General features: G+C 36.7%; 2 protein-coding genes across 2 annotated transcripts; both read left to right on the top strand.

Moving 5' to 3' along the window:
• Positions 1 to 27285: 27285 nt before the first annotated feature.
• LOC104109246 (receptor-like serine/threonine-protein kinase SD1-8) lies at positions 27286 to 36977 on the top strand. The gene is made up of 8 exons (XM_009618475.4): positions 27286 to 28244; positions 28587 to 29121; positions 34668 to 34841; positions 34943 to 35133; positions 35287 to 35497; positions 35630 to 35867; positions 35950 to 36100; positions 36297 to 36977. The coding sequence occupies exons 1-8, from the start codon at positions 27459 to 27461 to the stop codon at positions 36603 to 36605; spliced, it is 2595 nt and encodes an 864-aa protein (XP_009616770.1). The 5' UTR covers positions 27286 to 27458; the 3' UTR covers positions 36606 to 36977.
• Positions 36978 to 55611: 18634 nt separating this feature from the next.
• On the top strand, positions 55612 to 60279 carry LOC104088769 (G-type lectin S-receptor-like serine/threonine-protein kinase RKS1). Its single transcript, XM_009593503.4, has 7 exons — positions 55612 to 56959; positions 57038 to 57166; positions 57873 to 58072; positions 58183 to 58393; positions 58490 to 58727; positions 58829 to 58976; positions 59868 to 60279. The coding sequence occupies exons 1-7, from the start codon at positions 55666 to 55668 to the stop codon at positions 60174 to 60176; spliced, it is 2529 nt and encodes an 842-aa protein (XP_009591798.1). The 5' UTR covers positions 55612 to 55665; the 3' UTR covers positions 60177 to 60279.
• Positions 60280 to 72089: the final 11810 nt, after the last annotated feature.

The following is a 72089-nucleotide window of genomic DNA, read 5'->3' as shown; positions in this document are numbered from 1 at the left end:
TTGGTAGCAACAACATCCCCGCCCAAAAAAAATTCTCCTAGGTTAGGTCTTACCAATTGATAAACTATAATTCCCTTCATCTCGTTAATTTTAGTAGGATAGTTGAATTACCCGACTGATAGAAAAAGCTAGGCAAAGCTGTTGCATACTACATGTTCGACGATTTGCCTGTGAGGTAAATTTAGGCACCGGCAAAGTCTGAGTAACCGAGCAACACTAGTATATGCTAGTGAATAAGTGTGGGGTCGTTTGTCTTGATTGTGTACAACATTGTTGGAATGTTTTGAGCCTATGATAGATTGTCTAAATAAATTGAACATCCGGCACATGCTAGACGTCTTGAATTGTAAAGTGTTACTCGATTTGAATTGTGTGAGTTCCATATGTAATGATATGTCGTGAGAATAAGTGTGGGGTCGAGTGAGCTGCTATGTGTAATTGAACATGGTTAGTAAGCGTCGCTCGGATAAACCTCATATTGTGCATAATGATATCTATAAAGCGCAATGCTTATTTGTAAATTTGAAGAGAGTTATCAGATCCCTGCTGAAAGCCATGGGCTATAATTTCATGAAGTACTGAATGGCATGACTATGCAAATGATTGGAAGTGCAAGCTGTTGAACAACTGCTTTATAGCTGAACTTCATTGTTCTATACGCTAATTGTTGACTTCTTTGCATTGCAGTTACTTAGGTTCATAAATGGCAGTAACGAGAAAACTGTCCAAGCAACAAGACAGAGATAATAACAAGCAACCGCCCAAAATGCCTACCGGAAAGGCAACAGGTGCTCCAAATCCACAGAACAAAAGGAAGCGGACTGAGAAAGAGAAGGAACTGCCGACTAGGCAGATAATTGATGAATCAGAGCAAGAAGAGGAGGAACCATTAGTAAGGAAGACTATGAACAGGGGTATTACAACAACATCATTAAATCCGCCAAGCAAAGGGATAGAGGTCAGAGAACCTGTGCCGAACCAGAGCAAATCCTCCAAGCAGAGTGACCCGAATGATAAAGGGAAGAAGAAGATTATTGCAGAATTTGAGTCCGAGTCTGAATCGGATAATGAGCTTCCACATGTCGACATGAGTCATGAAGATGAGGGTGAACCAATAGACCGAGCTGCTTGGGAGAAGAACTTTGTTAGTGAAAAGGCATTCCGAGTTATAATAAGATACTGGGTTCAAAGAAGTACATTCCGAAAAAGCCAATCAACATTGGAGCACTTAAGAAAAATTACCCAGATTTTCTGAAATCAATTTGAGAGGTGCAACAATGGGGATCTATCTTGAAGGGCCACGGCAAGGCCAACCTCACTATTGTTAGAGAGCTTTACGCCAATTGGCGTCACTCCAGGGGAAGCATTGTGAGAGTACGAGGGGTGTATATTAATGTCTCAGCTGAAGCTCTGAATATTTTCTTAGGGGTGCCACATACACTAACGGATAGGTTTGACTCCATATGCAAAGCACCAGATTATGCACAGGTATGTCCTATGCCCTACCAGGAAGGATGCAAATTGGAAGCATGGGAGTATGGAATACCATTCTCTGGCCAAGGAATTCATGAGCGCATTAGCACGTGTGGTTCTAAATTTAATATGCAACTGCCTGATGCCATGCCAACACAAAACTGATGTCCCTCGACACAGAGCACTAGTATTGTATGCTTTATTAGAGGGGATACCGCTCAACTTGGGAGCCATCATGCATGACCAAATGCAGCGCACCAGGATGAACTACAAGTGGAGGTTGTTCTTTGCAAATACCCTATCGGCTTACTTGACAGAGATGGGAGTAATATGGGACAAGGAGAATGACGACATTGAGGCTAAAGCTCCAGGACCATGTGATGTTACTCATGTACTAGAGCCGAACAAGTGAAGGTCTTCTAAGCTCACCATTCAACAGTTGTTTGAGCAGATGCAAACTGATATGCAAGAAAACAAGGCTGAGTTGATAGCGACTCATGCAGAGTTGAGTTCCACCAGAGATGAGTTGAGTCAGACTCGTGCGGATCTAAGCTGAGTCCAGGCTGAGCAGGCCATGATGATGAGGGAGGTATCATTACTCCTCCGTGCTCTGGTTCAACGTGCAGATATAGACATCTCACAACTGCTTGCATCATCCACTGCTGGATCATCCACCTCTGCTCCTCCTATAGTCCCTGAGGCTCCGCACATCATGCCTACTGAGGCCGCTGTACCACCTGCTACATACTCAGCTCCAGTTGGTGGTGATAGGACTGTGACCGATCTCCTTCGTGAGAATGCCATTGCAAGGCTAGAGGGGGACATGATGAATGCCATGGATGCTGATGCTCTTCCACAGACTGCGGAGGAGCCTTCCACCTTGACTTGAGGGAGTTTCTTCTCACCCTACTTTACTTTATTTGTGTGCATTAGGGACAAAGCACGGTTCTAAGTGTGGGGTGGGGGTTATTGATATTTTTGTGGACGGATGTACTCAACTGTTACATTTTTTTGTTGATTTTGATACTGTTGGGGGCTATAATATTCACTGGATTAATGGCCTGTAATAGTTAGTAAATTCTGTTGTGTGTAGTCGTAGTAAGTAGTTTTATCAAAAAAAAAAATGGAGGACTTTTCACGACGACGGACTACCTGGACAGTTCTCTCGAGGGATTAAGGTCCTTAGATTTTCATTTGATTCTTGAAATTAGTGTTAGTATTAGGATATTGACAGAAAACTAAAGAAAAGCACAAAAATAGAGTAGTAACCTTGAGTAGTTAGTAAATTTTCTTTAGGTAGTAATAATCCCCTGTGGTTTTTCTTTGTGCCTCGGTTCTTTTCCATGGGATGTATTTTGAACCGGGTAGTAATTTTTTATTTTTAGAGTAGATTAGGAATTTAGGGAATAAAAGGAGCAAAAATGATGAACCTAGGCGCCCTTGACTTGTTTGATAGCAGCATATTTATGCTTTGGCATGTGTAGTATCTTCTGTATGATTTGAAATTATTGATGATGCCTTGTTAAATTGGATAGCATGTTATGTGGCGCCTATGTATCGTTTACATGACTTATGTTCACTTTGTGCTTAATGCTTAATATCTTGTTGCTCCGTGAATACTTACATTGTTTGAGAGCCGGAATGTGACCGTCCTTAATGAGTCATGTGCCATGTGTGGTGAGGTTTTTGTATAGTCCATATATTGTACTTGTGTCTAGAACTTGCCCAGTATGTGAGTTGAAGCGAAATTTGAGGTGATGCTCGGTTTGAAAAATGATTTTAGGCTTTCTTTGATCTTTTTGAGCTTATTGCTTATCATAAATAAAATTTATCCCTAGTTAACCATTTTGAGCCTATTGACTTTTATTTGGTACCCACATTACAAGCCTATACCCTTTTTATTTTTAATTGACATTGTTTTGATCCTTTTACCTCTTAAAGCACTTTAATTGTTAGATGAGCGCTAAAAGAAGTAAGAAGGGACTAAGTGTGGGGTGACTTTTGAGTGGAACCAATGAAAGAAAGAAAGGTTCACTTATTTTGTAAAATACTACACCACTAGCGGAAATTGAAAAAAAAAATAGTTGGGTAAAGAGAGAGTAAAATCTAAAAAAAAAAAGAAGAAAAAATAGAAATGAATAAATTTTTGTCTTGTTCTTGCTAGTAGGTATGAACTAAAGTAGTGCTTAAAGAAAAAGGGACTGTTTTGGGGGTGATATTGTTTGTGAAATTGAAGTGGTGTTGAAGAATTTGCGCTTAAAGTAATTTTGTGATGTATTAAAGTGCTTAGGAGGGTGAGTCACTATTCCTTAAATATATCCTACCCGTCCCTTAGCCCACATTACAACCATGAAAAAGTCCTAATTGATTTTAGATCGAGCGAGCTTACATTAGTAGAGATTTACATTAAGGGCAAGCCTATGGTACTAATTTCATGCATGTGACTTCTTTGTGAGAGTGAGCGATTTTCTTTGATATATGTGAGTCATTAAAATATATTTGATCATGAGATTCGAATGTGTGGATTGAACTCGCTCTCTTGTTCTTGTTGTGAGGGCACATGGTTTCACGAGGGATAGGTAACGTTATTAGACTTCTCTATGATGTTGGGTGTTCAAGCCATGAGTGCATTGTGACATTGAGTCGGTTTTTGAGGTTAGGATTGTTGTGAGCATGCTGTCTTTGTTTGAATATTTTTAAAGAATGACATAAGTAAAGGGAAGTGTATGTGATGAATATTCTAGAGCCTAATTGTTGCAAATAACCATGGTCATAGGTGTAGTGTGCTTTGAATGATAAGAGCTTAATTTTGTTTCGTCTACTATAGTGATGGTTTGTTCGAGGATGAACAAAGGTTTAAGTGTGGGGTGGTGATGTTGGGCATATTTCGATATGTGTTGATATTACTTTACTCATGTTTTAACCGCTTTTTGATGCTATTTGATATTTAAAATGCCCAACATAGTTTAATTATTGGTTTTATGAGTAATTGAGTTGTGTGTGATGATTTAGGGTGTTTGGAGTGCAATAATATGTAGAAAAGGTGCTCTAGCTAGAGGAAGAGGGGTTGGATGCGTCGCATCCAATCTAGAAAAAAATCAGATTTCATGCACCCTTAGCAGTAAAGTCGGCCCATAGCATCCGCACCTGGGCAAAGCTGAGATGGAGGAAGAAAGGATGGATGCAAAGCATCCACCCTAGCATGCGAAGCTGAGAAGTGGAGGACGAGGTGGATGCGACGCATCCACCCCAGCATCAATCCCTGGACGTGATTTGGATTAGGAATAGGAGAACTTTGGCCAACGACTTTTGTACGCAATATATAAGCCAAAAATGCCTCTTTTGAGTCATCTAACATATTGGGAAGGGGGGAAAAAGCCACGACAAAGCTTGGGAACCACGGAATTCATCTTGAGTTCTTATTTTTCCTTCTTGTGAATATTTTGATGATTGTATGAACATGAGTGGCTAAGAACCCTATTATTCTAGGGTCATGGGTATACATGAATATTGAAGTTTGAAGTTTAATTTGACAAAGTTGATTTTATCATATTGGGTTATTTATTTAATTCTATTTTTAATTAATTTATTGAGTAGCTAACAGTGAATTACTATCTACGAATCTAGAGTTGAACTCGAAAGTGGTAATTCTAGATTGCATATAGAATTAAATAAAGCAAGTTCTTGAACTCGGGCATCGGGGAACGGATTCGCAATTAGGATAGAAATATACCTAATTGTCTTGCTCGATTGAAATACAGGAAGTGTAAATGCATTCTTGTTAATCTTAATTCCATAGACATATAGGCATTAAGTTAGCTTGAATAAGCGAGTAAGAACTCGACAGATTCTTATGAGTAATATCAACCCTGTCAATCAACAATCCAGATAAATCAATTAGTTATTTTAGGCTAAGAATGCAACATGATTGTTAGATAACCCGTGACCCTGGAATATTATCTCCTATTGATTGTTATTCGAAATTATTTAAGTGTTGTGGTTTATCTCTAGTATTTCATTACTTGATAGTTTTTAGGTGGTAAATTAGAAAATTATCTATTTTGTCAGAAATCACTTGAATCGATAAGTTATTTGAGTTTGAGTTAGTCAAAAGTTAATCATAAGTCTTCGTGGGAATGATACTCTACTCACTACCATATTACTTGACGACCACGTATACTTGTGTGAGTGTGTTTGGTCGCAACAATTGCTAAAATAGATTGAGGTTGCTAAGGGTTCCGGATAATTGTAGAGTCTAAAGAAGCGCAATTGAGGTATGTATGGCTAACTCTCTTCTTCCTAGTATCGAACTCCTGGTGTCCGAATGATGGGTGTAAGTTCTAACTTGATCATACTAGAATTGTTTGCCTTAGTGTGTTGGATTGAAAGATTCATGTTCCCTAATTATTTTACATGGTTACCATATCATCATGCTATATGAGAACGTAATTATGTTGTTTCCAAGCTCCTTCCCTTATGTATGCAATGCCTTATGTGATGATGTTATTTGAACGGATAAAAAGGGAAAAGACTTGAATTGTAAAATGTTCCCAAGTGCCAAGAACTACTTAATAAATGAGGCTGTTTGTGCCATGTAACGAAAGATGGGAAAGAAATGTGAATTTAGTGAATAATTGAAAGAGGTTATGTCTCAAGTGAGATGGCTTAGCCGATCGGGCCAAGATCGGATGCCATGTTGTACACATGGTGGCATTTGTGTTGGAATTATTGATTTTCATTGTGGATATGGATATGTCTCACTTGGGATGGCTTAGCCGGTCGGGCCGAGGCCGGACTCCGTGTAAAAATACGGTGGCATTATGAGTTGTGGCTTTGGCACTAAAGAATATTAACCTAAAAGATAGAAAGATTGAATTGGAAATTATGTAATCCTTACTTGGTGTTTCTTTGTATTTCTGTGAAGTACTTATTGATTGTAATGACTTCCTTCTCTTTGTTTCACTGTTCATTCTACTGATATTGGTGTTTGCCTTACAAAATAGTACTATTCGACAGTACTAACGTCCCTTTTACCGGGGACGCTACATCTTTGAATGGATGTAGGTGATTCCATCACAGATAGCGTTGATCGCAGATAGTGGTGTTCTCCCTCTCACTCATCACAGCAGTCTTGGTGAGCCTCATTTCTTCTTGGGGTCATGTAGTCCTTCTTTTGTATAAGTTTTCATATTTTGAGGTATAGCCAGGGCCTTGTTGCCGGCATTGTCATGTTGCTCTTTTGTACCCTTAGAGGCTCCGTAGACGTTTATGTGGGTCATGTATATATGTTGGGGTGGTCGTTGGACCGAGTTGTATTTTGGGAACTTAACTATGGCATAATGTATATAATGAAAAAAAATGAACTAGCAACATCTATATATTTATATAACTGATCTCTCCCATGTTTTACAAATGGTGACGCATTCCCTTTTTGGATCATGAATGAGTCGGGTAGGAAAGGTTTACTAGGCTTGCTCGACCGGTTTCACTCGGTTGAGCGCCGGTCGCGCTCCCTGAGATTGGGGCGTGACACATGTCGAGGCGAATGACCCGATCATATTAGAATAAGAAATTTGATCGGTCCTTGACCCCCACTCACGAACAGACGTGTGAGTTATAAAGTTTTGGGAAACCTTTTGGTGAGAACGCATAGTGCGGGAGAAATTTGTAAGATAGGTACAATTATTTCACGGCTGATCATGAAGCCCGTCGAACCTCTACAATAGCAAGTTTATCACTATACACATGTCTAGTCTCAAGTCGCAATGTAAAATAAAGGAATTTAATAGGCAATAGACAACTCAAATAGTATAGTTATAACATGGTGGGAACCTAAGTCTACCCGGACAATAACATGGATTTAGCTATGTACGGACTCTCGTCACCTCGTGCGCACGTAGCCCCCGCAACAAGTAACACATATCAAATACATCACCTAGGGGTAGTTTTCCCCTCACAGAGTGTCACGACACAAATTGTAGGGCCGCGACAGGCACTCGGTGCCTAACTCAATCGAGTACCAAGGTAACGTATCCTTCTTATCATACTATCATAGGTAAGTGAACCGGAAAGGCTGTCATGAGATAACTAGAATTAAACATAAGAGAATACTCGACATGGGATGACTCAACATGATATAGAGGCTTATGCATGTAGCATACGGGCCGATAAGGCCGACATGATTATTTGTTTACTCAAAACATAGGCCGACAAGGCCATACAAGTATCCATATATATGACATCAGTCTACAAGCCTCTATGAGTACATAAATATCATAAAGTTCGAGATATGGCCCCGCCATACCAATAAATACATGTCCAAATCATACTGACCAGATAGGCAACCCCGGATCAAGTGGAGTGCACCAACATCTTTCGCTGAGCTGATAGCCTACTAGGAGGACTCTCAACCTGTCTATCGGGACCTGCAGGCATGAAATGCAACGTCCCCAGGCAAAAGGGACGTCAGTACAAATAAAGTACCGAGTATGTAAGGTATAACAATAGTTTATAAAAGACATGAAAGAAACATGGAGTAAAGAACTCAACCTGTAATTCTGAATAGCTCTGTGAATCATGAAAAAATTATAATGTCATGCATGTGCGTATAAATGTCATACCATGCATAGATATATGCATACATAACATCATCAAGTCTCTGAGGGCATCCCATCATATTATCTCAGCCACTGTGGGCGAAATCATCAACCAGCTGATCAGTTGGTGGTGCGTATATGACTCCATAACCTTTTCCCAAATCCCATATACATATAATATACGCGTATATAACACCATTTGGTCATGGATCAATGTACATGTATAAATGAATGCAATGCATAATGAAGTAAGTCAGTAAGATCTCTCGGAATGTCATAAGATCAATATGCCTTCGGTTAATATCATGAAATAAACTTTATCAACTTACGTACTTTCTGAGACCCATAAACAGACAATACAATAATAGGACACTTGGGGAATCAAGAACATAGGCATCCCTAGTACTTCTAAGAATAGAATCATTTGTGAAAGTTGTGTGCTTGCTCATTTCGTTGCATCATATGGATCATGCCAAAAGGAAAGAAGGGATAGCCTTAACATACCTTTGTAATCTTCTCTCCAATCGTCAACCAAACTCAATATGATCTTCTTACGTCTACAATGAGTAACCGGACTTTGTCGTCATCATATAAGCATTGTAACTCTCATATTTCAAAACCAATATTCTACAAGAAAATGGACAGCACCTCCCATATTTTTATTATATCCCATAAATTACTAAAAGTCACCAAACAGCCCAAACAACAACAATATAATTCACAATAAGCTCTCTGATTACTTCAACAACCATTTTGAGCGGCAAGCTCGATTTACAATTAACAAAATATAATTTAATCCAATTCCTTTTCCATGAATCTGCCTACAACTTATATAATATCATACTTATGCTTACTATATCATTTTTATCCCAAAACATCATACGAATAATCTTCAAAAATAATCCACACTCCTAGCACCTTAACCTTTATCGCCAACCTCTTGTTTTTCATGTTATCTTCTTCAATCCACTGAATTAGCACATAAATAAGCTTAACAACAGCAGTTACAACATAATCAAACTATTTATAACAATTTCCAGCCACAACAAACCATATATATAGTCTCAATATAGCCCATAAAAAAACGATAACGATTCTTTATGCCATATCAATTACTATCTTGAAGATTTTAACTGAAACAATACATGATTAACCTTAAGAACAACCAAGAATATGATTTATATACCTTAGGAAGTAGATACAACTTGAAATCCCCAGCTAGTGTAGCTCACAGCAACCCTCAATCACACCACAACACTATAGAGACTCTCTTTTACACTTAGGCTAACTTTGATGTTTGATTATGGTGTATTTCTTTGGAATTTATTTGGAGCCTTTAGAGAATTATTTGGGAGGGTTTAGAGAGTGTGAGGCTGGAAGGAGGACGAAAAATAAGCAAAGCTCATCCCAAAAAGTTAATATGAATAAGTGAAGGTCGGGTCCCGACCAAGTGGGTCCCATAGGGGCTTCCTACGCAGTCTCGCGAAAACGTAAATATCTCTCTACACCTATGTCGTATTGACGAACGGTTTACGGCATTAGAAACTAGATACGTGGGCCTATAATTCCATATAAAAATCTCTCTATAACTCTCAATACATTGGGAAAATACTGCCTCGCAACCTGGCCTATAAACTTGCCAGTTTCTCCGTAGTGCGGCGATGTGTCTTGACGACCCTAATTTAAAAATCCATATTTCTCTACCCCGATATCGTATGAATAAATGGTTTAGACCGTTGGAAACTAGGTTCATATACCTTCATTTTGGTATGATATATGTCCAAAAATGACATCATAAAGCTTACGAATTAATTTCTCAAAATGTCTCGTTACAAGGCAAATCTTAGCTCGATTTTTCTGCAAATTTAAATCCGATTTTTTTCAAACTTTATATTTCGTATCCAAACATCATATATAGTCATATAATGACTTTAAACTCATTTAAATCATGATTAACAAGTCTTATATTCATCTTAACTTACTTAAGACTTCGGTAAACCTTTATTATCCTTGTAGAAGGATTTCGTCCTTTTTTAGCTTACATTAGATAATCCTACAATGACAGTAACGTCTAAAGTACGGGGTGTAACAGCATGTCCCCTTATAAACATTTGTCCCCGAATGATAACTCTTAAAGGCTTGCGAAAATGGAACGTAACATCATTAAATCACTTTATATACTTTCAAAGAGGATCTCATTTTCAAGCTTACATCAATTGACTTACGACGTACTTTTATGTACAAAAACATGGGGTGTAACACAGAGTTAGACAAGAGAATTACCTCGCTCTGAAGTTTCATAAACGACTCCAAAGCTTCTCTAACATCTCAAACCAATGCCCCTCGATCCCGAACTATTCAAACAATGTGCAAACCAATCAAAACATAATCTAATACCCATAATTAATCAATTTAAATAATTTCCGACTCCGCTCGAAAAGTCGATAAAATCAACCCTCAGGCCCACGTGCCCGGATTCCAAAAATTTTCGAAGATAAACTTTACCCATAACACCACGAACTAAAATATATAACTTATGCCAAATTCCATGTCCAATTTCGAGGTCAAAATCCAAAAATACCAAAGTCTAGGTTTTCTACCAAAATCCCAAATTTCTACTAATTTCCATTTTTAAATCCATATACAACCCATATATTTAACTTGTAATAGATGGGAATCACTTATCTTGTGTTGCTTGATTAAAATCTCCCCTTGAAGCTCTCTAAAATTGCCCCAACTAATTGAAAAATGAAAGAAAATGGGCAAAAATCATGTTCTTAAAAGAACATACTGCCCAGCGACCTCTTGCACCTGCGGCCACTTGACCGCTTCTATTGTTCCGCAGGTGCGGAAAAATATCGCTTCTACAGTCACCCTTCATCCCCCCTCCCTTCGCATATGCGGACAAGACTCAGGTTCTGCGAAGTCGCACTTGCGACCAAGGATTCGCTTTTGCAGTCCCGCAGGTGCGGCACAAACCTCCCACCTGTGCCTCCAGCCTGCCTCACTCCCTACCGCTTCTGCAACCACTGGGCCTCTTCTGCGGTCGTGCAGATGCGGGATAAGCTTCGCACCTGCGGCCACTGCCTGTCACTTCCCATTTCGCTTCTGCGACCAAGACAACGCAGAAGCGACCACACCAACTGCTGCCTAGCTTCAGCATTTCTTAAGTTCAAAAATCCATCCGTTAAGTATCCGGAATCCACCCGAGTCCCTCGGGACCTTAACCAAATAGACCAACACGTCCCAAAATACAATACGAATTTAGTCGAGCCTTCAAATCACATCAAGCAATGCTAAAACCACTAATCGCACCCCAAATAAAGCTTAATGAACTTTAGAACTTCAAACTTCTACATTTGACGCCGAATCCTATCAAATCAAGTCCGATTGACCTCAAATGTTTGCAAAAAAGTCATAATTGACATAACGGAACTACTCCAAGGCTCGGAACCCCAAACAGGCATTGATAACATAAAAATCCACTTCAAACCAAACCTATGAAATTCTCAAACTTTCAAAATGTTAACTTTCTATAATAAACGCCGAAATGCTCCCGGGTGATCCGATACTCCACCCGAACATATGCCCAAGTTTGAATTTATCATACGAACCTATCGGAACCTTCAAATCCTGATTCCGAGGTCGTTTACTCAAAAATTCAAACCTTAGCCAATTCTTCCAACTCAAAGCTTCCGAAATTAGAATTTTCTCTCCAAACCAACTCCGAACTTCCCGAAGTTCAATTCCGACCACACGTACAAGTCATATTACCTCTATTCAAGGCCTCAAACCGCCGAATGACGCACTAGAGATCAAAATAACCGGTCGGATCGTTACATTCTCCCCCACTTAAACATAGGTTCGTCCTCGAACGTGCTAGGGACTGCTCCAGAGTTGTCCAAAATCACTGTTTAACACCTCCTGCACCTACTCGTGCCACCACAATCTAGTTGAACATATTAGCTCGAGTCAGACTGAGGATCCTCCCTTTTATTTAGTCAATAAACCTTAGGACCAAATTTTAACCTCCGAATTTCTTTACAGGTCCTGATTCTAACATACGAACATCGTACCAATTACCACGCACTGTACCAAAACATGATCATGCACCTATGCTGAAATCACACCATGCACCACATAAGTCGGTTGCCCATAATAACATCCTCCGACCACAATAGCTGTAATTTCACGAATTCGATGCCTGCAACACATCTAATGACAAATCTGTTCCCATTCTCGCAATACTGCCACGACGAAAGAGACATGTAGAAACTCATAACCACCTGCCGAATCAATAATTCATGGAGTCTCTCCTCCTGACAAGAACCATTACCACATTCTCAACTGAATAATGATATTTTCTCTTTAATGTACCTTATATAAACCTGATTGCACAAATTTCAGGTCCAATAATCTCGTCTCACCCAGTACAAGCTGCTCAGGCAATAAACCATCTCAGACACTGCCAAAAATCTTATATGACGCCCACAACGCGCCCACAAGTTACAACTCGAATGTCATACATAAGGAAGAACGAACTCTGGAGAAGGACTACTCAGCCCACGTAATGAATAAAACGGCCAAATAGATGTTGCGAACCTACCCCGGGGATGAAAAACAAGACACACAATATAAGTGTAAGGAGTTATGCTCAACATCTCGCTGTAGCGACGTGCAACCCGATCTGACATGACAATGTTGCGGCGTGCAACCCGATCCGACATAACAATGTTGTGGCATGCAACCCGATCCGACAATATACTCGTGGCGGCGTGCCACCCGATCCGCACATAACAATTAAGAAGAAAACACACACATTAAGCCATAACTCTTATATTTACGATCCGAATATCGACCACAAGCATGCCAAGTGCATAATACAAATCTCAGGGAGACTGATAGCGCCATACTCTACGAAACCCAATCACAACTAAGGTGCAATGATGAACTGCATCTCGAGAGCCACCTGCTCACATAACACCACAAGCTACATGGGACCTCAACACGTGTGCGAATAATCAAGTCGCCTCACAACCCACATGGAACAATAGAGATTTACATGGAAAAGCTGACGACAAGAATAACATCCAATGCCCGATGACTCCTCCGTAAGTAATGTTATGACGAATGAACACATCCGACCTGACGTAGGGCACACATTCACAATAGGCCCACCAACGGACCTCAAACCGATTCTGATCATACCACACTGGGCCAATAACCTTCCAAGGATCCACAACGGCCCTATTTATGACACATAAGAATAGTCATCACATCCAAAATAAACTCACATGGTCCACAGCCCAAGGAATAAAATGCCTCTCAGGCATAAACTATCGTATTTGCGATAGTACAATAACCTCCATACTTGGTTTTAATCTTTAACAATCAAGTGACTAACATTATACACTTATACAAATCTCTCTGTGGGGTACAATCCCACGACCTTACGCACCAAGTAGAAAAGTTCGCACATCCATACCACCAACCACATTAATTCTGTAAGGCAAATCACAATCCGCAAATCGATACACAAAACCTCCTCCACAGAACACCATTCTCAGGCGACACTAAGATAACGCCAGCTTACTCTAAACATCTTAATTCTTCCCTGATCATCCGAGCTCGTGACATTCTTATCAACGCCGATCTGCAACCTTAATCCTCCACTTTCAAATTCCCGTGCCGCTCACTGCACCTATCATGTCGCTATACGAGAATACACGAATTCATCATAACTCCTAAACTACTAGTAGAATAACATTTCATTGGCTAGAAACATTTCACTTAGCTCATTTCTGAAGAGCCCATCCAACACGCAACTGAATTCCCAAACTGCAGAAAAAATACAACCTCAAGTCGTGATCTAAACCGTCATAACTCTTCCAGAATCCATTTACACAACAAAGCTATTTGAATCAAATACCTCCCAAATCAATCAGGTCATGGTGGCGGTCAAGCCCGTACGTACGACCACAAACCACATGTATAACTTCACACACCGAAGGAACTGATCATTTCCATAACCATGCCAATTCAACCATTACTAACCGACCCAACTTCTTTCAATATACCCTTGACCTGTCTTACAAATAATAATAGCTCCATTCATAACATAACGAACTCAATATGCACTCATCCTGAGTGACCCGAATCGCGAGACCACATCGTCTTAATGTCCATGAATCATCTCATACCCTTTTCAAATGCACAATAGCATCTCCAATTGGTACATCCATTTTGCAAGACCTTCTATGAATCTGAAGCTATTTCTTCCTTTACTCCAATACTGCACCACATACCCGATGATAACATAGAAAATTCCAAGCCATGTTCATAATCCACTGCAAAATCTTGATCATTAACTACACAACGGACCAGAAATCCTTAGGCACTGCACCTTAGTTCTTGAACCCACGAGAATCGTTTTTGAGAGTCACCCACTCTGACCTGATCCCAAATCTAACCAACTTCAACGCTCTGCAAGCACATGAACACCCTCTCAAAGAAGCAACTGACTGATTTCTTCTCCTTGTACGTTATATCCACAAGAACCACAAACTCTGAGCCTTCCCAAATCCTGCACCTCAATCGATAAGGTGAAGTATAGCACGCGTTCATCGAGTTCCTTGTTCGAATTACTCCTGACATAATTAATTTACCAATGCTTCGATAACCAGAAACCGCATAAGAAGAAAACTACGCGATCCAATCGTAAATGGTGGGGCTCCCCCACTTAGCTTTAAGCTACCATCACATAATGTAGAGCCCACAACGATTCCTCATTCTCATTTACCATGATCCCGTACCATTAACCCGCCATATTTCTCGAAGTCTTTTGTTAAGTTGTTCATGAAAATTCTGAATCATCAGTCACAATCACACATTAGACCACTTACTAGGTAGTAAGTAGTATTCTTCACAGAAGCTTCATCAATATCACGCAATCGCTACCATGCTCACAGGAGATAACCCACCTGTGGAATTCCTTATCGACACCTTCCAACGACGTTGCACTGGTTATAACTACCAGGAAATCAGTAAACTCTCCCGATCCCATGCTCGCCCTACCAATTATAAAAGTCCGTCCATTCCCCATTGACATCAACTAAATATGCGACAACACATTCCAAACTCGAAGTCATGTTGCATCCCAACGATAATCAAGTTTTCACACCCCTCTTCATTCCAAGCAAACTCCTTTAAGCAACTTCTCTACCTTTGCTTTTCATACTTGACCTGCTAGTACTTCAACCACCGCGAAACACTTCCCGCCATGTCCTTCCTCATACTTCGCTGCCCAAATGTTGCATCAAATCAAAAATCCATCTCTATAGCACCTGAACCAATAAATTGTTACCAACTCTAAGCCTCTTCGAAGATCATCTTTCTCGAGCCATCGACATTAGAAATACCAATTCGATTCTGAACCGCTGCACACCGCTATCTCTGACAACCGCTCCTCAGGCACAATTTCACAACACCCTGCCTCGAAGGCAAAAATCAAAGGAGACCATAACACTGGCGAACCGTAATGCATTCAAACAAGGATGACGATAACGTATCACAATGAAAATTACACCACGCTCGAAAATACCAAGTCTCGTTACTCCATAAACCAAAACCTGAAGAACCATCGTCTGATTGCCTTTCCTTTGCTGGAATTAAATGTTGAACCTCTACATCATGTATTGAGAAATCCTCATTTTGAGTCATTCACTATCACGATACATAAATAAGCACTCTATCATTACACTAACACGGTGCGGTAACAACTCATGAACTTCATAGCAACCTGTGCATAGCCTCAAAACCATAGGAAGTACAGATACTGAACTGAAACGACAGAACACCCTTCCGCAAGGCGATGATAATAGCCTACCCGAACATGCAGGGAAAACATCCTGCACCATGTCTGCAGTACCACTACAACTCCTCGACGCCCAATTGATAACAAGCGCTTTGCGTCGCATAAGATTGAGTAGGAAGTAAATAAAGGCACAAGCCTCAATGGAATCAAACTGCACGATGAGTAAATCAAGAAGGGAAGTGCTCCTAACAACCCTGTAGCCTGGCGAAGATAAGTACAGACGTTTCTGTACCGATCCGTGAGACTCTACTAGATTTGCTCATGACTTGTGAGACCTAAGTGAACCTAAGGCTCTGATACCAAGCTGTTACGACCCAAAATCCATTAAAGGTCGTGATAGTGCCTAACACTGCCGTCAGGCAAGCTAACAGTAATTGATCACTTAATTACTTATTTTAGTATTTTGAAATCATAATTTTCATTAATTAAATAGTATGAAATAGAATTACACGAATTTCAATAACGAACAACCCGTAGGAATCTCCAAAACCCGGTGTCACAAGTGCATGAGCATCAACTAGAAAATATAATAAAATACAACATCTGTTTGGAATACAAATTAGACATGAGAATATAAATAACTTTGATGGAGACTCTGCAGGCTGTGGATCATAACATAAAATACAGCTCACGGTAAAGTCCCTGCAATAGTCGCGCCTTTGCGCCCAAAAGACCACCAGACATATATGTACCTGCGGAAAAAGTGTAGCAAGTGTAGTATGAGTACGTAAATCAATGCGTACCCAGTAAGTATCTAGCCTAACCCCAGAGAAGTACTGACGAGGGGTCGACATCAACACTTACTAGTAGTCCAATAAGACAGATACAGTAGAAGTAAACAGATGTGAGTCAGAGAAATTAAACGAAATAACAAGTATAAATACGTGGTAAAATTCTCCTCTCAGCAATAGCTCAAACTCTCAGCTAGTATTTACCTCCTCAATCGGAGTATAGATAATGGACCCCCACCAGATAGGCCGCCACAATTCAAATCAGGAAAACTCACAGATATACTGCCTTCTTATCTATTATTACGCACGATTTCATAAGAGTATTTTATAGAAATGCCGAGGCGTATGGCCCGATCCATCATAACATTGTCAAACCATAGATACATATATTTTATTGCCGAGGAAAACGGCTCGCTCCCATGAGAGTGGTACATAATCCTATCGAGGCGTTCGGCCCGATCCATCATAATGTGTGCACTACTGAGGGCCGAACGACACGAACCATAGATGTATTTATCATGCCGAGGCGAACGGCCCGATCCCATTAGAATAAGAAGCTTTGATGGTTCCTTGACCCCCACTCACGAATAGACGTGTGAGTTATAAATTTTTGGGAAACCTCTTGGTGAGAACGCATAGCGTGAGAGAAATTTGTAAGAGAGGTACATTTATTTCGCGGCTGATCATGAAGCCCATCAAATCTCTACAATAGCAAACCTATCACTTTACACATGTCTAGTCTCAAGTTGCAACGTAAAATAAAGGAATTTAATTGGCAAGAGACAACTCAGATAGTACAGCCATAGCATGGCGGGAACCTAAGTCTACCCGGACAATAATATGGATTTAACTACGTACGGACTCTCGTCATCTCTTGCATACATAGCCCCCGCAACAAGTAGCACATATCAAATACATCACCTAAGGGTAGTTTCCCCCTCACAGAGTTAGACATGAGGCTTACCTCTCTCCGAAGTTCCATAACCGGCTCCAAAGCTTCTCTAACACTTCAAACCAATTCCCGTCGATCCAAAACTATTCAAACAATGTGCAAACCAATCAAAACATATTCTAATACCCATAATTAATCAATTTAAATAATTCCCGTCTCCGCTCAAAAAGTCGATAAAATCAAACCTCTAGCCCACGTGCCCGGATTTCGAAAATGTTCGATGATAAACTTTACCCATAGCACCACGAACTAAAATATATAACTTATTCCAAATTTCATATCCAATTTCGTGGTCAAAATCCAAAAATACCAAATTCTAGGTTTTCTACCAAAATCCCAAATTTCTACTAATTTCCTTGTTTAAATTCATATACAAACCATGGATTTAACTTGTAATAAGTGGGAATCACTTACATTGTGTTGCTTGATAAAAATCTCCCCTTGAAGCTCTCCAAAATCGTCCCAACCAAGTGAAAAATGAAAGAAAATGGGCAAAAATCTCGTTCTTAAAAGAATTCACTGCCTAGCGACCTCTCGCACTTGCGGCCACTTGACCGCGTCTGCGGTTCCGCAGGTGCGGCCAAAATACTGCTTCTGTGGTCACCCTTCAGCCCCCTTCCTTTGCATTTGCGGACAAGACTCCGCTTCTGCGGAGTCGCACCTGCGACCAAGGATCCGCTAATGCGGTCTCTTAGGTGCGGCAAAAACCTTGCACATGCGCCTCTAGCCTGCCTCACTCCCTACCGCTTCTGCGACCACTGGGCCGCTTCTGCGGTCATGCACATGTGGGATAACCTTCGCACTTGTGTCCACTGCTAGTCCCTTCCCATTTCGCTTCTGCTAACTCGACCTCGCTTCTGCGACCAAGACATCGCAGAAGCGATCACACCAGTTGCTGCCCAGCTTCAGCATTTCTTAAGTTCAAAAATTCATTCGTTAACCATCGGGAATCCACCTGAGACCCTGGAGACATTAACCAAATATACAAACATGTCCCAGTATACAATACGATCTTAGTCGAACCTTCAAATCATATCAAGTAACGCTAAAACCACGAATCGCACCCCAATTCAAGTTTAATGAACTTTAAAACTTCAAACTTCTACATTCGACGTCGAAGCCTATCAAATCAAGTCCGATTGACCTCAAATTTTTGCACACAAGTCATAATTGACATAACGAAGCTACTCCAAGGCTCGAAACCCCAAACGGACATCGATAACATAAAAATCCACTTCAAACCAAACTTATGAAATTCTAAAACTTTTAAAATGTTAACTTTTTATAATAAACGCCAAAATACTCCCGGGTGATCCCATACTCCACCAAACATACGCTCAAGTCTGAATTCATCATACGAACCTATTAGAACTTTTAAATCCTGATTCCAAGGCCGTTTACTCAAAAAGTCAAACCTTAGCTAGTTCTTCCAACTTAAAGCTTTTGAAATTAGAATTTGCTTTCCAAATCAACTCTGAACTTTCCGAAGTTCAATTCTGACCACACGTACAAGTCATAATACCCGAAGTGAAGCTACTCAAGGCCTCAAATCGCCAAACGATACACTAGATCTCAAAATGACCGGTCTGGTCATTACAGCAGGAGAGAAGGCACATTGACACATTCATGGACCTGGTATTTATGGAATGTTTGGACAGTAGATGGCAAATCAATTGGCCTGGGTTTATCATCCAGCTTCTTGATAGGGTTCTGACTGGCACCAAAACTCATAATATACCCTATGGTTTTATTCTCACGGCTGTACTTGCACACTTCAAGGTATCCCATCAAGAAATGGGAAGTTGGTACAAGCAAGGATCACTTTGGGGCAAACACTTTGACTGCATGTGACTATGAAGTCCACACCACTCCCAAAGAACCTGGTTCATCCAAGAAGGTACCTATGAACAACAAAGTGCGAGCTTTGGTGCAAGAGAGTGGGGCTAAGGATGTTGAGATTGAGAGGTTAAAGAAGAGGCTGGCTGAAGTAGAAACTGAGAGGGATGATCTCATGGCTGAGCTTGCAAAGGAGAAGAATGAAGGCATTCTTCATGATATGTTAAAGCTACTTCAGGTCAAAAACCAAGAACCTGGTCCTTCCCAGCCTTGAAACCTTTCTAGCGTAGTATGACAAACTAGTGACCCGAATGGGATTTCTTTTTGTTTTTTTTCCTCATGATCCAGTATTTTTATTTCTCTTAATGCTTTGTGGATGACTAGTATCAGTGAGAATCAATTATTTTTCTACTCTAACTATTTGTTAATGCTTCTTAGATGGCTAATATTATTAGATTGATAAATGATATTTGACTCCATGATTGCATTTGAAGTAGCCCCAGTGGCCATGAGTGATTTCTGTTAAAATCTGGTTATCTAACATAATTATGCAACTTTTCGATCATGCCAAAAGGGGGAAAGATAGGTTGTGCTTTTTACTTTGGACTGCGGTGTTTATAACCTAATGAACCTGGTCCTTGATGATTTGTGACTTTAAAATAGAAAGTGTTCTAACATTGTGTTGATGTTGAGCTGAGTTGACACAGGGCCTATGTTTATGAAAAGGTCATCATAAAAATGTGGAATTTATTGGCCCAAGTGAAGTTTGTTTTGATGATTGACAAAGGAACTCAAGCATGAACTGGGTCCATACAAAATGAACACAGACATGGACAGAATTCGAGCACAAGGCATGCATGTGAAGGAGATAAGCTTAAGTGGATATATCTGATATCTCCTAAACAAAAAGGTTGAATAAGTGATAAGGAGAAGGATTCCTTACTCAAAGAGAACTCTATCCTAGATAAGGGAGGAGTTAGAAGTTGAAGATAACTATAACTATTCTACCAAGGAAGAGTAAAGCATTAGACTTCTAGTTATTTCCTATTCTACTAACTCTATAAATTGCAGGATGTTCTCATTTCGTAGGTACGCACAAACGTTGAAGTTAAACGTGAGTTGAGAGCAAAATAGCAAGGCATTTTGCAAGCAATTCTTGCGTGATTCAAGTGTGCGAACCTGAAGCTACATGAACCAGATAGAAGAACCAGTTCCAAGTGTCTATCTTTTATTTTAGGTTCATTGTAGTAGGTGTTTCAAGTTGTACCTTTCAGCTTTATCTAGAAGCAATTATATTAGGTACTCTGAGTATTGTATTCAAGTTAGAGTTAACTTAAAATTATCGCAACAGTTAGAGGTTGTTTGCCACAACGGGATTCTGGTTGCCACAACGGGATTAGAGGTAATCCTTAGGTTTACAAAGAGTTTTGTAAATGCTGTTTTGGCTCAGTGATTCATTGAAGTGTTGGGGAAAATCTTACTGAGTAGTAGGTCGTGGTTTTGAGTCGGGTATTTTTCACATAAAAATACTTGTGTTATTTTCTTTCCGCATTTACTATTTCTGCAACAGTAGTATAAGGAACACATAGAAGAACCAGGTCCTTCTATTATCTGTGTACGCGAAAAATTGGACACCACACAAATCACCCCTCTTGTATGGTATTAAAGTATAAAACATTACCATCTTTATATTGTGTAGATTTTACCATTTAGTCTACTAAAATATTTTATTTAGTACCAAATAAAAAGTCATTTTCAAGCCTGCATGTCATGGATTTGGACCAAATATAACCAATAATTTCAAATGAGAGAAGAGGGGAATGTGAAATTGGATACTGACACAGCGTGGAGTTTAAGTTATATATACAAAGAAGTTTTTACACTATTTAATTTTAAATGACTCAAAAATTATTAATATTTGCATAAGGTCTTCTTAAAATGTGGGATATAAAAAATTCTTTACAACGATAGGTAAAATGAGACCTGATGGTCTGAAAATTCTTACAATGAGGTATATAACTAAAAATCTCCCAAAAAAGCCTTCTTGGGTTGGACAAAACTGTGTAATTGATGCTAAAGGAAGCTAAATCTACATGGTTGATAAACTAAGAATGAATTAACACAAATCCTATAATAATAAAAAATCACTTTGTACAGTAATAAATTTTAAATTACCAGAAGAAACATTTTTATAGTATTATTTTAGGTCTTTTAACATGTCCCGTAACGCGAGAACCTGATTATTTTCCTTGAATCAATCACACGGATATACTTTAATGAATAACTGCATAACTCGAACTAAAGACTTCTACAATCGGAAAACCGCACCAAATCGAAAAGATAAACCAAACCGATTAAAAAACCGGACTAGGTTTGGTTTGGTATTAAGTAAAAAAAAACGAACCAAACCGACATATAAATATATAATTTTTATATATACTTTTAAGATTTTATATAAAAAAAATTTAAAAAATATCTAGAAATATTTGAGATTCTCTTGCGGGATATAATATTTAATAGTATATGAAGTGCTCCATATTTATTAACCCTAAATAATGGGTTGTATGATCACTTTCTTATCAAGTGTTACTTAAATGCGTCAACCTCTTTGTTTTTCTATATTCGTATCATATGTTAAGATCTATTAAATTCTTATATCTTTTTCGAATGTGAAGTGATTATTATTATTTAGGTATCATATTGATTTTTATGTTTAATTACTAAATTTGGTTAACCTTGAAAGTGTACATCAACAAAACATTATTGTCAGACGACTAAAAAAATAACTATTATATATTACTAAGAAAATTCTCTCATAAGAATATTTTAATAGATAATATGTTTGTCAATTTTTTATATTTTTACTAAATATATATTTACTTATCAAAAATTTAACAAAGTAAGATTAAAATAATATTTAAGTAACGAAAAATCCGACAAAACCGAACCAACCCAAACCGATATAGTTGGTTTGGTTTAGTTTTGATAAAAATCGAACCAACCCGATCCATGTACACGGTTCTACATATTCTAATGTACAAAGTTAATTATTTCATTTCTTCCATTTTATGTGTCATAATTTTTTTTAATTTTTCTCAAAAGAATGCATTATTTTTATAATTACATATAATTTAACTTTAAATTTTTTATTTTATACTTAATGACATAATTTTATTTCAACGGAGATGTCTATGTCGTGTTTTTTTAATCAAAAAATTTCTGTCTTTTTTAAATTCCGTGCTCAATGAAATACCTTCACATAAAAATAAAACAAAAAAGGTTCATGGATAAAATTATCTAAAATTTACTCTTTTCTTAGATTGTATGCTTATTAAATAAAGAAATAATATGAATCGGATCATGACTCGCATTCTCTTAGACTTTGTCTGGCGAATTCCCAATTTCCCATCATAGAGGCCAAACCACTTTTGTGTACAAATGGCGGTGAGTGGTGACAAACTGGGGGTGGGGAGTGGGGGTGGGGGTGGAGGGGTTTCTAGTTCTCAAGGTAATATAACATAAAAGAAAACCAACAAGGACTGTGATGGGTCGCTACCAAAAAATACTGAAGCTAGCTGTTAACTGTATTATTAATTTGTCGTTAAATTGCTTATAGCTAATATAATTTTTTGATAATATATTGTTAATCCATCATTAAATATGATTGACGATAGATTTTTCTGTTTAGTAATGAATGTTAAGTATATTTTTATCTTTAATCAGAAATTTCATTGGAGCATTGAATGGAATGTTTTAATTTTAATGTAAGACTTTTCAAAATATATTCAAATTTAATTGAACTCTAATATAAGTACATAGTACGAAATGGGAAACCAAAAAACAAACTCAAAGGGAAAAACAAATGTCCGTGAAGGACGTGCAGATTCTTTTACTAATACTTGCCATCGTTGACTTTTGAATTTCCATTGTTTTATTCTTAAGTTATTATAAGGATTTTGGTTTTTCTTTATTTGCATGCATTTCATCCCCTACACGTCATTGCTTTCATCTTTTTCTTCAAGAAAATATTTCCACATAATTAACAAATTAATCGAAAAGGCTCATCAACTTATAAGTAGTGGAACAATGTCACTAAAATTTGAACTCGCAACAATATAATTTAAATTTTAACCTCTTATCAATAAAATATCGACACTATAGATAGTTTCATCTATACTAATTAACTAAAAGTTATCATATATAATCACAAAGTACATGCGAATAGTGTTTTAAAACAATGCTTTCAATTAGAAAAGTTGTTTGGTTGTTAGGGACTTTTCTTGGTTGAGTATCGTTCATTACTAATACGTAATAGAACATAACAATAAAACTTAAAGTAATAAAGGAAATTCTCAAAACAAAAGGAATAAAGATAAAAATTAAAGTGGCCAACATATACATTTATTTTTGTATTAATATCTAAAAAAAAAGAGGTTATGTAGGCCATTAAGTGTTAAAAGAAAGTAAGAATTCACACACTATATATATATATACACACCAAACAAATGCGACCGGAAACAATTTACACTTTTACTTATCGGAGCTAAAATATTTTCAAAAAGTTGCACGACATGTCCTCCAACGAGATTGGTCTTTACGGAATGTTCCCCAATTTATTAAGTTCTTAGCAAAATATATTCTTTTTTACTTAAATATTATAGTTCTTTAATATTTAAATCTTAAATTTTCCGAAAAAAGTCCAAGAGATATCCCTTAAGAGCAAAATCATACCAACGTGATAGATTTGAAGAACAATTTAACAAATATGGGTAGACTAAATATAGCATACACTTTATTTAGTCCACATGCTAGACAAAAGTCCTAAAGGTAGCAATATTATTCAAATTCGTAAAAATTGTATTTTAGTCTTGTTCAATATCAACTCTTCTTAATTGACTTGACCAAACTTAACCTACCCACTATAAAACGCTATGAGCCAATTTGACTTTGAAAAGTGGGGTCTAATTATATAAACCCCTCCCTTCAACAAGAGATTATTAGGTTGATCCTATTACCTTAGAATGTTTCTAGAGAAAATATAAATTGGAAAATACAATCTTGGGAAGTATAAATTCTCAATTAATCGACAATAACTTTGGAGAGAAAATGACAAAAATGTCCTTGATGTTTGGGTAGGTTTATAGAGGCCCTTTAAGTAGGCGTTTGGATATAAAAATTGTAATTTTTGAAAAAAAAATAATATTTTGAATTAAGTTGAAAAATAAAATTTGGAATTTGAAATTATATTTGGACATGCATTTCACTTGAAATTTTTTTGCAGTTTTGTGAATGGGGAAAATAGTTACTCTGAAAATTTTGAAAAAACTCATTTTCGAAAAAATTCCAAAAAACTTATAATATTTCATGGACAAACACATTTTTAAATTTTTTTTTTTAAAAAAAGTTTATGGATAAACGGGGCCTAAATATATTTGCAAGGTAGTTTTGGTCCTTTAAGTTTACTAAAAATGAACACTTTTTGTATTCATTAAATATTTAAACATATTCGGACAGTTAATGAAACTGTAAAAGAGAAGATTTAATGGGAACAAATTTTAAATACCAAACCCATAGGTGAACACCCCGCGCAAATTATTGCCTCTGGTAGGTCCTTATAGATAACCATTAGGCCATTAGGAAATCATTTAAGAACATTAATTATAAATGGCGTTGACTAAATTATCCTTATTTTGTTTTCTTAGATGAGTAATTAATGGTTATATTCCTTATGAGAGTGGTAAGAATATATAATTAAAAATAATAACTAATAGCTTCGTGGTTTACTAAGTTACTACTCCCTCCGTTCATTTTTACTTGTCCAGTATTCTAAAAATAGATTTTTATTTTTACTTGTCACTTTTTAGCATATCAAAAGAAGACAATTTCTTTTTTCTGTTATACCCACAGTATTAATTACTCATTTCAAATCATTTTATCAAATCCATTAAAAATATGTATCAATTAATATGGGTATCATGATAAATTATGTATTTTATTTATTATTTTCCAAGGGGTGTGCAAAATCCATACTGGACAAGTAAAAGTGAACGAGGGATTATATATCATGGATTATATTTATTGGCTAAGGTGAATGGTTGAAAAAACCGGAGAAAGTAGTAAATATAATTAATGATTAAAATATTTTCAAATATTAAGAAGTTTAATATTTTTTAGTAATTAATAGGAAAATAGTGGCACCTAAATGAAACAAAGGGGATATATCATTTTTTGTTGAATGGGGACAATACTTAGCGTTTGGACATAGATTTGATTGAAACTTGAAAGAAGAGTTTTTGGAGTTATGTTGAAAAAAAAAATTCCGAAAATTTAAGCTGTGTTTGAACATGCATTTTATTTGAAGAAAAGTTAAAGTTTTGTGAGTGGAAAAGAAAATCCACCCAAAAACTATCATAAATCAGTTTTTGGGAACTTGAAAAATTTTGAATTTGTTTTCCCCAAAACATATCATATTTCATAAAACAAACAATGTTTTTAATTTTTTTTTTTGAATAAATGAAGCTAAAATCTAGAGTAAATTTTATGGGTGGTCATTCAACTCTGTGTTCATTACTCAAAAGTCAATTTTCTTTCTTTTGTTACATAAAAGTTATTCAACTTTGTGTTCATTGCCTAAAGTCACTTTTTTTTCTTTTGTTACACAAAAATTATTTTACTATGCTCCAGTTATAATAATAATCACTTTGACCAGATTTTACAAATATTTTACCTAAAATATCTATTATGCCCTTGACATTATAAATCCTTCTATTTATATCATACCTTCTATATTATATTCCATATAATATACTTTACCCAGATATTTTATTTATAATTAAAATAACTTAATATTATTTTATTTATTATTTTTATAATATATTCATACATTTAATTTTTTTCTTAAAATTAATTTTCAAGATATATAAGTAGCATTATTAAATTTGTCAGCAGCATTACCGTGAACAAATCTCAAGTTTACGTTCTTAATCATGCTTAATGAAATATATTTAATAAAAATTAAAAAAATAAAGCTCATTGATTTATCAGCCAAGCCATACCCATTAATTTAATAAATAAATTACCCATATTTAGCAAAATAACACATCAAATTAATACTTTCAAATAAATAATATTAACAGATAAAGCTTTAAAAAACTTAATACTAAATACAAATATCTTTGAAACTTCTTTTAAAATTTTTATAGACTATAAAAAAATAATCATTTGTTAAACAAATCTGTTTTTATTATTTTAAATAAATATTAAAAAATAAATATTTTTTATTATTTTTAAATTTAAAACATGTTCATGTTTGAATATGATTAAATAAATGGAGTGCCATGGAAAAATTAAATGTATGGATATATTATAAAAATAATAAATAAAATAATTTAAAGTTATTTTAATTATAAATAAAATATCTAGGTAAAAATATATTATATAGTATATAATATAAGAGGTATTATACATAAATGAGAGAATTTATAATGTCAAGGACATAATAGACTTTTTAAGTAAAAGTATTATAAAATATGGTCAAGGTGACTTTTGTGATAAATATGGCAAGGTAAAATAATTTTTGTATAACAAAAGAAAAAAAGTGACTTTTGGGTAATGAACATAAAGTTGAATGATTTTTACGTAACAAAAAAAGAAAAATAACTTTTGCGTAATGAACACAAAGTTAGTTAAATGACTACCAAATGAAATTTACTCTCAAAATCAATAATGGTCAAACTGGAGCTAAAAGTGAATTTTGAAGAAAATGACAATATAAAACCCAGAAAGAATCAAAACGCGGAGGCTTTGTGAGTGGGAAGACGAACTAGAAGTGGTGGTGTGGTTATCTAAAAATACCATATTTCCCTTTCCCTTTTCCTATCAAACAATTACTACACAAATATCTCAAAAAAGATGAAAACTACCAAACTTCCCATAAATGTCCAAATATCTATAGAGAAGTACAAAAGCTAAGAAATAGCCAATTCTTGAAGTCAACAATGAGAAGCATTAACTGCAAAAAACACCATTGTTACCAATATTGCTTCTTCTCACTTCTAATTTCACAAATTCTTCTACCAAATCTTGCATTACCAACTGATACAATTACCATTACAAATCCCCTTACCATAAACCAAACCTTAGTATCTAAAGAAAAAAAGTTCAAATTAGGTTTCTTTACTCCAGGTGGTTCAAATTCAGGCAAATCGTATGTTGGAATATGGTACAATGAAATTCAAGATTCAACTATTGTTTGGGTTGGTAATAGAAACAACCCTGTAACAAATTCATCATCTCATGTTTTAAAAATTAGCCAAAATGGAAATATTGTTCTAGTTGATGGAGCTGGAAATTCTATTTGGTCAGCAAATCAAGAATCTCAGTCTACGGCGAAAAACACAGTAATTGCTCAGCTTCTTGATTCTGGAAACCTTGTTGTTCGATATGAAAATGATGAAAATGAAGAGAACTATTTATGGCAAAGTTTTGATTATCCTACGGATACTTTATTACCTGGGATGAAACTTGGATGGGATTTGAAAAGTGGGCTAAATAGGAATATAACATCATGGAAATCTCCATTTGATCCAGCTCCTGGAGATTATACATTTAAACTTGATATAAATGGATTGCCAGAAGCTTTTTTGACAAATAAAGATGATATTTTCTATAGGAGTGGACCTTGGAATGGAGTTGGATTTAGTGGTGTTCCTGAAATGAAACCAACTGAGATTATGGCATTCGAGTTTCAAATGAGCAAAGATCAAGTTTACTACACATTTCAGGTACGTCAAGCACACGTAAAAATTCTTTTTTAATAATACCCGGTGATAAGATTCGAACTTATGAGTTCGCTCCGGCGGCGAAGCCAGGAAATTCAACAAAGGTGTTCAAAACTTTGTCAGTGAGTTATGTAAGGGTGTTCAAAGTCTATTTTTAATCAATAATAAGTAATATTTTACCTTATACGTAATATAATTTTCCGACGAAAGGTGGTCAGTTGACCACCCTTGGAGGAACGTAACTTCGCCCCTGGTCTGCTCAGATACCATGTTGAATTGTATGAGCATAAAATTTAAGTTGATTGAGAAAGTATATTTTTATTTACTTAATTATATTTTCGACAGATACTTGATAAAGAAATATGTTCAAGATTGTTGGTGAAGCATAATGGTGTTTTAGAGAGGTATACTTGGATTTCGACTAGTAATATTTGGAACAGGTTCTGGTACGCACCAAAAGACCAATGTGATTTTTACGAAGAGTGTGGGGTATCAGGAATTTGTAACGCGAATCTTTCGCCAGTATGCAAATGTCTAGTGGGATACAAGCCTAAAAATCAAGTGGCATGGGATTTAAGAGATGGATCAGATGGATGTGTTAGATATCATGATTTAGACTGCGAAACTGATGTTTTTAACACATTAAAGAACATGAAATTGCCAGAAACTTCAAGTTCGTTTGTGGATACGAAGATGAATTTGGATGAATGTGAAAAAAAGTGTAGGTACAACTGTTCTTGCACGGCGTACACTAGGTCGAATATTACTGGGGCTGGTTCTGGTTGTGTCATTTGGACAACTGAACTTGTTGACATGAGGCAATATTCAGCGGCGGAAGGTGGCCAAGTTCTCTACGTTAGAGTTGCTTCTTCTGACGCAGGTATGTTCCCGTTCACTTTTTACTTGTTTATTTTGGACTTTTCGCTCCCCTTAATAGACTTTTCACGTCACTTAATAAATACTAATAAATATAGTATTTATTTTACCATACTAATCCCTAATAATAATAGCCTTTCAAAAGGTTTTGAAAAATAAGTTTGAAAATGAGTAATTAATGATAAGGGTAAATAAGAAAAAAAATTTATCTTTTCTCTTGATTTAATATAGTGCACAAGTAAAAATAAAAATATATTTTTAACATAATAGACAAGTAAAAGTGAACGGAGTATTATGTTTTAGTCGGGATAAGTCGGAATCAACTATATTTGGATATTTTTTCATATGTGCATTAATTTATTTGTGTTGCATAATTTTTGGAGTAGTTCCTAGTTAAGATCCACTATCTTCAATTATTGGCACAGTAGGAGCGAGTTGAGTCGACTCAATTTGCCGAAGTGGTTGGGTGTTGGTAGAGATATAGATTTTTTATTTATTTTTTTGGTTGGACTTATATTATAAGCAAAATAATAATAATTATAAATATGATGGGATAACAGAATTACAATTTTATACAATTAGGTCTTGGCGTATTATTCCACTCTAACTACTTGCCGAATTATTGAAGAGAGTATAATTCCCTTAAAGAGAAAGGTATACTCTCTTCAAATTATACGTGGTGATTTCTAAAAATAATTATTTCAAGTTCATGACAAAATTAATTGCCTTTCTCTCATTTACGTACCGGCCCCTTAATAGTAATGATTTTTGAAGATGGAGATAACACAAAAATAAAGTAATATTAAATGAAAAAAATTATATTTTAAGACATAAATAAGAATAAAATAGTCAAAATTCATTTTAATTAATATATTTTAAGAGATGTAAAGGAGAAACACAACAGAGAAACCAGAATAGTTTTTTGCTGACCCAAGTAACCTCTTTTATTTTTCTCTTATTTTAACTTTGGGGTTGTATCAATTTTGTTCTTTGAAAAAGGACACCTCGTTTAACTTAATTCTTTGTTTTATCTTATAAATGACAGTTATACTTAATTAATAAAAAAGTTGTTGCCTAGTTGGTATGTACTACACTTTGGAAAACCAAGAAACTAGTGCATAGATCATTATACAAATAAATTATTGATTGAGTGCATTAACTCCTGACAAAGACTTGAAAACATTAACTTTTCAAAGTTATTTTCTTGCTATATATATATATATATATATATATTTAAAAATATTTTTTGAGCGAGAGACAGACATATTCTTTGTGGTAGGGACGTTTTTCACTTAAATTTCCTTTTTCTTATTCAGTATGCGTTGTGCATTGAATAAGAAACGAATCTTAACCTAAACATATGAAATTAATTGAAATTATGCCCTAAAGTCCCCATCTCCAAATTAATTTGAAAGGTGACTTATATGGTTTACGACTGTTAGTGTTTGTTTTTCTCCTTTGATTAGATTGGAATTGTTACGTAGAAAATAATGCACCCATTTCAAGACTCTAGAATAATTCGCCACTCGTTTTCAGCGAAAAGAAAAATCTACCAAATCCAAGTTTTCTGTTCTTAGCCATTATGTGCACCAATAATGTAAATAACTATTACATTATTAGTGCAATTTAAATCGATTATAATAATTTATTATTTTATTTTCTATGTTATTGTATCAGATATACTATATATGAAGAATTAAAACTGCTGTTGTAATTTCAACTAAACCTGATAATATAAAATCCATGCACCTACATAAAATCTATAACTCTTTCGGCTAAAATCATTATGTGAACGCTCGCCTTTTGGGATAATTTTTTATTTTTGATCATTTCCCTTGTTATTTTGCATAGAAGACAAAGAGAATTCATAACAATAATAATAGACACATCATAGATCAAGATATTATTTAAAGGTGTAAGAAGAAAAAAATATTTACATGACATTAGGTTATTACGTTTTTATTGTCTTGTAACTATCAAATGTTTCATAGAATGTGGTTGGATTTTAAATTGTAATAATTATAAATAAAAAAGAAAACTACACCGTATAGCCATTGGATTCATGACCATTTATAATGTTAAAATTAAGAGTGTCATTTTTATATTTTTTATGTGTAAAAGTAAATTTCACATATATTATTAAAAAAAAAGATAAGATCATAAAACTAAAAACAAAACAAAAGTGTGTTTTAGCTTCTTTTATTTTGGACTGTCAACGCGAATGGTTGCGTAACACAATGAATATTTCATTCGTTTTTGTTCTTTTGCTGCTATATTTCCTTGAGGATATCATATGTCTTTGTCTTCTTTTTATTTTTTTCCAAATTTGACAATGATGGAGAAACTAAGGATCCGTTTGGCCATGAGTTTTGCCAAAATAAATTTAGAATTTATTTGGCAAATACATGTTTGGCCATAGAATTTACCCGCATTTTGACAAAATCTCAAATCCCAAAATCACCTCAATTGTTGATTTTGGGCCAAAACATGACACAGTCATTTTTTAAATTTTTTAAATATTACCCCAAACCTTTATAATTTATAAAAGAGCCCACATTTATTACGACCAACTAAACCATATCTACTCACTTGCCTCTCATTAAACTTATTTATGTTCAGGACTATGATTTGTGATAATGATAATGAATGGTATTGATGAAGGTTCTGTATATACAAGATAGCAAGTTTGTTTGTTTGGTACTATTGGGTATTTGTGATAGTTTTTAGAACTTGTGGGTATAAGTCATGTTTCATATTTTTTCAAATAAAAAGTGAAATATATTTTAAAAAATCATGTTCAAACACATTTTAATCTTCAAATCAAACTTCACCCAAATTAAATTTTTTAAAACAAATTTGAGAATCTATGACTAAACGCTAGCTAAAATTAGTGGTTATTTGAGTTTCTAAAATAGTGCCAACTCGGTCCTAAAAATTAGGTAAGGTTCACAAAAAAGATTCTTCTCAAGACGGATAAGAAGCAATTTACTGGACTGTATTGTATACCTACACCCTCTACATTCCAAAAAAAGTCATATGGCCGATTATTTTGACTTCGGTTAATTCCAAATACATAGTACGAGTACTACTTTTAAATTTTCATAATTAACGTTTATGTTTTATATAAATGCAAATACGGATAACTACTTTTGTTGGGACAAGCCAAGTCCTTTAACCCAAATAGTCGTTCACTCAATCGCTAAATTAAAAATAGCTAGTTAAAGTATAATATATGTATAATTTATGTATTATATGTATATAATCAATGTATAATGTATGTATATAGCTAAAAATAATAATAATAATAAATAATCAACTATTTGTATAAAATCTTAGCAGTTCAGTTGGTTTCGGTTTTCCACATTATAATTCCAACCCCTCCCCCCAACAAAAAATCAATTTCCTCTTCCCCTTCCCCTTTCCCCTATATATATAATATGGAAGGGAAAAAAAAGAATTAAGATGCACTCAGTGGCCAAGAGGCCAATCCTTCGTGAAACCCTTTTTAAGGCCTATATCACGTCGTTTAAAGTACACTAAAAGTCATTTTATACTATTTATTTTGGACCTTGTTACTCCCGTGCCCCAAAAAAAGTAATAGCAACAAGATGGACAGGTATAAGTGATAAGCTATAGTTTAAAAAGAAAAAATAAAACCATACCCTTTGATCAGAGTTTCCTTCCTTGACTATTCTTACCTCCTGTAAAACGATTGAAGATTTTGCGAGATTGTGACATTACATTTTCAGTTCCCTTTTGTATTTTCCTGTTGAAAAGGCATATTAATTGATATTTTACACAGGCCCACTACTAGAAATTCCGGGAAAAAACCGACCAAGTGATCAACAAAAGCGACCAAAAAATCGTCCAACATGGACGGAAACTATCAAAAAAATATTTTATATATTTTTTTAAATTACATATCGACCGAAATTGGTGGGTATATTGGTCAAATATTTGACCGCAATGGTCAGACTTGCTTAGTCAAAGCACCTTTTTGATTACCGACCAACATTGGTCGGTAATGTGGACCCAATTTTTAAAATATTAATAATTATATTATTATTTAAAATATTTTATAAAATTTATAGTTAAATTTACCGATCAAAGTTGGTCGGTTATTGCATGGGAAGATTTTACCGACCAACGTTGGTCGGTAAATGTAATTTTTTGAAAAATACCGACCAACTTCGGTCGGTTCATAGGTCAAACATGGTCAAACTTTTGAATCACATTAATATTTACTATTTAAATAATATAAATGTAATCCGTTAACACTTTATTTTGAAATATAAATAGTGAATACACTAACATATACTAAAACAAGCTATATATAGTTAAAGTAGTACAACGAAGTGTGTGTATATATACATCAATTCCAAATAAGTTAGAGGTCGACTATATATGTGAACATTTACTAACCATGTCGCTCTGTTTAAACCTGTCTCAGTCCAATGATATAATAAAAAATTAGTTTCTCTAATACTAGTATATATTTTCTACTGGCATATAAATCACTTCTAAAGAAAATGTTTAAGTGGATTGCCTTCAATAGGATTCACAATGTAATTCTAGAAATGGACTCTTTATTGAATTTTTAATATGCTTAATGGATCTTCTTCACCTTGTGGGGAGATTCATGATGATATTCTAAAGATGAAAAAGATTATTCAGAGTCATCGAATTGAAGTCCAACACTGCTATAGAAAAAGAAATTCAGTGGCAGACACACTTTCAAAATATGGTGCTACATTGGTTATTCTACTTATTGCTACCATCTTCCTCAATTTTCAAGATCTGCCTAGGTAGACTGTAGGGGTATATCAAATGGATAGGAGGAAAATGCCTTCATTTAGATTCAGAAGATAAAAAATGAAGAACCTGCAGCTAGATGGAGTAGGATGATAGTTAGATTATATATATGTTGTGTTTGTACATTTTTTGTAAGCTCAAAAGTCATAGCATCACATGTACATGGAAGACTCACTTCTTGCAATCATAGTAATACTAACATAGCTGGCCATTTTTGGTGTTAACTGAAAAATAAAATGTTTTGAATTTTAAAAAAAAAATTTCAAGTAAATTACGTCCCTTCTGAAAACTATGAAAGCAAATTGGAAACATAAAACTTTATTTGAAATGAAAACACACTTGTATTGGAGCATTTTCTCTCAACTGGCTTGAATCTTCAATTTTTATTCCTTCAAAACTTTGCATTCAGCTTTAGAGTTTGGTAGAACTGATCAAATAACTATAGTACTATAGTGAAACTTCATGATTCAGAGGAACTTGCATGAAATTATAGTTGTTCAAATAAAACCAAAATAATTATATATATATATATGATGTTACTTATAGTTACGTTTTCGAGCCGTGGAATCAGCCACTGATGCTTGCATCAGTGTAGGCCGCCTACATCACACCCCTTAGGGTGCAACCCTTCCCCAAACCCTACGTGAATGTGTGATGCTTCATGCAACGGACGCCATTTTTTTAAACCTGTATATAAAATAAAATAAAAACACTCATTTTGTAATTATTGAATTTCAGCACAAAGTGGAAGTGTGGGATCTGGAGATGGTTCTGGCAAGACGAAACGAATCGCTATGGCTACTGGAATCACAGCTGGTGTTGTTCTTTTGCTAGTTGGAGTAGTAAGCATTCGCTTCTTATCAAAAAGAAGGAAATTACAAGGTCCAATATTAAGAAAGAAGACAGAACGAGGTACTACAAGAGGAAATTAAACTACTTCATAATTAACCAGAGATTGTCTTTTTTGTGAAAGGTTTTATTCTCTAATGCATATTTCTTGCTATTTAAACCAGGCTCTAATCAAAGAAGTCAAGATCTTCTAGTGAATACAGCAATTATTCCAAATAAAAGAGAAATTTCTAGTGAAACTTCCGCGGATGAGTGTGAATTGCCTTTATTTGATCTCAGCACTTTAGCTGTGGCTACAGAAGATTTTTCTGATGCAAATAAGTTAGGCCAGGGCGGTTTTGGTTGCGTTTACAAGGTAAAGCTTAGCCAGATGTCAAAAAACCTATGTTGCTCGGATCCTCTGACACGAGTGCAGTAGCATTTTTAGAGGATCCGAGCAATATAGGATAAAAACTAGTCCATTTATGGTAAAATGTAAAGGTACTCAATAAAAGAACTTTTTGATCAGGGAATAATAGATGAAGGTCAAGAAATAGCAGTGAAAAGGCTCTCAAAGAATTCTGGCCAAGGAGTTGAAGAATTTAAGAACGAGCTACGATTGATCGCTAGACTTCAACATAGAAATCTAGTCCGGCTTCTTGGCTGCTGTGTTGAGATGGAAGAGAAGATGTTGATATACGAATATATGGAAAATAAAAGCTTGGATTCAATCTTATTCAGTAAGTCCTTTTTTGGTTTTATACTTCCTTATGAATTTGCCGACCCCAACTTACTTGGGACTTAGACGTAGTTGCTGTTGTTATGAGTTTGTTTATGTGTTCTTGGACTTAAACCTAATATATGTATCTCAGATAAGCAAAAAAGCTTGTTGCTTGATTGGCAAAGGCGTTTCAACATTATTTGTGGCATAGCGCGGGGGCTTCTATATCTTCATCAAGATTCAAGATTTCGGATTATCCACAGAGACCTTAAAGCAAGCAACATTCTTCTTGACAAGGAAATGAACCCCAAAATATCAGATTTTGGTATGGCAAGAATTTTTGGAGGCGACGAGACTGAAGGAAATACAAAGAGAGTAGTTGGAACCTAGTAAGCAACATCACAATAATTCCTTCAAATCATTCATAGAACACTTGAAAATTTCTCTAAATCCAATTTTCTTTTAATGCAGTGGTTACATGTCTCCTGAATATGCGATGGACGGTCTCTTCTCTGTTAAATCGGATGTCTTCAGCTTTGGCGTTTTAGTGTTAGAAATTGTAACAGGGAAGAAGAACAGGGGATTTTATTATCAAAACAACCAAAGAAACCTTCTTGGCCATGTAAGCATACCAGCTACCGGTTCATTCGAATCCATAACTTTCCACACTGAGTCTTGATACATATGTAAAAAACTACTAAAATCTCAATAAACATTAAATCTGAATCTATAATTGTAACAACACAATGAGTTTAATGCTAAAAATCTTAAAATCTGAACCGTAAATTTAACTCCTGAATCCGTCTCTCTGACCGCAGGCATGGAGATTATGGAGAGAAGGAACGGCCTCAGAACTACTTGATTCAGCGGTTGGAGAATCATTTTCTCCGTGCGAAGTAATGAGATGTATACAAGTCGGGCTATTGTGTGTTCAGGAGCAAGCGGAAGATAGACCGAATATGGCAACCGTTGTATTGATGTTAGGCAGTGAAAGTGCAACATTACCTCAGCCTAAGCACCCTGGATTTTGCCTGGGGAGAAGACCAGTTGATGAACATTCGGAAACTATTTACGAAGAAACTTGCACTGTGAATCAAGTTACAGTTACCATGCTTGATGCGCGGTAGTTAAAGGTACGGACAGACTGAGATGGCCAACTTTTACGTAATAGAATAGAAATCAAGGCAAATTCCCCTGATGGGAGCGAACATAAGCAAAATTGTATAGTACATAAATACTATAAGAGGTTTACAATTTTCTCTTGTATGCTTACCTTCTTTCTTCTTTTAAAGAATGTTTTCCTTTTTTGGGATCTAACAGAAATAGGTTTTTTTCCCATTTCATGAAATGGTGATGTTGTGATATAGATGTGTTTTTTTTAGTACTAATGTAACAATTTCATAGTTAATTTTCCATATAGCTGAAGTTCATTGTAAATTAGTTGTATTATTCATTGATGTGGTTCAATGAGATTAATTTGTGCCTTCTTCTTCTTTCAATGGATTTTCTTGCTATTGCATTTATTATAATGTACATAACCTTGATTATATAAAAAGATTGCAATGTCTCCGTTTGCTAATATTTCTTGATCATAGATTTTAGAAGTAGTACCTATTTGAGGTTCTGCAATCTTCCCTTCTCTCATAGTTTATGTTAACAGCAGCATGTCCTAAAGAAAATTAGCTGCAAATAATACTAAGATAATTTCTTTTCATAAAATCTAATCCTCCCTTGATAAGAAAAAGACTTCAACAAGAAACTAACGCAAAAGGCCTGGTGATCACACTATTGGCCTCTGCAACAAAAAAACGGAGCTACAAAAAGTTCCTTAAATTAGTTACTGAGCATTATATATTTACTACATTATTAGAATGCCATTTCAAGTACTTTGGGTCAATTATTCAGGGGATGGAGAGATAGACGAGGATGTCACGTACCATATAAGAGTGGGATGGATGAAATGGAGGTTAGCATCTGGAGTCCTGTGTGACAAGAAAGTGTCACCGAAACTTAAAGGCAAGTTCTACAGAGCGATGGTTAGACCTGCCATGCTGTATGGGGTAAGTGTTGGTGATAAAAACTAAGGGTCCACCAAACTTATATAGAGAACCAGGTTCTCTATTAGTTCCCACAGAACACACTCACACAGCTGTAAATAAATAACACAATAGAGTTTTACGTGGAAAACTCTGAGCTCACGGGATTAAAAATCACGACCTACCCTTATAGGATTTCAACTTTATTACTGAGCAAACTTCAGATTACAAACTATTGCAACCTAGGAATTAACCTCTTAATCCCTCACTAACTTGTAATAACTTTATTACAAGCCCCTTTGTAATAACTCTATTACAAAGCTTACAACTCGACTAACTCTAGCCAAGACATAAAAACATAGTTTATGAAGGTTTCCTACACAATGCTTCTAACTAAGATAAGTAGGAATTACAAGTAAATCACTTTGATAAAGATGCTACACAACTAAGGACATATGATGACTCAATGCAGGAAACTGGTCCTTCGTTATGTTGCTCTTTGTTCTTGACGCCTTGAATGTCACTTGTAGGTTGGCAATACACTTGAGAGAGAGCTTTTTTCAATTCGGGGGTATGCAAGTGTGTTGTTTTTACTTTGCTTCATGTTAATATTACGTAAGTGACATCACTTGAATGATGCAAGCATGTTTGGTACAAAGGCATCCCCATAAAGTGAGTGCTCCACTGTTTGCACTGTTGCATTTGTGCAGAGGAACAATTGCAGTCACTTTACCGCTGTGGGGAGTTGACTGGTATTGTCAGCAAGGGAACTGATGTCGATCTGAATGTTGGAACATGTTCCAGACTTGAGACTTGTTGATCTTTGAGCACTCAGAGGATGTGGAACAGGTTCCCCATCTGGTTCTCAACAAAGTTTGTTAAATCATCAAAACATAGCAAGACACATAACTTATCAATTTTCCCCTTTTTGATGATGAAAAACTTGTAATTGAAATTTCGGGTGAGACTATGCTTCTTCCCCCTCTTGTTCCCCCTAAATTAATTTTTCCCCTTTTGGCATCATAAAAAGATTAGTGACGGACAATAAGCAAAAAGAAGTCTAGCCCGATTAAAAACAGAGCAAGAAAGAAGACAAGATAAACATAGCAAAAGGACGGGATATTCATTAAGTTTGGAAATAAACAGGGAGCAGTTCCATTTGTTACATAATCATTCCACAAATAAAAATAGTAAAAAAAAGAGTACCAACCACTAAACATATCCAACTTCAGAATACCAAATCAGAAAGACACTAGAACTTGACACTAGGAAGGAAATGGTTTTAAGGAGCACTAGAAAGGGGAGGCAACGATGAAGAGGCAAGAGTTCTAAGGAGGATATCCATTCGAGATCAGTGAGTAAACTCTCCTTCAAGTCCTCGACCTATTTCCTGAGATCATCATTCTCATTTGTCAGATGGGCAACCTCGGCGCTTTGTGAGCTTCTGGAACCTGGTGCCTCCTGGGCCTGATTAAGCTGTCCCTCAAGGATAACATTCTTTGCCTTCAACTTCCTTATCTCTTCATTGGCAGTATTCTGAGCTTCAATTAGTTAAGAGATAGTGGAATTGCTGCCAACCGCTCCTTTCTTATCGATGCACTCACACTCTTCTAAGGTGGTTTTGGAGAAGCTCTGCTTGCGAGTACCCACTGTAGCCTTTACCAAAGGGACTTTGAAGAACTCAAAAACTTTGGTGAGTAGAAATCCGTAGGGCAGCCCATGATTACCATCTTTGAAATCTGCCACTTTCTTCATGTGCTCAATCATGATACTCGACAGATTAATAGTGGAATAAATATCCAATGGTTCCATGAGGAACAAGTCTACTCAACACGTAATAGAACGTCTTTCTGCACGAGAGAGCAACACCTTGTTCACCATCTCAAATAACAATTGATACACTGGAAGGAGGGTCTTCTTGTGTACTCGTTCCCTCTGTTGCACTGCATCATCCTTCAGAATGACATTTCTGAAGTTTGACGAACAAGTCCCCTTAATGGAGGATATTCCGTCAGTAGGCACACCCAAGATGGTTCCCAACACAACTTCATCCAACACAAAATCAACCTCATTCACCTTCATGCAGATGTTGTCATCCTCGACTGTGAAACAATCAACATAAAAGCTGCGCACTTCGGCCTCATATACTTTAGGACTCTCATTTGTGAACAAAGGTGTCCACTGTTGAAAGTCACAGATATCAACCAGTTGGCGCATTCCTAGCATGTCAAGAATATCAGGGGCAAATATTCTGCCCCACAACACTTTCTGATTTCTCATATTTTCCCTTCCTTCATTTTTGGCCACCCCACCTTGGTCCTTTTTGAGAAACCGGGTTCCTCATTTGCACCAGCCTTCCATTTCACTGATTTTCTTACACTTTTAGCTTTCTTTGTAGGTTTCTCAGACACCTTCTCATACACAGATTTCTTAGACACGTTCTTACCAGACCCATCAACCACGTTTTCTCCAGACTCACCCACTTTAACATTACTAACTTCCATCACTTTCACATATGACTCTTTTCTAGAATTTTGAACTGCAGGTTTCTTAGAGCACTTACGAATTAAGGGACTGGGTTCCTCATCCACCTCGTCATCAATGTCCACAACAAGAGCTGTAGGCACCACCTCTTCATGTACTAACTTTCCACACTTCACCAACCTTCTCCTCTTCTTTTCTTTCTTACTTTTCTTCAGAGCAGACTCAAGAGCCCCCTTCTGTTGCAGCCTAGCACTAATAAAGATTGCAAGATCCATATTATCATAGTCTTCTTCACTATCGTCATTCTCCTCCTCAGACAGAGATCTCATCTCGGGAGCAACAATGGCCAATGGCTCAGCATAGAAATGAGGAGAGGGAGTAGGATCAGTACTGGCCTGGAGTTCTTTTGATGAAAATGGGGTTTCATCCCAAGTTGGAGCAGAGGGCTCCTTGTGGGCGGAAGGATCAGGTCCCTCGAGTGGTTTCCCAGTAGTACTTTCGGGTGCCGATTTTTTGATAGGCACCAGTTCCCTACCCTCTTCTTGTAGACTCTCACCTTTCCCATAAGACCCATTGGTTTCAGACACACCTTTATAGAAACCATCCATACACCCCTCAACAGCTATTGACAACATATTTTCTATGGCCTCTTGTTCTTTTAACCCCAAAGGAAACTCAGAAAGCACAGAAGGAATATTACCTATGCGATCTGCAATATTCAAATCGAGACTTGGGGTAGTCATTGTGTTAACCACACTTTGTTGTGCCTCAGAACCCTCTTCTAAATACAGACTGGAAACTTCCTAATTTTCTTCTCCCTCTACTGTTTCTCCCTCAGCCATTTTTTCTGGCGAGGCAGAGGGAGAGGTCGTAGCTATAAACCTCTTGGGATTCGAATTTTTGCGACTCTGATGAAAACCAGAACTTGATTGGGGTAGAGAAGAGGCAGTGGGTGGTTGGGAATCTTGCTTAGGGTTTGGACTAGGTGGCGTAAGGTACTTAAACTCTATCATTGGTGCTTCAAGAGATGAATATACATTGGGGACGACACTGGGGATATTTGAGGCTTCAAGATTCTCAGACATTATAGAGTGTAATGAGAGTTTTCGAAAGAAGAGAGTATTTGGTTGTTGAGAGAAAAAGGGAAATTTTGGCTTTTGATATGGACAGCTGTGAGAGTGACAGAGTTTGGGTTTATTAAAAAGGGGTGAGGGACCGATTGGGAACGTGTATTGATTTTCTCGGTAGACGGGTTATTTTGTAACAGGTAGGACCCTTGGGTTCCAAAGAAAAGAAGCTGACAATTTAATGACGTGGCACCTTTTTTAGCCGTTTAAAAAGTTGTGCATGAGAGTACAAAAGGAATTACTAACCAGTGTCGCAGGAACCAGGTTCTCTGACAGATTTTGTAAATGTGATCCTCATCCTTTTGTGAAGATGCAATACATTAGCTCCTTATTTGCTTTGTAATCATCATGCATGTCAACTTGAGTTTATCAACCCTAGTGCAAGACGATTCTTTTCAAAGTGCTCTCTACTCAGTGCTTTGGTGAAGATGTCTACAATTTGATCTTCCACGCTGCAGAATTTCATGCAGATAAGTCCCTTTTAAACATTGACTCTAAGAAAATGATATCGCACACCAATATGCTTTGTTCTCTTATGCTGAATTGGGTTCTTTGCCATGTTGAGAGCATTGGTGTTGTCACATAATAACATCACACAATCAGAAAACACACCAAAATCTTCTAGTTGTGGTTTGATCCACAATAATTGAGCACAGTATGAGGTAGTCGCCACATATTCAGCTTCTGCAGTTGAAAGAGCCATTGAATTTTGTTTTCTTGTACCCCATGAAATTAGACACGAACCCAGAAAGTGTACCATGCCATAAGTGCTTTTCCTGTCCACCAGATAATCAGCATACCCGATCAAGTCGCAGTTGTCTCCTTAGGGGTAGTAGAGAACCAGGTCCTGCATTCCCTTTAGATATCTCAGGATTCTCTTGGCATCCTTTAGATGAGATTCCTTTGGATTTGATTGAAACCTAGCTCATAGCCCCACACTGAAAACGATATCTGGTCTTCTTGCTGTGAGATACAAGAGTGACCCAATGATACATCTGTACATGGTCTCGTTTATAGGAGAACCGGGTTCATCCATGTCCAATCGAGTGGCAGTGGCAATAGGAGTGTCAATGACTTTTGAGCTTTCCATTTCAAATCTCTTCAGAATCTCTTTGATGTACTTGTGTTGACTTATCATTGTGCCCTTAGGAGTTTGCTTGACTTGCAGGCCTAAGAAGAAATTTAATTCCCCCATCATGCTTATTTCAAACTCACTTCCCATGATCTTTGCAAACTTCTCACACAGAGAATCATTTGTTGCACCATAGATGATGTCGTTAACATAAACTTGCACAATGAGCAGGTTCCTCCCCTGTTTCTTCCGAAATAAGGTGTTGTGAATTTTTTCTCTTGTAAAATCAATTTCTAGGAGAAATTTGGACAACCTTTCATACCATGCGCGAGGAGCCTACTTCAGCCCATATAAGGCCTTGTCGAGTTTGAAAACATGCTCAGGATACTCATGACATTTGAAGCCAGGAGGTTGTTTGTCGAAGACTTCTTCTTTTAGAAAGCCATTCAGAAATGCACTTTTGACATCCAGTTGGAACAATTTGAAATCCATATGGGATGCAAATACAATAAGGATTCTGATGGCCTCCATTCGAGAAACTGGGGAAAAGTTTCATCATAGTCAATCCCTTCTTCTTGATTATACCCTTGAACTACCAGCCTTTCCTTGTTCCTTATTATGTTCCCAAACGCATCAAGTTTATTTCTGAATACCCATCTGGTTCCTATAACAGTTCTGTCAGCAGGTCGAGGAACCAGGTACCATACGTTGTTCCTCTCAAATTGATAGAGTTCATCTTGCATAACAGTAATTCAGTCAGCATCTTTCAATGCTTCCTTGATATTTTTGGGCTTAGCTTGAGAGAGAAAGGTTGAGAAGGCAAGTGAGTTTCTCGACTTCGATCTAGTTTGAATCCCTGAGTCGAGATGCATGATCAAATTTTGAAGACGGTGTGAGCTTTTGTGCTTCCAGTTAGACACCTGAATCTCATTGTGAGAGGGTCCAGGTACTTCTGAATGTGACCCATGGTTGATGTGAGTCCCACTTCTCAGCTCAGCATCTGGGGTTCCTTGCACAACATCAACAACTTTGTTCTCAGCTTCAGTTGTTATGATCGAGGAACCAGGTTCCTCTACATCCTCTGGAGAGACCGATACATCATCATCATTTGATTCCTTGATGTAGCTCACCATGCCAGACTTTCCATTTGCCATATCATTGACTTTACCAGGGACTGTTGGCTGCTCTCCGTCTTGATCAATCTTATCATGTGAATCTTTCCCACATAGGTGGTGTCATTCATCAAAGATCACATATATGCTTTTCTCAACACATTGAGTTCTTTTGTTGTAGACTTTGTATGTTTTTCTTCGTGATGAATAGCCCATAAAGATTCCTTCATCACTTTTGGCATCAAAATTTCCAAGATTTTCCTTACCATTGTTGAGGACAAAATATTTGCAGCCAAATGTTCTCAAATATGTTAGCTTGGGTTTCCTTCTGTTCAGTAGTTCATATAGAGTTTTGTTCATGAGGGACCTGATCATGCACCTGTTCATCAAATAGCATGCAGTATTAACTGCTTATGCCCAAAAGTTTTTAGCAATGCCACTGTCAATCAGCATTGTCCTCGCCATATCTTCAAGAGTCCTATTTTTTCTCTACACAACACCGTTTTGTTTAGGTGTTCTTGGAGCTGAGAAATTATGACTTATGTCATTTTCAACACAGAATTTGTCGAATTTTGCATTCTCGAACTCTGTGCCGTGATTAGATCTTATGCACGCAACATTGTGGCTCACCTTTACTTGGATCTTCTTCACAAAAGCAACAAACACTGAAAAAGTTTCATCCTTGGTTTTGAGGAACAAGGTCCAGGTTAATCTAGAATAGTCATCCACTATAAAAGGAATGTACTTCTTTCCTCCTCTACTTGGCACCCTCATAGGTCCACACAAATCCATATGGAGGAGATCGAGTGGCCTTGAGGTGCTAACATTCTTTTTGGGCTTGAAAGAAGACCTGACTTGCTTTCCTTTTACACATGCATCATACACCTTGTGGTCTTTGAAACTTGACATCGTCAGGCCACTAACCAGGTCCTTCCTGACCAGTTTGTTCAGCAACGTAAAGCTTGCATGACCCAATATTTTGTGCCATAGTTCAACATTCAGGCAAGTGAGATCCCCATTTTGCAGGGACTCAAAATCATCAACATAAATATTCTTGTATCTTTTTGCCATCGGGACCTCTTCACCAGTCACAAGGTTTGTAATTGTGTAGACTTTTGACACAAATTCCACTTTGTTTCCTTTGTCGCAGATTTTTAAAACACTCAGTAGGCTATATTTCAAGCCGCTCGCATAGTACACATTTTCAATTGAGTGGGTGAGTGACTTCCCAATTCTTCCTACTCCCAGAATGTATCCATTTTGCCATTGCCAAAGGACACACTCCCTCTTTGCAAGGCTTTGAGTGAAAGGAAATCATCGATGCTTTCAGTCATGTGCATAGAACAACCACCATCCATACCCCATTTTGGCTGCTTCCTTTCACTTCTCCCTGCACAAGAGAATCAAGGATTAGACTTAGGAACCCAAATAATTTTGGGTCACTTGTAGTGAGGAAATGGTCGAATTAAACTTCTTTTTTTCCAGGAAGGCAATATACGTTTTTAATGGATGGACTAGGTTCCTTAGCAGTAGTTGCCTTTTTAATGGAGGGACTAGGTTCCTTAGCAGTACTGCTATGGGACTAGGTTACTTAGCAGTAGTTCCTTAGAAGTTGGGACTGAATTCTAGCCTTACAGTTTTCTTTAAAGTGACCAGTGTTGCCACAGTGAGTTCAAAGCCAGTTATTAGGGACAGTAACATACTTGATATGTGGATTGTATGGAGTATTTTCCCTTTGGAACCCGACGTCCTGCCTGTTCCCATTATTGCTTTTATACATGTTAACAATTGTATCAGAGGACCAGGTCCACTTTAGAGATTTTTTGAGGTCACTTTTAACTCTGCCTAGATCTTCTTGAAGCTGTCTGTTTCTTTCAAGTTCAGCACAAAGACTAGATTTCACAAATTGTATTTCATTTTCAAGCTTAATATGTGCCTCGCTTGTAACTTCCTCCCCCTTTTGGATAGTCTCAGAACTGTTTCCCTTTTTTAATTCCTCTATTGTTTCTTTTAGGTCCATGGTGACTACTAACAAGTCATCTCTCTCATTCTCTATATTTTCAGCCTTTTTAATCAGAACACTTTTTTATTTCACTAGATTCTCGATGGTTTCTTTTAGGTTGGCCACTACAACTACCAAATCATCTCTATCATTTTCTACCTCTCCTACCTCTATAGTTAAGACATTTTTATCATTTATAAGATTGTGATAAGCGTCAATTAAAATATTTCCCAAGGATATGAGCTTTTTCTGAGAGTAAGACTTCAGATTTCTCTGAACGCCTAAAAAATTTAACTCATCATCATCATCATTATCTTCATAATCGTCAGATTTTGCCATCAGGGAAAAGATGGAATCATAATCGGCCACTTCACTTTTGACTGCCATCATAGATGTGTCACCTTGTGCATCATCTTCTCTAGATTCGCTGGACGAGTTTCCCCATGCAGTAAGAGCTTGTTTCACAACATTGTCGGCGACTTCTTTTCTTAAAAATCTTTTGTCGGGAACCGGGTTCCTCTTGGCTGTTTTGTCTATGTTGTGCTTGTATTGTTCTTGTTTGAGGAGGGGACAATCCTTGATAAAATGTCCTGGCTTCCCGTACTTATGATATAAGTCATATCCTCTTGGCTTGCAGGAGCTGCCCTTCTTTGGAATACCTACATTTATGTGGACCATCTTCTGAAATATCTTTGTCAAGTAAGCCATATCAGCATCCTCACCGCTTGATTCATTGTTGTTTGTCTTGAGGACCAGGTTCTTCTCCTTTTTGGGCTCTCTTCTCTCATGATCCTTTTTCTTCTTCATTTTATAAGTTTTCAAATTACCAATGAGTTCATCAATGGTTAGCTTTTGTAGATCCTTTGCCTCCATGATAGCATTTACTTTGCTTTCCCAGGAACCAGGTAATACACTAAGTATTTTTCTGACAAGTTTGTTCCTTGGAATGATTTCTCCCAGGGAATGGAGCTTATTGATGATAGAGGTAAAGCAAGTGTGCATGTCCTGAATAGACTCATCGTCCTTCATTATGAAGAGTTCATACTCAATGGTTAGCCTAGCATATCAATCTTCGACTACTTAACTTGAGTTGTCCATTTATGTGTTGTTTGGAGAGCTTCCTAGATTTCCTTGGCAGATTGACAAGCCGAAATCCTGTTGTATTCATATGGCCCAATGCCACAGAAGAGGATTTTCTTTGCTCGAAAGTTCTTCTCTATAGCCTTGCGGTCAGCATCACTCTATTCCTTCCTAGACTTGGGAACTGTCACTACTGGTTCCCCAATGGTTTTCGTAGGAACGAAAGGACCATCGCAGATAACATCTCAGAGCTCTGAATCTTCAGCCATGATAAAATCATGCATCCTTGTCTTCCACCATCCATAGTATTGGCCATTGAATCTTGGTGGTCTATAGGTAGATTGACCTTCTTCGAAGTTTGGTGAAGCAGCCATGAGGATCATTTCTAGATGTTAGCCTGATAAAAAGAACCTGCTCTGATATCAATTTATAGAAACTAAGGCTCCACCAAACTTATATAGAGAACCAGGTTCTCTATTAGTTCCCACAGAACACACTCATACAACAGTAGGATTTCAACTTCACTACTGCACAAACTTCAGATTACAAACTATTGTAACCTAGGAATTAACCTCTTAATCCCTCACTAACTTATAATAACTCTATTACAAGCCCATTTATAATAACTCTATTATAAAGTTTACAACTGAACTAACTCTAGCCACGACACAAACACATGGTTTATGATTTTACAAAGGTTTCCTACACAATGCTTCAAACTAAGCTAAGTAGGAATTACAAGTAAATTACTTTGACAAAAATGCTACACAACTAAGTATATATGATGACTCAATACATGAAACTGGTCCTTCGTTATGTTGCTCTTTGTTCTTGACACCTTGAATGTAAATTGCAGGTTGGCAATACACTTGAGAGAGAGATTTTTTCAATTCTGGAGTGTGAAAGTGTGTTGTTTTTACTTTGCTTCATGTTAATATTACATAAGTGATATCACTTGAATGATGCAAACATGTTTGGTACAAAGGCATTCCCCATAAAGTAACTGCTCCACTGTTGCGTGTGTGCAGAGGAACAGTTGTAGTCACTTTACAGTTGTGGGGAGTTGACCGGTACTGTCAGCAAGGGAACTGATATCGATCTGAATGTTAGAACATGTCCCAGACTTGAGACTTGTTGATCTTTGAGAACTCAGGGGATGTGGAACAGGTTCCCCATCTGGTTCTCAACAAAGTTTGTTAAATCATCAAAACATAACAAGACACATAACTTATCAGTTAGGCAGCCAAGAATTCTCATACCCAGAAGATGAAAGTGGCAGAAATGAGGATGTTGAGATGGATGTGCGGGCACTCTAGGATGGATAAGATTAGGAATGAAGATATTCAGGAGAAGGTGGGCATGGCTCCCATGGACGACAAGATGAGGAAAGCAAGGCTTAGATGATTTGGACACATGCGGAAGAGAAGCCTAGATGCCTCGGTTAGGAGGTCAGAGCGGTTGACATTGGCAGTTACGAGGAGAGGTGGAGGGAGGCCTAAGAAGTATTCGGGTGAGGTGATCAGGCAGGACATGGCGCGACTTCAGATCTTCGATGACATGGCTCTTGATAGGAAGGTGTGGAGGTCGAGCATTAGGGTTGTAGGTTAGGAGGGAGTTGAGCGTTTTTCTACTTTGTACCGGGCACGGGGTTAGGATGATAATGTGTCGCCTTGGGTTGTTAGTGGTTTATGTAGTTTTCACACTATTTTCTATGGCATTACTACTGGTTATTGTTATCGTTTTTCCATCTATTTTCTGTCTCTTACGATGCTGATATTATTTTTCTGGCTTCTGTTGTCATCACTGATCTATTGTCTATCGTTTATTTTAGTCTTCTTGAGCTGAGAATCTTTCGGAAATAACCTCTCTACCCCTCCGGGTAGGGGTAAGGTCTGCGTACACTCTAACCTCCCCAGACTCATTTGTGGGATTTTACTTGGTTGTTGTTATTATTGTTGTTATATTAGAATACCATTAGATTGTCTGCCTCACCTTATATCCTTGCCCGAGTCTCACAAACACCTTTAACAAGTAATATGTAAGGTATGATTAAATGTGACAAATGGGCGAATCATATCGAACGTGGGCGGGTCGAAATCGGGTTAGGCAAAAACGGATAAAATATCTAATGCATTACTGCTAAGTTTTTATTCAAACTTTTTCACACTTTTTGAGACCTCTAGATGTCTCTCTCAGGTTAAATTTATAACAACTTCCCTGGGAAGTGCTTTTGTACCCTAAAGACTTTGGTCCACTAAAAATATGCATTGGTGACTTAATCTGTTTGCTGTTGGAAATTCTGGAATTTCCTTGGTTTAAAAATACAGAGATATTGCATTATTTTAGCTTGTTTAAGAAAGTCAAATAGATATACAAATTCATACCAAAACAAATATAGAAACACATTATGGACATCTCCAAAAAAAATGGAGAATTTTATTACAGGCCGATGGAAAAATTGACGAGGAAACCAATTTAATATTTGTTAGGATCGGCAACCCGAGTAGTGCGGAATATAGCCAAACAACGGTATACTGGCAATAACAAAGACAATGGAAGTTGATAATAACGACAATTAAAGTAGATAAAGAAGAAACAAATTTAACGTGGTTCGGTCAAAGTGACCTACGTCCACAAGCGTAGAGGAGCAATTTACTATAACAATAAGAGTGCAAAAGAGAGCACAAAATTAGAGTAAATACTCTAATTAATCCCAAATACCCTAAGAGAATAACCTCACAAGATCACTCCAAAGAAAGGGTTCACACAAGTGCTTCCCAATACTAACTCTCATACAAAACACTCTTAATAAAGGAAGAAACAAGAATTGAAGACAAGTCTTGTTGGTGTGTCTAAAATGAACTAATAGCCTTCCCTTTTATAGACAAAAAAGTCTTGGCCTCTTAGGTGTAAAAGAAGAGATACAACTTGTGCAAATGATGTCCAACATACAATGCAATATTTTTGGATCCCAAAGAATATTGCCAACAAAGTCTACACTTTGCAAAGATATTTATGCTTATGTGATATGGACTCCATTAGCCAAAATAATGGCCATATTATAAATCTCTACCTTGGCCTAATTTTGAATGATATAGTAAATTTTCTCCACCTTCTCCGCAAAAGCCCCAATGGGCATATGTCAAAATTTAATGCCATCAAAATCAGACAAGTTGTCTGATACCGAAACTGTATTAAGGCTTATAATAGTGGATCCCAATAAAGTATACAACGAGCTAGATCTGTGTGCTTTCATGATCACAAGAGCACCATGAGAAACTTTCAGAACTCCACCTTCACCTGTGTACTTGCACCCAAGAGATTCTAGAGTGCCCAAAGAGATGAGATTTTTCTTCAAATCAGGAACATGTCTAACATCAGTGAGAATTCTCACCACACCATCGTGCATTTTGATTCGGACTGTACCTTTTCCAAAAACTTTGCAGGCAGCATTGTTGCCCATCAAGACAACTTCACCTCCAATAGATTCATATATGGTAAATAAATACCGATTGTGACACATATAATAAGAAAAACCCGAATATAAAATTCACTCATTGTTAGATTTGAAACTATTATTAGTTGCTAAAACAATTGTTCTCTCAGTCTCATCAGCAGCTACACTTGCTTCGGCAATGTCAGTATTTTTGTGCTCATTTTTCCTTTCCCTATGCTTTTCTTTACTTTTCGGCTTATAACATTCGGAGATATTGTGACCTTTCTTATGACAATAGCAACACTCTAAATTATTGTATCTGGATATGGAGTCGGATTTGCCCCTAACAAACAAGCCAACTTCCGCTTGAGTTCCACTAACTTCCCCAGTAATATCACTATCTATCTGTTCTTTTGATTTTAAGATAGATTTAATATCCTTATAAAAGATATTATCCTTTGCATAAAGCATAGTATCTCTTATATGCTTAAAAGATGGGGGTAGAGAACAAAGCAGTAACACAGCTTGATCCTCATATTTAATTTCAGCATCTATATTACTCAAATCCATAAGAATGGAATCAAAGGTGTCAAGATGAGAGAGAATAGAGGTACCTTTACCCATACGAATTGTATAAAGCTTCTGCTTCAGGTAAAGTCTATTTTCCACCGTCCTCTTCATATATAAGGTTTTCAATTTTTTCCACATGCCTTTAGCTGTGGTTTCTACAGAAACTTCACGTAAAACCTCATTTGAGAGATTTAAATGAAACCTGCTTTTGCCTTTTTGTCTATGATGGCAAACTCCTCGTCCGTCATTTTATCCGATTTCTTCTCCTTTCCTTGCAACGCCAAGTCTAAGCCATCCTGAATTAGGATAGCTTCCATCTTTAATTGCCACATTCCGAAGTTTGCACTTCGGTCAAATTTCTCAACATAGGTCTTTGTTAGAGTCATTTTGGCTATTGAAACTAACCCGGTTAGATCCGGCTCTGATGCCAATTTGTTAGGATCGAAAACTCGGATAATGCGGAATATAGCCAAATAACGGTATACTGGCAATAACAAAGACAATGAAAGTTGATAACAACGACAATTAAATTAGATAAAGAAGACACAAATTTAACGTGGTTCGGTCAAAGTGACCTATGTCCACAAGCGGAGAGGAGCAATTTACTATAACAATAAGAGTGCAAAAGAGAGCACAAAATTAGAGTAAACACTCTAATTAATCCCAAATACCCTAAGAGAATAACCTCACAAGATCACTCCAAAGAAAGGGTTCACACAAGTGCTTCCCAATACTAACTCTCATACAAAACACTCTTAATAAAGGAAGAAACAAGAATTGAAGACAAGTCTTGTTGGTGTATCTAAAATGAACTAATAGCCTTCCCTTTTATAGACAAAAAAGTCTTGGCCTCTTAGGTGTAAAAGAAGAGATACAACTTGTGTAAATGATGTCCAACACACAATACAATATTTTTGGATCCCAAAGAATATTGCCAATAAAGTCTACACTTTGCAAAGATATTTATGCTTATGTGATATGGACTCCATTAGCCAAAATAATGGCCATATTACAAATCTCTACCTTGGCCTAATTTTGAATGATATAGTAAATTTTCTCCACCTTCTCCGCAAAAGCTCTAATGGGCATATGTCAAAATTTAATGCCATCAAAATCAGACAAGTTGTCTGATACCGAAACTGTAGTAAGGCCTATAACAGTGGATCCTAATAAAGTATACAACGAACCAGATCTGTGTGCTTTCATGATCACAAGAGCACCATGAGAAACTTTCAGAACTCCACCTTCACCTGTGTACTTGCACCCAAGAGATTCTAGAGTGCCCAAAGAGATGAGATTTTTCTTCAAATCAGGAACATGTCTAACATCAGTGAGAATTCTCACCACACCATCGTGCATTTTGATTCGGACTGTACCTTTTCCAAAAACTTTGCAGGCAGCATTGTTGCCCATCAAGATAACTCCACCTCCAATAGATTCATATATGGTAAATAAATACCGATTGTGACACATATAATAAGAACAATCCGAATATAAAATTCACTCATTGTTAGATTTGAAACTATTATTAGTTGCTAAAAAAATAGTTCTCTCAGTCTCATCAGCAGCTACACTTGCTTCGGCAATGTCAGTATTTTTGTGCTCATTTTTCCTTTCCCTATGCTTTTCTTTACTTTTCGGCTTATAACATTCGGAGATATTGTGACCTTTCTTATGACAATAGCGACACTCTAAATTATTGTATCTGGATATGAAGTCGGATTTGCCCCTAACAAACAAGCCAACTTCCGCTTGAGTTCCACTAACTTCCCCAGTAATATCACTATCTATCTGTTCTTTTGATTTTAAGATAGATTTAATATCCTTATAAAAGATATTATCCTTTGCATAAAGCATAGTATCTCTTATATGCTTAAAAGATGAGGGTAGAGAACAAAGCAGTAACACAGCTTGATCCTTATCTTTAATTTCAGCATCTATATTACTCAAATCCATAAGAATGGAATCAAAGGTGTCAAGATGAGAGAGAATAGAGGTACCTTCACCCATACGAATTGTATAAAGTTTTTGTTTCAGGTAAAGTCTATTTTCCACCGTCCTCTTCATATATAAGGTTTTCAATTTTTCCCACATACCTTTAGCTGTGGTTTCTACAAAAACTTCACGTAAAACCTCATTTGAGAGATTTAAATGAAACCTGCTTTTGCCTTTTTGTCTATGATGGCAAACTTCTCGTCTGTCATTTTATCCGACTTCTTCTCCTTTCCTTGCAACGCCAAGTCTAAGCCATCCTGAATTAGGATAGCTTCCATCTTTAATTGCCACATTCCGAAGTTTGCACTTCGGTCAAATTTCTCAACATAGATTTTTGTTAGAGTCATTTTAGCTATTGAAACTAACCCGGTTAGATCCGCTCTGATACCAATTTGTTAGGATCGGGAATCCGGGTAGTGCGGAATATAGCCAAATAACGGTATACTGGCAATAACAAAGACAATGGAAGTTGATAACAACGACAATTAAATTAGATAAAGAAAACACAAATTTAACGTGGTTCGGTCAAAGTGACATATGTCCACAAGCGGAGAGGAGCAATTTACTATAACAATAAGAGTGCAAAAGAGAGCACAAAATTAGAGTAAACACTCTAATTAATCCCAAATACCCTAAGAGAATAACCTCACAAGATCACTCCAAAGAAAGGGTTCACACAAGTGCTTCCCAACACTAACTTTCATACAAAACACTCTTAATAAAGGAAGAAACAAGAATTGAAGGCAAGTCTTGTTGGTGTGTCTAAAATGAACTAATAGCCTTCCCTTTTATAGACAAAAAAGTCTTGGCCTCTTAGGTGTAAAAGAAGAGATACAACTTGTGCAAATGATGTCCAACACACAATGCAATATTTTTGGATCCCAAAGAATATTGCCAATAAAGTCTACACTTTGCAAAGATATTTATGCTTATGTGATATGGACTGCATTAACCAAAATAATGGCCATATTACAATATTGATAGTGATACTTCAAACTTGCCTCTCCCTTTGGTAACACGACCGTTTTCATCCACATTCGACTGCTTGGACAAAATTTGGCCAGACAAAACTGAATTTTCCACTCACATGTTTCCTAAATACATTCATGAGATAGGTCCCATTCATGGATCATGTGACAATTTTGTTTGTTTAGAAAAAATGATTTTAGAAACAAAGACCACATTAAGTTTAATATTAGTGTTGGTTTATAAGCAATGATTATTAAATGGATGAAGTCAAAAGAAAGAAAGAAAGAATCAGTACAAATTTAACTCCAAGAAAAAGTTAAATAAAATAACAGAGATGTTAATTTCACGGATGATTATTAAACTTTTTACTTTATTGCACCTTATTGCACCAAAGTTGCTATATTATTTTTACAATAAAAAAATGTTTATGTGATATACACCTTTCGTATGAATAATTTTTACACCACTAGGTCACACTAATCTTCTGTAGTAGGTAATCTATCTTACTTTCAAGACTACAACATTATGCATCTATAGCTATAATATACATCGTAGCTAAATATGAAAATATTCGTGGCTAAATACTTTAGCTACAAAAAATAATAATTTCCGTAGCATTCATAGCAAGAAGTAGCATAACTAAAAGTCATCAACAAACTTTAAATAGTGAGATCACAAATTTCACTTTTTGAGGAGGCTTACCTATTTCTATCCTTTTGGTGATTTGATGTGCTAAAAATAGTTTACACTAACAATGTATATAACTTAAACTCATAAGAAATCAATCAATTTTACTTAAATATCAAGTCACTAAACATTATTTATAACAAAGAAATAACTCAACTTTGCCTAAGTATCGCAATCTTTTTTTTTTTTTTTTTTTGCACAAACATAATTTATATTAGGCAAAGATCACGCAGGCCGAAACTATTTACATCGGTGGCCGTAAAAACATTCAAAATTTTGTAGGCGACTATTTAATGGCAATTTCCATTTATATTTTCTTGATAGAAATCTTAAATCTCAAACAAGATCATTACCCGATGAAGTATGAGGTCCTAAACATGTTCTCAACCAACACACATTCAAAGCCTTAGGACCCACGGGTCTCCTACGTTAACAATTAATTATACAGAGAGAAACAGACAACAGTAAATTGGAAAAACTGCAAATAATGTACGTACGTCCTCCATCTAGAAACAGTACAAAAGCATTTAATATTCATTAGGTTGGGTAGATGTGCTTTATTTACAACAAGCTTTTACAGTGGCACTAGTATGTCAACTAGTTAGCTCGAAAGGTAATAATCATGGATTTCACATAAAATAGATCTCCACTTTTCTTTATTTTCAAATATTTTTTTCAAATTTGACCAAAAACAAATAACAAATTTGGTTGCGAAGGTATGGCCTAATGAGCAATGACGTACGTAGTATGAAAATCAAGAAAGACTAGACTACGGTTTAAATTTTAATAGACGAAAAAAAATGTTTCTCCCTCCCTTTCTTTAATGTATTGATGAAAAATTTAGAATTGAAGAAAGAAATGAAGATTTTTTAAACTTGTTATCTTAAATCTGCTCCCACACTTCTTAGCAGTAAAAACATGTCATTAATGCTAAAATAAAAGTTTAGAGTTAAACTATTTTTAAATATAGAAAGATGACTAGTCTTTTTTGGAATAAATTAAAAGGAAAAGAGCATAAAATGGAATAGCGAGAGTAGGTGATTTCTTCCCATATATTTAGACCTTGGCTGATAGAGTTACCTGTAACCAAGGGCGGATCTAGCAAAGGAGCTACCGGTTCACCCAAATCCAATAGCTCAGGGGCGTAGGCACCTTGTCCCAAGCGGTGTCACACCGCTTTGTTTGTTTTTTTACTAAATATATATATGTGTTAGATAATAAGAAAAATGAAAATACGGGGTAAAAATATAAAAATGATACCACTTATCGTTATAGTAATTTATTCAGTTATTCAAATGGTGACACTACTTACAAAATTTTCTGCTTACGCCAAAACAATAGCTTTAGCTGAAATCATGTATATGTGTTAAAAATCAAACTAAATAAGCATAAATAAACACAGAAAATTAGCGGATATGATAGAATTCCAAGTCTGAACACATAAAGTTCAAATCCTTAATCCGCTTCCGCCCATACCTTTGGTGATAATATGGGTCCCTATCCAGCTAACTTGCTGCTATCTTATGGTATAAGAGAGCAAGGATATTCAATGTATTCTGTTTCATTTAAATTCATGTATTGAACCAAAGAGCTAGGGCAAGTAACTGTAGAAAAGCCATGTCCCAAAAGAAAAAGTTCTTGATAATACTAATACTAGTATTTATCTTAGTTCTTGTCCCATTCTGTACTTCCACTGATTCCATCTCCTTCAACCAGTCTTTAAAAGATGGAGATTTGTTAATCTCTTCTAAGAAATCTTTTGCTCTTGGTTTCTTCAGCCCTGGAAATTCCAACAAAAGATATATTGGAATTTGGTACAATAATGTCCCTGAACAAACTGTTGTTTGGGTTGCAAACAGAGACAATCCCATCAATAGCACATCTGGGATTCTCAGTATTAATCTCACAGGAAATCTTGACATACTTGACAAAAAAACCAAAATTTTGGCCTGGAAAACCAATATTTCTTCAGCTACTATGAGAGGAAACTCCTACTCTGCTCAGCTTTTGGATTCAGGGAATTTTGTGTTGTTTCAAGACTCAAAAAGGGAAGTTATTGTATGGCAAAGCTTTGATTATCCTACAAATACTATACTTCCAAACATGAAATATGGGAATGACAAGAAAACCGGTTTGATCCGGTCTCTAACATCTTGGAAGTCGATGGAAGACCCCGGTTCAGGTGAGTATGTGTACAAGATTGAGATAAATGGTACAGTACCACAAGTTTTCCTGTACAAGAATTCTAACAGGATATGGCGAACCGGACCCTGGACTGGTCTTGGCTGGAGTGGTGTACCAGAAATGAAACCTGGATATATTTTCAGTATCAACTATGTTGATAATGATAGTGAGGTCAGTGTAACATTCAGTATGCGCGACTCTGCAATCTCAAGATTAGTATTAAATGAATCAGGGATGATGAATATATTGAACTGGCAAGAAAGTGCTCAGAAATGGGTTCAATTTTGGTACGCACCTAAGGACCCGTGTGATAACTATGTACATTGTGGCAAAAATAGTAATTGCAACTTGTACAATTTGGCTGAATTTGAATGTAGTTGTCTTCTTGGGTACGAGCCAAGGGATAATCGGTCATGGTACCTGAGAGACGGTTCCCATGGGTGTTTGAGAAAGAAAGACGAAAACGTTTGCAAAAATGGCAAGGGGTTTGCAAAATTGACCAATGTGAAAATCCCGGATACATACACTGCTATTTTAAACAAGAGTATGGGATTGCAAGAATGTGAGCAATTATGCCTGAATAATTGTTCTTGCACTGCTTACGCGAGTGCTAATGTTAGTGTAGGAGGAATTGGATGCATTACTTGGTATGGTGACTTAATAGATACAAGGGAGTTTACAGATGGTGGCCAAGATTTCTATATCCGAGTATCTGCATCTACTTTGGGTAAAATCTATGTTGTGTGGCTATATTTGCAATTTGAATTATTTATGTGAACAAGTGGTTATAACACTTATCTTTCAGCTCAATTCTTGGAGAAATCAAATGGCTATCACAGGAAAAGAACTATAGTGATTGTAACAGTGTGCATTATTGCAATACTCGTAGCACTCTCGATTGCTTGTTGTTTGGTAATATGGAAAAAGAGAAAAGGTAAGTATGTCATTTTTTTAAAAAGTATATCATTCTTTACAAGTGTGCTTGCCTTGGTCGAGGGTCTCTGGAAACAGTCTCTCTACGTGCACAAGGTAGGGGTAAGGTCTGCGTACAAACTAGCCTCACAAGACCCCACATGTGGGAATATACTAGGCTTATTGTTGTTGTCGTATATCATTCTTTACAAGTGTGCTTGCCTTGGCCGAGGGTCTCTGGAAACAGTCTCTCTACGTGCACAAGGTAGGGGTAAGGTCTGCGTACACACTAGTCTCACAAGACCCCACATGTGGGAATATACTAGGCTTATTGTTGTTGTCGTATATCATTCTTTACAACTGTGCTTGCCTTGGCCCAGGGTCTATGGAAAAAGTCTTTCTACGTGCACAAGGTAGGGGTAAGGTCTGCTTAGACACTACCCTTACAAGACCCCACATGTGGAAATATACTAGGCATGTTGTTGTTGTCGTATATCATTCTTTACAAGTGTGCTTGCCTGGGCTGAGGGTCTCTAGAAACAGCCTCTCTACCTGCATAAGGTAGGGGTAAGGTCTCCGTACACACTACCCTCCCCTGACCTAACATGTGGGAATATACTGGTCGGGCATGTTGTTGTTGTATATCATTCTTTACAATTCTTAGTCCAAATCTTAGAGTATGACATCAATTTCGGTGAACCTAATTTGTGTTAATGATTCATGTACAGATAAAGAGGACCAGTTCACCAGTTTGATTACTTTGAAAAGGAATTTAGCATCATATGAGAACTCTTCAAGAGGCAATGAGATAGATGGAAGTGAACATGTTGATGTGTTAATCTTTGATCTAAACACTATTATTTCAGCCACTGATGATTTCTCCGATGCTAATAAACTCGGTGAAGGAGGCTTTGGCAGTGTTTACAAGGTACCTCTGAGATTCTATTAAGTTAATTTGTAGGCTCCATTTGGTCATGTTTTGATTATTTGTTTGTTAAGCCAATATTACTTGAGAACAACCTTGAATCTTGACTTCAGGGTCAGCTAAATAATGGACAAGAAATAGCTGTCAAAAGACTTTCAAAAACTTCAGGGCAAGGAGTTGAGGAATTCAAGAATGAAGTAACGTTAATCGCGAAAGTACAGCACAGAAATCTTGTGAAGCTTTTAGGATGTTGCATACAAAAAGGAGAGAAGATGTTGGTATATGAATACTTGCCAAACAAAGGCTTGGACAATTTTATCTTTGGTAATGACATGAAGCTTTCTTGAATAAGTATTTGGTTAAAATTTAAGCATGTTACAAATGGAATGCTAATGTGTGTACTTTCAAATTCTGTTACAGATAAAACTAAAGGGTCTCAGTTAGATTGGAGAAAACGATTTGAAATCATTGTTGGAATTGCACGAGGATTGTCATATCTTCACTACGATTCTCGAGTAAGAATCATACATAGGGATCTTAAAGCGAGCAACGTTTTACTAGATGCCTCTATGCAGCCAAAAATATCAGATTTCGGAACTGCTAGAATTTTTGGAGGTGATCAAATTGAAGCAAACACGAATCGAGTTGTTGGAACATAGTAAGATCACTTTTATGTATGCACATGTGTGAATTTTGCTAAGTATAAGCATATGAGATTTAGAAATGGTGGAATGTGACATTGCTATTGGTTTGTTTCAGTGGTTATATGTCGCCGGAATATGCAATGGAAGGGCATTTTTCAGTGAAGTCTGATGTTTTCAGTTTTGGAGTTCTGTTGTTGGAGATCATCACAGGAAGGAAGAACACTACTCATTATCAAGATCATTCTTTAAATTTAGTTGGAAATGTAAGACATCTCTGCTGCAAGTATTCACCTTTAGTCCTTTATCATTGCCTATTACACTAACTTAAAAAGAAATAGATTTAATTTCTATACGCTAACAAGAGCGAAATATGTTTACACAAACTATGCATTTGAGCATGTTCTTAGCAGGTAACTTTTCTTATTTTCTATGTAACTAATCTCACTTTTCATGGATAGTTATTTGTAGTCTATGTTGCTCGGACTCTCTAGAAATGTCGTTGAGTACGTGTTGGATCCTCTAAAAGTAGTGCATTTTTGGAGAATTTGACACAGGTGCAGCAACATGTTGGAGAGTCTAACATAGTTGAAGTTGTGTTTTGTATGATCTATTGCGTGAAAAATCTCATGTATTGTCAGTGTATAAAAGTTAAAATCAAAAGAAATACCCTTTCTATACTGTTTTATATGACACTCTTAGAATGACACCTTTCAATAATTGAAAATTCATTAATTTAAACTTTTTATTTTATCCTTAATGAGATGTACTTATAGCTAAAAAAGAATGTCATGATATGTTTAAGATTACAAGTTCAAGGTACCTTTAGTATGTGCCAAAAGTCTTTCTTAAATTATGTATCTGGCCAAATACTGTCATATAATAATACAACGGAGAGCGTATCTTGTTTTGCTTTCGCCCTTTGTCATTGCTCTTGAGAAGGGATAGTTGCAGGAAATATGGACGGAGACAGGGTGGTGGAAGGGGTCCGAACTCTTTCGCCAAAAATTACATTATGTATATAAGGTTAAAAGTATATATATATATATATATATATATATATATATATATATATATATAGCTATTGAATCCCCTTAATTTCTTCGTATAATTCGGTCGTTGGCAACAAATGTTGATTTTGTACTTCCTTTTTTCAGGTTTGGGATTTCTGGAATGATGACAAAGCTATAGAAGTAGTTGATCCCTTATTAGGGGAGTGGTATGAAACTGGTGAAGTTTTAAGATGCATCCAAATTGGACTTTTGTGTGTTCAATCACATGCAAATGATAGGCCAATGATGTCTGAAGTAGTGTTTATGCTCTGCAATGAAACAAAACTATCTAACCCTGGACAACCTGGTTTTGTATTCAGATCAAGAAATTCTTCTTCACTTCCTTACTCATCATCAGCTAGTGTTGGAACATCTGTAAATGATACTTCCATTACTACACACCATGCCCGTTAACGCTTCCTTTAGGGTATCTATACTGGATTTTTATACTGTCGGTGTAATTTAACTTGTTATATCTGGTTACTTGTCTTAATTTCAAGGTAACTAGTTTAACTTATTATGAACAATTACTTTCCGCTATATTTTAGATGACCTAATAGTGTAACAATTCTTTTACATTGTGTATATAGAAGTGAATGTAACTCTTTGCAAGGCGCTTGTCAATTGGCACAACCAAGGTAGGGGACGATTCACGGCGTGTGTCACTTAAACGTTTACAAATTACAATATCCATTGTTTCTCTGACAATGTCTATAAAATAGGACCGTGAAGACAATCCACCACTAGAGCTTGATTTGCTCCTGCTATGCTCGCTCCCAACTGTCTTCTTCCCGTCATGCATAAAGATCTTTCACTTTACCATCGCAAGCTCCTCGTTTTCCTTCTTGGCCAGTTAGTCTAACAATAGGGTAAATAGCCTATGATATTTCAGCTCAGTTACAAAAGGATTACTCCTTATATGTTACATACTAATTCATCTTAAGCTATTTAATGAAAGAACAAATAAGTCTACTGGCCAGTTTTGCACTCAACAGATGATGAGAATAAGCTCTTTACAAAAAATGATGTGTAATGCACTATGATTTAAGTGTATAAAAAGGTGAGAGATTAGAGTTATAGATTAATTCTTAAAATTTATTTTGCAGTTCCACTAAAATGTGGGATCTTATTCTTCTCCTACTTTTTTTTCCTAATTCTTGTGAATTGAACATAGTAACATTATTGACTAGATTTGCTTCCTTGTTTACCATTCAGCCTTCCTATTGCCATTTCTGTCCTTTCACTTCTCCCTTTTAATAATAACAATAATAATAATAATAATAATAATAATAAGAAGAAGACAAAAAAGATGGAAAAAATAGATCTTAGGTAGATCGCCAATGAATAATTACTTTAACGACAACCTATTCGACTTTTGTGACGACTATAGTTGCTACCAAAAGTTAGCACATATGCGGCTAAAGTTGGCATAAAGTTAAGACTATTGTGGCCACTATAGTTGCTTTTGCAAGGATAAATTTGTTTTAGCGGCGATAAAGTCGCCACTAAGGTCGAATTGTTGCCTTTAAAAGTCGGCTCAGTAGGTCGCGAGTAGAAGAGGTGAACCATGCCAACTTTTTGGTGGCGATATTTATACCTTCAGTGGCAGCGATTTTACTTTTAGTGGCGACGTTGTCGCCAAGAAAACCAATTTATCCTTTTAAAGGTAACTCTCTTTGACACAGTAACCTTAATTTTATGCCGACTTTAGTTGCCACAGATACTATGTTATGGCTTGGATCAATTAAGCAACTAACTAAATAATTAAAAGAATTAGAAATGGAAACTATGGCTCTTATTCAATATCAATGGAAGGTATACACCATTATTACATGTAGTAACGAAGATGAAGAATGAGAACTAGAAGAATTGGGGAAGAAGATTCTAGAAGAAAGAGAGGAGAGAGAGAAGTGGTTAGGGACGTAATAGAATTAACAAAAAATTGCCTGCATTTCACTACCTAACTCCTAGTATTTATGCACATTAAGATTGGACTGAACATATATAAGTGGCTGATAATATTGGGCCTTCCGCTTTGGCCCATTTTTCCTTTCCGTCTCCAGTGGCCCAGTCCACTCTAACATGTCTTTTTATTAATCTTCTACTCTTATCTACTTTTGATACTCAATTTTGCCCTCATATTATTTCAAATAGTATATATACTTTCAAAATATCATTTTGCGTCATTACTTAATTTACAAGAGTTACACAAGTATTTTCTATAATTTGTAAAGCTTTAAAATCGATTTTCTTGCATTTAAGTCACTTGAATATTTATTAATTACCCATTTAAATTATTTTGTTATTAAATAAAGTCACTTAAATTATTTATTATTTCGAACCAAATCAAGACCCAAACAAGCTGGCCCATCTCCATTAAGCCTCAGAAATCCAAACCAAACGACCCACTTTAAAATGACCCGGTCGCAACCCGTTGGACAACCCGCCCCGCCTACTCCTTAATCCTAACCGTTGATCTTTCAAGATCAACGGTTTACAATCACTCCACCCTTTTTAATTAACCAACCCCTGAAACCCTAACGCATTTTCCCTAAGTCGCCGCCCCTAAAGGCTCTCAATCCTCCCTTTCTCTCTTACGAAGAACCCTAGCCGCCTCCCCTTAACTCCCTCTCCTAATCCCATTGATAATGAGAATTTACCATTATTTGCTTACCATATATGGGTTTCTTTGCTACTGGTCACACTGTTATGGTATTACTTAGGTATTTGCCTAATTTTGACAAATACCACCTCTATATCGGACGTGAATAAACCTCAACCTTGGAGATTTGGACAATATCTCGTCCGTATACACAAAGAAAAGCCTGATTCTTCATACCAGTTGTCGATTTCTTAGTACTAAACCCTAACTAGGGTTTGGAGTTTGTTTTCTTTTCTTTCCGGTGCGAGATTTTACTTTTTTTGTTCGTGTTTACTTGATTTCTTTCCTTGTTTATTTGCCTGATTCTATCACTATATAAACCCCTCCCCTAATTCCCTTTGAGGAGGGTTGATTCACTGAAATCTGCTACTATTACTCTCTTATTCTCTCATTCTATTGTTCTGAATTTTTGCTCTTGGCTGGCTGAAAGCCAAGGCCACCGAAATTCAATTCTCAAACCTTTCTCAGTGTGAGCACTGCCCGGGGTTCATTTGAAACCCATGGGAACTCTGACACAGTGAGATTCCTGGGTTCTACTATTCGTTTGCTATTAACACTGAAGTGTTGCTAAAATTACTCTTCTTGTTTACTTGTTCTTCTATAACTGGTAATGTATCTATGACTAGTGCAATTTCATTTTTTTTTTCTGTTTGTACTCTTGTTCTGCATATCTATATCTCTAAGAATTTGTATGAATCACATGCCATTATATGTTTTGAAGCTCTTCTTAAGGCTCTATGCCTTATAGTGGTTCAACTTGCCTATTTGTTACCTTGATTCTTCCTTCTTAAGCCTGCCTGCTAATTTATGTGCTCAGATGCTTATTACTGTTGCTTATTATGAGTTTGTTTTCTTGCCTTGTCCTGTACTATTATGAATAACCAATTCATACCCAGAATGTGTTCTAATTCCTGTTGAGACATTCATGCCTAACCTGTTGTCTTTATGGAATTCTACTGTCAGCTATGATCTTTTCTCATGCTATTTGTAACTCTATTGTGTTCCTGACTTGCTCAATCTTGTGTTCCTCAGTATCAATTGAGAACTTTAAAGTTAATATCATAACTAGCATTTTCTCCTTTATGTGACCAACTAGTATAAGGTTTGATGCTTGTCTGTTCGATTGATGTGAAGTTGACATGTTTTTGCTTAATATAAGTTTTTTTTTCTGGTATTGTAATTAATACTCAGCATGTTAAGTTTTCTGATTCTCAACTAAGTGATTGCTCGATCATGAATCTGTTTTGTTATGTTGTCTTCACTAAGCTTTCATATTAAACTTTTCATATGAATGTTATGCTCTACTTGTTCTTGTCTATGACTCTATTAGATTTTCATGTTTAAATCTCGTGTCTAAGGTTCTTTTAGGATAATTCTAAATCACTTTACTTTTGAAACTCTTTTGAAATAGTTCACTATCCTATGATGGGCAATTATGTTACTTTAGCGTTGTTTCCGAAAATGCAAGCATGAGTCTACCTTGTAAACTTTTCTGTATTTCGTGTATTTTTGTCCATATGTTTCGGCTAGAATTGCTGATTAGTTCCAGCCTTAGGAGTTAAGTGGAAAAGTTAGGTAAGTAAGTTATTCATTTAGGCCTGGTATGTTGGGCCTGCTTCGGTACCGGAGGTTTGAAATACAATGTTCACATCTGGAGTTTGGGCTTGTTGTCCGTGCATAGTTCTAAGCATATTGGAAGGCCTATAGGTGTTACTAGGTTATTCTATATTTGTAATTGGGTCTATGCTTGTTCAATATGGTCTGTAATAACTTGTAAAATTGAATGATAGGAAAATTAGTGAAAAGGAAGAACTGGGATACTTTATCTTTTATATGAATGGGTAGAGATCATGCCTATAGGATCTTAATTGTTTGTTTGCTCATCATGCCTCATTCTCTGGAATTATATGCACACAATGTTATCCCCTTAGAAAACATGACTTAGGGTCTATATGATGACTTGAATGGTTAGATAGCATGCCTATAAGATCTAAATTGGGCTTCTTGCACCTAGATATTATACCTATAGGAGATCAATACAAATAACTGAAACTGTATGATTTAGTATTTCTTTCAAATATGTGATTCGTCTAGACACTATGTCCATATAATTCCAATATAGATTACCCAAGTTGTCATCGCTGCTATTCTCCTTTTGTCATACAGCCCGTCTATAATGCATGCCTATAGAGGCAATTGAATAATTCTACATTCTCAACTACTTCACTTCCTATATGTGAATCGTTTAAAGATCATGTCTATAGGATGCTACTACACACATAGAAAGCATGACTATAGGATTCTTTAATAAGAACTATGTATTAAATAACTTCTTCGTCAAAACTGGTCACCTAGAAATCCTGCTTATAGGAATTCCCACTAATTGCTGAGTAGTTCTAATTATATAGAAATCATGCATGTAGGACTTAATGATTCTAATACGTCTTAATTCTATCTACTGCCTAACCAAAAATATGTTTGCGTGCTTTCATGCTTATGTGTGGAGGTTAACTTGAGTCTTTTTTTGCTATTGTATGCCGTCCTATCTGTTTTGAATATCGCCTAGTGTTATCATTTTAGAGCAACCTAAGTAAAGTCTAGAACCACCCGATAGTAGGTCCAAAGCCTCCTGGACTATAGGCATGGGATGGTAGTGCACGCATAGGGTACGACGTAGAATTGAATTAGAACGCCTTTAAGTAAACAACCTCAACATAGTAATTGGGTAGCAGGAGATGATAGTCTGTGCCCGCTGAATAATACGAGCAACCTCTACCTTAAGAGAGTTGCGAAGTATTATTTATGTTGTACGGGGTGATCCTTTAGACTAAAATACTTAGGATCCCCTCCCTCTTTTTATGTGCGTGTTATTCAAACTTAGTCATTTAACAAAGATCAATACAGTTCGTACCTTTGTAGTTATTAAGACTTGTACCGATTCTTATATGTTTTAATAAGACTCTACAATTTCTGAATTTTTCTTCTATTTATTTGATCACCTAGATTAATTACATAATCCACATAGTCTAAAGTTCGATCGGGACCCACAGTTATGGACCTTGAAGAGTGCCTAACACCTTCTCATTAAGGTAATTTAAGCCCTTACCCGATCTTTGGTGGCGTTGACTAGTCAAACAGAGTTATTTGCAAATAGGTTCCCTAACGCACCTTAAAAATCGTTAGGTGGCAACTCTTCTCTCTTAATAGCCTTTAAAAGAGTGGTCACACGTCGAAGCTGTTAGCCCCAGGGTTTCATTGACTAATTTTGATGATACCAAACCAACATAAGGGTTTAATCAAAGAACATTTACTTGTGGTAAATTTATTTTTATAGGTTTATTATGGAAAGCAGATGAAAGAATAATGGTTGATTTACTACAAAGTTGTGGAACAAAATATCTACAATGCACATTACTTTCATAGATATTATTATTGAGATTTATTTGGATGATTTACCTTGCTGGAAGAAAGATTCAAAATGCATCAAAGAATATATGAAAAAGTATTATAGAAGATTAGTACAAGAAAAATAAAAGGAAAGAAATCAGATGATTGAAGGAGATAGCATGGAATATTTCAATAAGGATATGTTGCATTGACCAAGGAATTAATTATGGAAAGAGATCTATCAATGATCACTTCCACAAATTATGCTGGAATAGTGAAGGGTGAGAATGAATTCCACTACTAGATTTTACATATTTGAAGACCCCATAAATTATGTCTTGACCATAAAAGGAAGGCATGGTACGAAAGGAAGATTGAAGAGTGCTCTTTGATTATGTAAAGATTACCATATCTCTGGACAAGAATTATGGAAAGGCAATTATGGCTTTTTAAATAGCACATGGAGAAAGATCCAAAAGCAATTCCTTATAGTATTTAAAAGCATGTTAAGAGCTTATTTATGAAAATATTTTTTTGGTCTAATCTAATCATCTTTAGATTTAAAAGGCAAATGAACAAAGTCAAGGAAGTGCAAGTTGTCAAGAATGAACCATTGGAAAAGTAATTCAGGAGATCCAAAACAAAGTGAAATGATATAATGAAAGACATGATTGCAGTAAGTTAGGAGATTCAAAAAGGAAGGAAAACACAACATAATGGAAGACAATTTGAGTGATTTCCTTTTTTCTTAAAGCCATCAAAAAAAAGAAAGGGAAACAAATCAAGTGCAATAACCACAAATCACTCCCTGGATTTCGGGTATGGAAAGAAAGCACTTAAATGAATCTAGCTCATCTCTCATGAAAGAATCGGAGGCATCTCTTGGGTCAAATATCATTAGAATATTATGGGCCTCAATCAAAGATCAATCTACAAAAGCTCTCAAAACTCTCCTATAAGAAGATTGGCAAACTCAAGAATTAATTACCTAGCCTTCTATACAATTGTCTATCCAACTACAAGTTCTTTATTCTACTCTTAACAAGCATTGTAATTCACTTTTAGTAGATTTAATGAGTACACAAAAGAGTGAAGAGAGACTGAAAATTATTGTAGAGGCAGTGTGTCCTTATAGGTTGTGTCATTATTCGTTACTTTGGTGAGCGAGTGAAAACCAAAGAGTCGTTGTTGGTGAGCAAGTAAAAACCAACCTTTTGTGTTATTGGTGAGCGTGTTAAAATCAAACATTGTTCGTTCTTGGTGAGCGAGTGAAAATGAACCTTGTAAATGTTGGTGGTGAACGTTGAAAATCACACAAGCTGTATATGACTCATATTACAAAGAGATCAAGTGATAATATCTTTGCAACCCAATGAGAGTGGAGTTGGATACCATATTGATTCCGAACCAGTATAAAATTCCTTGTGTCATTTACCTTACTGCTTTTATATGTTATTATAAGCAATTACTGCTTGTTGAGATTATTATTTGATTGAATCAAAGTACTAACATTATTGTACAGGCTGTCTCCGCATCGGTCGACTAAGTGCATACCGTAGTCGACTAAATTTTTAACAGGCTAAAATTCATCCCCCCTCCCCCCTCCCCTCGTACTTTCAAAAGCCAGCTCTCGCAAGAAAATGGGGTGCGACAGCATGGCAACTCTGTTGGGATACTTAGACTTTTACCATAATGAACTTGACTTATGTGGATTACTTTCTCTGTCTTAAAACTGCTATTACATGCACATCCATTCCCTTAGTTTTCTTTATTTGCTATGACATGTACGACCTCTCTCCATCCCCTTCATCTCTTCTAAGATCGCTATATTATGACTCTCCCATCCCTATTTACCTACCTGCTTCATTACGTTCTCGCACATTATTTTTCTATGAGCTAAACTGACTTCTCTTTTTTGTCTTTCTTATCTTTTCTCTTCACGCTCACTTTTGCTATTTTATGATTTTACGTACTTTTATCATGAAAATACTTGGCAATTATTTTTACATAAAGCATGCTCTGCATCATACTCCACTCATGCCAATTATCAATATAGCGGCACTTGATGAGTGTCCGCGCTTTCCTGAAATCACCTTTTTTTTTATATCGAAAGGCTTATCTGTTGTAGACTAGTGGATCAGCAGTGCAGTCGACGGTCCCGTGCCTTTTCCTCTCAAGTTGTCCACTTGGGAGTACCAGTTTAGACCCTTCTAGAAACCCTACTCTAATTTAAAATGTACACGCATCATGCTAAAGCTAGTACGGGTTGAAGCGATGTTAACGTAACAACCCGCTAAGATGAGCCTTGTCCAAAGTTTGACGGGATTTCTACAGTCCCAATAGACACTATCATATTATGTGCATCACTTGGAGAAAATGTGCCAACGTGTTGATCATTATTGCATAAGTAGTCAAATTTAGAGGGGAAAAGGGCTAACCTTTGTTTGTTTGCAGAAAATGAAGCACGAAATCTCCAATTTTGGTATGGTCCAGAATATCCCGCCTCTGCTACTTGACTGGTGGAAAGACCTTGCGCCTTGTGACAAGAATCATGTGAGGAGAGTACTTGGTGACCTACCATCTTTACTGAACATTCAACCAAATAGGGAATTGAACGAGGCCGCTACCATATTCTGGGATGAGAAACAAGCTATTTTTCTGTTCGGTGATATAGAAATGATTCCTCTCCTATAAGAAATAGGGGGTTTCACCAAGTTACCATGGGATAGTCCGAGACTGCTAGTACCAGAGAATCGCACTCCACGCGATTTTCTGAAAATTTTGGGTTTCAAGAAGAATGATGAACTGCTATGTCTGAAGAAATCATATATCTCTTTTGAGTTTCTTTACGAGCGTTATGGGCATAGAAAGTCATATCGTCTTCATTATGATGAACAAGCCATTATTTCTTTGGGATGGGTGCATCGCTGGGTTTATGTTTTCATTGTCTTCTTCCTAGGGTTGTTGATCTTTCTAATGAAAGGGGGAAGAATTCATACTCGCTTAGCCATGGTCGCTAGGACCTTAATGGATGGTATCGAAGGACAAACTTATACTATCATCCCAATGATCTTAGCTGAGATGTACCGTGCTCTAGATCAGTGTAAGCGTGGGTTCGACCACTTTGAGGGTGGCAATCTATTACTACAAATCTGGCTACTGGAACACTTTCAGAGGGGTGAGTATCATCAATAGCTTCAGCAAAGGCCACTAAATGACTACATAGACAACCATCACCCAAAGAAAATGACGTTTATTCCAGACAAGTTTGCAAAACCTGGAAATGCTGTAAGTTGGATGTGTTTCTTCAGTAATCTGACAGATAAGCAAGTGCATTGGATGTTGAATGGTTTCCTAGTAGTGAGTTCATCATCATGTTAAGGGGGACTACTCATTTGGTACTGATCGGGCTGCGAGGTATCTACCCTTACGCTCTTATAAGGGTAACGAGACAAGCAGGAAGAAAACAAGTCATACCTCGGGTTTCTAACATGGTCCAGTACAAGGCAGCTTTTAAGAAGATGTCATCTCGTTCAAGTTCAAAGCGCAACATATGTGGAACCAAAAGATCATTGTGGAAGGAGAAACTATTGAGCCAGATAGGTATCACGGCGGTCATATATACTACTATCTATCATGGACGGAAGATGACGTAGCTGGGGACGTTAAACCAGGAGTCAACCTGAAGGATAGGATCATAGATGAAGTGGCTGAGGCACAGGTGGAGTATAAGAGGCTACGCAAAAAGGGTGTTCGAGTTCGAAGCTAAACATCTGGAACAACACAAAGTGAACATGGAGGCGATAAGGGAATGGAAAGAGATTGCCACTAAGTCAACGGAAAGATTGGAATACCTGGAACAAGGACTGATGGAGCTAGAAGGGAAGATGAGAAAGATACTTTCGGATTGTCAAGACATGGACGACGATGAAGGAGGAAAGCTGGCAAAAGCTTACTTATTACTGGATATGCGCAATCTAGGAAATATGATTGATGTGGTCAAGAGAGCCAAGCATGGGGAAGGTCCTTCAGGGACCCAGTAGATAAGGAGATAATATTCTTTACTGATTTCTAGCTTAGATTAGATTTCAATGTAATAAGGCTAAAGGCCATTAGTAACTTTATTATATTATTGTCGATTTAGTAAAAGTTTGGTTTTGGCTCATTTTCGCATTAATGAAATGAAGCAAATATTGGGACCGATTTTCTCCAAGTCTATGTGTTGCTTAGGCCTACCTCGGGCACAATGAGGTCCCCAAAATTAGGACGTGAATTATTGCATGACTTTGTGAAACATGTTTAAATATTGCGAACACTCTTTTATTTCACCTTACTAACTTGGTTTCCTTTTATTTTGTATTCTTTTTGATTATTCCCATTCCCAAAGGTTGGTTCGTGCATACTAGAATCACCGGCATACCACACTAGATTCAGAGGTCCTCCACATCCTCCTCCACCTAGCGACCCGAAAGGCAAAAGTAAGGAAAAATAGAAGATGGATGATTTAAGTATCATGAAAGACAGTGCTACTGTGGCAGAAAACGTTGAAACTTCCGATGGCAGAAGTACTCCAGGGCAGAATGGGCTGGTCTTACGTTTGGAGCAAAAAATCCTAGAACTACAGGGCGAGCTCGAGAAGGTCCAAAATCTGGCGAATCTCTCCCTTACTCTCAATGTTCCTGACATCAACCAGCAAAACCCGACTACCCAAAACCAAGCACTACCACAAAACACACAAAACCATAATCCACCACCAAATCCTCCTGCACCACACCAGTATCATAATCCCGCACCTCCCCAGAACCTTAACCCGTCACCAGTGCCAACCCCTCAACAACACCACCATCATCCAGCTCAATACCCGCAAACCACTATTTATCACCCCCCCCCCCAAAAACAAATTCACCACAACCTACTCCCGATCCCCAAAACTCGACCAACGACCACCCGTATACCCTTGTTCCAGGAACTCATCAAAGCAATCCGATATATGTGAAAACCTTACACCATATCCCACAGCAAACCATATACATACCCGAACTAACTGAAAAGGACCTTCTCATTAGAAACATGACAGAGGAACTCAAGAAGCTCACAGGGAGAGTCCAGAATGTTGAAGGTGACTTGTGCATTCAGCTGGATGTGGAACTGCCAAAGGGTTACAAACCTCTCAAGTTTGAAATGTTTGATGGTACTAGTGATCCGAAGGTGCATCTGAGAACATATTGCGACAAGTTTGTAGGAGTGGGTAAGAATGAACAAATCCGCATGAAACTGTTCATGTGAAGACTTACAGGGGACGATTTTTCTTGGTACATCAGTCAAAACCCAAAGAAGTGGGTTAATTAGGTGAGTATGGCATCAGATTTCATGGATAGATTCAGGTTCAACACGGAAAATACGCCAGACATTTTCTACATTCAAAACCTCAAGAAGAAGCCGATAGAAACCTTATGCGAATATGCTACTTGTTGGAGATCAGAGGCCGCAAAGGTAAGGCCAGCACTTGAAGAAGAACAAATGAATAAGTTCTTTGTTAGAGCTCAAGATTCGCAGTATTACGAAAGGTTGATGGTCATCAAAAATCACAAGTTCTCCGATACCATCAAGCTAGGAGAAAGAATAGAAGAAGGAATTAAGAATGGGATGGTAACCAATTTCGAGGCACTGCAGGCCACGAATAAAGCTTTGCAATTAGGAGGTATTTCAAAGAAGAAAGAAGTGGGTGCCGTGATGGTAGCCAGGGCCCTAAGTCTCCCCTTACATACCAAACACCTCCATCCACATATCAACCCTCACCCCTAAAATACCAATACCCTTCCACCACCTATCATACCTACAACACTCAACCTGCATATTACCATTCACCTCCACCCGCCCGCCAAAACTACCCAAAACCACGTCCTAATTTCGATCGCAGACGCCCAGACAGTACACCCCAATTACTGAACCCATAGCCCAACTGTATGAGAGACTGAAGGCTACTGGTTACGGCATCCCTATTCCTAATATTATTGTGGAAAATCCCTCCCAATGGATCAACCCCAACAAAATATGTGCTTATCATTCAGGTATGGAGGGTCATACTATTGAGGAGTGTCGCATGTTGAAAGACAAAATTCAGATGCTAATCAACACTAAGGTTATACAAGCAAAGGAAGCTTCACCATATGTTTGCACCAACCCTCTCCCAGAACACATGGGTGAGGGAGTGAAGGTGATAGAAACTGATGAGGCATGGGATCAGGAAGGGTCCATTGGACTCATTCGAGAGGGAG

The sequence above is a fragment of the Nicotiana tomentosiformis genome, chromosome 9, assembly GCF_000390325.3.
Source record: "Nicotiana tomentosiformis chromosome 9, ASM39032v3, whole genome shotgun sequence".
Classification (NCBI taxonomy): Eukaryota; Viridiplantae; Streptophyta; class Magnoliopsida; order Solanales; family Solanaceae; genus Nicotiana; species Nicotiana tomentosiformis.
The sequence above is the reverse complement of the archived record's forward strand: the minus strand, read 5'-3'. Positions and strand labels throughout refer to the sequence as shown.

Coding starts and splice junctions, on each gene's coding strand:
- LOC104109246 (XM_009618475.4), top strand. CDS start 27,459: ATGAGAAGCATTAACTGCAAAAAACACCATTGTTACCAATATTGCTTC. Junction 29,122..34,667: donor AGTTGCTTCTTCTGACGCAG/GTATGTTCCCGT, acceptor ATTGAATTTCAG/CACAAAGTGGAAGTGTGGGA. Junction 34,842..34,942: donor AAGAAAGAAGACAGAACGAG/GTACTACAAGAG, acceptor TATTTAAACCAG/GCTCTAATCAAAGAAGTCAA.
- LOC104088769 (XM_009593503.4), top strand. CDS start 55,666: ATGTCCCAAAAGAAAAAGTTCTTGATAATACTAATACTAGTATTTATC. Junction 57,167..57,872: donor AATATGGAAAAAGAGAAAAG/GTAAGTATGTCA, acceptor ATTCATGTACAG/ATAAAGAGGACCAGTTCACC. Junction 58,977..59,867: donor CTTTAAATTTAGTTGGAAAT/GTAAGACATCTC, acceptor TCCTTTTTTCAG/GTTTGGGATTTCTGGAATGA.